General features: G+C 39.9%; 4 long non-coding RNA genes across 4 annotated transcripts; 1 reads left to right on the top strand and 3 right to left on the bottom strand.

Moving 5' to 3' along the window:
* Positions 1 to 21,670: 21,670 nt before the first annotated feature.
* Positions 21,671 to 22,491, bottom strand: LOC131994165 (uncharacterized). The gene is made up of 2 exons (XR_009396501.1): positions 22,054 to 22,491; positions 21,671 to 21,975 (listed from the first exon to the last, which is right to left on the bottom strand). It is a non-coding gene; the product is annotated as an uncharacterized LOC131994165 (long non-coding RNA).
* Positions 22,492 to 29,876: 7,385 nt separating this feature from the next.
* On the bottom strand, positions 29,877 to 49,111 carry LOC106094731 (uncharacterized). The gene is made up of 7 exons (XR_001222622.2): positions 48,662 to 49,111; positions 48,521 to 48,606; positions 48,196 to 48,460; positions 47,927 to 48,108; positions 47,288 to 47,508; positions 30,260 to 30,323; positions 29,877 to 30,181 (listed from the first exon to the last, which is right to left on the bottom strand). It is a non-coding gene; the product is annotated as an uncharacterized LOC106094731 (long non-coding RNA).
* Positions 49,112 to 64,719: 15,608 nt separating this feature from the next.
* LOC131994118 (uncharacterized) lies at positions 64,720 to 71,624 on the bottom strand. Its single transcript, XR_009396463.1, has 4 exons — positions 71,079 to 71,624; positions 67,540 to 68,152; positions 65,089 to 65,185; positions 64,720 to 65,017 (listed from the first exon to the last, which is right to left on the bottom strand). It is a non-coding gene; the product is annotated as an uncharacterized LOC131994118 (long non-coding RNA).
* LOC131994119 (uncharacterized) lies at positions 67,912 to 68,399 on the top strand. The gene is made up of 2 exons (XR_009396464.1): positions 67,912 to 68,026; positions 68,089 to 68,399. It is a non-coding gene; the product is annotated as an uncharacterized LOC131994119 (long non-coding RNA).
* Positions 71,625 to 72,089: the final 465 nt, after the last annotated feature.

Genomic DNA, 72,089 nt, shown 5'->3' with positions numbered 1-72,089 from the left:
GATATCATGTTCGCAGTCCACAACCTAATACTTTGAATTTAACCCCATATTGTCATAATTGGTGCATACAGCCGTTCAGTTGGGGGCGCCTCTCTCCATCTGCCACTTGAGCACAAAGCACGCACTCCACTTAAAAATATTTATCACTTAATCCGCCATTGTTTTAATGGGCAGGTAAAGCACCACCTAGATTCTTGGACACAAAGTTTAATGTCATATTCGTAATCTGCTACCAAATGCCTTTAATTTGAGGCTCATCTAGCTAGGATCGAATTATATTCCTATTTGAGGATGGGGCGATTACTTGGACCATCATATTCGTAGTCTAGTCCCGAATACCTCTAATTTGAGTCCCATATTGATATTTACATCCAATATGATTGTTTGGGGTTGGACGACCCCTCGCATACTTCATCACAATTTTTAATATCATATTCTACTCCCTAATACCTTTCATTTGTACCCATATCGTCCCTATCGGTCCTCTTTTGATTTTAGGTGGGGTTTTTGGGGTAACGGGGGAGGATCCGCCCCTTCCAATATCAACAAACTAAAAAGCCTTTTCCTCCTTCCTGACCATTTTCGTAATCTACTCCCAAATACTTCGAGTTCCATATTGTCATTATCGTCCAATAAACTTATTTTAAGGGGTTTTGTGGTCGGGGCGGCCCCCAAGTTACTTGGATCCAATTTTTAATATGAATTCGTAGTCTACTCTTGAATACCTTTCATTTGAATCCCATATTGTCCCGATCGGTTCATATCAATAAATTATATAGCCTATTGCTCCTTCCGGGCCACTCCCCACAATTTGTGAAATTTGAACGAAATGGGTTCAGCCGTTTTTGAGTCTATACGGAACAAACAAATTTACAAACCCGCAAACAAACAAACATATATACAAACAAATAAACAAACACAAATTCATTTATATATATATATATAGATAGATAGATAGCTGCCACATGAACCCATAAAAGCCCCATTTGTTACCCGAGTTCGCTGAAACTTGAAGCATTGTCCGAACTGAACATAGTCCAGATCGAATCAAGTTTGGATGTAGCTACCAAATAGACCGATCTACCGATTTAGGGTCTTAAGCCCATAAAAAGCCATATTTTCGTATTTTGCTGAAATTAAGAGCAGTGAGTTGGACTCCAAATCCAAATCGGACCATATTTTGATATTAATTTGGAAATTTGATATAAATTTGGAGTTACACTTTGCCATCTGATATCCGAACCGCGTATGGTCCAAATCAGATTATATTTGGATATAGCTGCCATATGGACCGATCTGCAGATCTGGTATTTTAAGCCATAAAATCCTCATTCATAACCTGATTTCCGTGAAGTTTTAAACTATGATTTATATAATATTTTCGCTACCTGAACCGAATATTATCCCAGTCGGCCCATACATGGACATTAATATGAATATGGTAGGTTTATAATAAAATATGATAATAAATATAACCGTGGTGGTTGGTATCCAAAGTTCGGCACGGCCGAAATCAATGCGTTTTTACTTGATTTTTTAAAATTTGTTTAGGAATTGCTTCCGGTATATGCTTCAGAAGTAATGTCGAGTGATCTGTTTATATGGATAAACGATTTCAGACCATACTTGGCATGGATGTTGGAGGTTATAGGAGTAATTATTATGAAAAATGTCTGTCAAATCAAATAATAATTGCGCCCTCTGGACGCTTAGGAAGCAAAATCAGGAGGTCGATTTATATGGGAGTTGGAGGTCGTAAGAGAAATTTTGCACCCAAATCGGATAAGAATTGCGCCCTCGAGGGGCTCAAGAAGTACAATCGGGAGACCGGTCTATATGGGGGCTATAAACGGTTATGGGTCGATTGGGACCATGCTGTACATAAATGTTGGAGGTCATAAAAGAAACGGGTTTGCAAAATCTCGGCTTAGAATTGCGCCCCTTAGAGGCTCAAGAAATCAATTCAGGAGATCCGTTTATATGGGGGGTTTATAAGGATATAGCCCGATATAGACGACGATCAAGAATACATATAATCGGAGTTGAATATTGCTTGATGTTTTCAACATAATATGTTTAATGTAATGTGGATTTAATTTAAACGATGTGTTAAAGAAGAGCATTTAAAAATAAATAATTAACTTATAAGTAAAGGAGCGGGAGCGGAGCGAAGCGAAAAAAATTGCGGGAGCGGAGTGGAACGGAATAATGTTTGCCGGAGCGGCAAAAAAGATACCCGCCCCTGATGCCTGCTGAAAACCAATGTTTTCGTGTTTACTTTTTTGAAACACTACACAAATAACAATTTTATTCAAATTTTACCGTAAGTTATGAAAAAATGCACTTGCTGAATGAAATCAGCAAGTTTATTTGCTTTAAAATCTATTATCTAAAAAAAGGAATAGAAGAAAAATGTCGCGAAAAGGGAATATAGTACAAGCCTTTACAGAATTGTAGTACTGGACTTAAAAGGACTGCTTGTATCGGAATTGCAATTATCATTACGGTATAAATGAGTGTCCGTTTGTCCCGTTGAGGTCATCTAGTCCCCCATGGTATTGAGTGTTCGACTTAGATCTTCCTACTCCGATATCATGTATCACCTTCCATTTACTCTTAGAGCTTAATGCGTTATTAAAACTAAATGAATAATATTTTTTAATTTATTTTAATATTTTCTTTTAGCACCATTAATGAAACTACCAATTTTCCTCCAGGCGTCAGATCTGAATACTTGAAATGCTTCCATTTACTATAAGCCCCCGTCCGCGATAGGTGTTTTGATTCTTGAATTGTTCCAAGACTTTGTGTTGGCCGAGGCCTTCTTAATCCTTACTTGAACTATTGCATTATAAAGACGTAAAATGTTGTCCGGCATGAAAGCCGGACAACATTTACAGTGTTAAAATCTCATTCCAGTTCACTTTGCAGACCATATCAACTAAATGTTCAAACTGCAAATTACTGTAGTCCTCTTCCTCTCGTAAAGCAAAATAGTAGGCAAGATAAATAAGATCATGTTTAGAGAAGCATGGAGCAGAAGTCTGATCATACAATACTATTTTCAAAGAATTACTGACAAAGTACATATTTATTATATTTATAAGGATATAGCCCGATATAAAATGTGTAAGGCTAATATTAGAGGTGTTTACTTACCCTTTAAGACTATCCCTATTATCGTTTAATTTTCCATAAGCCAAATTGGTAAATAAAATAACCAAATCATTGATGGCGAAAAGGCCAAATGTCAACATAGAACAGGAACAGGAGAAGGAAGATGTCTTCTAGTTCCTACCGTTGACAGCACAGCAACAGTAAAGCGGTAGATCTCCTCCTTTGTGACCATCGGTCATTCGTTGCCGATCCTGAAGTCTTCGGGCCCCATCCCGAAGTCTTAGCACACACGTTGCTAGAAGCATATCCACAGACTCCAGTTTCTCTGGAATCTGTTAGGTAGTTCCTAGTCACGCAAGCTCGAATGCTCTACTATTCCCTAGGATATCTCTGTGGTCCGGCACTCAGAACAGTAGAATTTTGAACTGTTCTGTTATCTCGTTGAGAGATCTGCGATAGTCAATGGCGGTTTTTTGAATTCAGATAAATGTTCCCCAGAGATTTAATGACTGTCTGAGAAGATAGAATTGAATAGAACATCCTAATTTAAACTAGTATAGTCATAAAAGGTAAAGTAAAATATTATTAGTACAGTATTTTTAACGAAGTTTTTTCCACATATTTCATAAGTAATACCTATTCTGTTTTGAGGATCGATTGTGTTATCCCGTTTGATACAAAACATCTGGCGAGAACATCAGAAAAAATTTCATCAGTGGTTATCCCCTCCTAATGCTAGTGACATTTGCGAAGGGCTTTCTCCTCCGAGAGGTGTCGCACTGCTGCCGTTCGGACTCGGCTAAAAATCGGAGGCTCCTTATCATTAAGCTGAAAACTTAAATCGGTGGACTAAAAGCATAACAATATAAGTGCCTTTATCTGAATTCCATATGATCTTTATTGGACCACGAATTCGCTTGCAGCGTTTAATGCCATTAATCGGACATATTCTCCTGATATATCAGCATCGTGCTATTGTCTCAAATACCATTTATTTAAACCCCATTTTGCCATTGGATTAAGTAAAGTTTATAGGATGAGGCGTCCCCAAACACTTGGCCCCAAAATTGGTTTTCAAATTAGTTTTCTAATCTCAAATACTTTTTATTTGAGACACATATTGGCATGGTCGGCAAGTGCCCCAAATATATGGTCCCACATTCGGATATTCGTATTCTACTCCCAAATACCTTTATTTGAGCCCCATATTTCCATTGTCGGCAAACATGACCGGTTTGGTGGTGTTTTGGGGGATGGGGCGGCCACTCATTGACTTGGCCCATATTGCAGTGGTGTTATGGGGGCGGGGTGGCCCCATAGACACTTTCCCGATATCAAATTCGTGCTATACTTCCAAAGACCTTTCATTTGAGCCCCATATTGCTATGGTCGTAAATTTGTCCTCTTTGGGGGATGTTTTAGGGGAGGGACGGCCCCCCAAATACTTGGTCCCACATTTGGATATCAAAATCGTGTTCTACACTCAAAAAGCTTTTATTTAATCCCCGTATTATCATGGTCAGTAAATAAGTCCTGTTTGGGGGGTGTTTTGGGGAAAGCGTGGGCCCCCGAAACTTAGTCCCACATTTGGATTTCAAATTCGTATTGTTCTCGTAAATGTCTTTCATTTGAGTCCCATCTTGCACAAATGCTGGTATCGGGTCTTACGCACGGAATAAGACGGGATTTGGTGATATTCATACGTTTGGTTACTAAAAAATACGAAATTGTGTGTTTTTTACCAGCACGGACGGATAGGTCTATAATCATGATTTTGAGCTCAAAAATTAAAGAGCATCTCGAAAAAATAAGATTTGGTGGCAAATATTTTCCAAAATAGTACCGGAAGTGGGAGAAGTAGTACGTTTTTTGCTGCAATTTGCACTGTTTGTAAATTGAGCTAGAGCTCTGAATTTTTGGAACTTGGGTACACCATGGCAAACTTAATTGGATGAATAGAAGACTTTTTGGAAATTTCTACATTTAGGTACTTAAAAAAGTGGCAAAAATGTACGAAATGGGTGAACTTTGTACAGGGCGGATGGATAAAGCTAGAATTTAGAAATTTGTCTTAAAAGAATCTGCCAATGGAAAAATTGCAAAAATGGTACTGGTAGGGAGATAACATACGTTAATTACAGCAATTGGTACCATTTGTTGCGTTCTTTACACAGCTACATGTGAGGTCTGAACTTTGGCATGTAGGTACAACTAGAAAATATATGATAATAAATAAATAATCTATTCACAATTCGAACATTTTGGTACCATTTGGTACTTTCTTTACACATGGAGCTAGAGGTCTGAAATTTGGCATGTCGGTACAACTAGGAAATATATGATGGGTGACTTCATGATCTATTTACAATTCGAACATTTTGGTACCAAAATTGGTACCGTTTGGTATTTTCTGTACAGATGGAGCTACAGATCTGAAATTTTTGGGTACAACTAGGAAAAATATGATGTGACAAAATGATCTATTTAAAATTCGAATATTTTGGTACCAAAATTGGTGCCATTTAGTACTTTCTTTATAGATGTAGCTACAGGTCTGAAATTTGGCATGTAGATACAACGAGGAAAAATATGAAGGGTGAATAAATGATCTATTTAAAATTCGTACATTGTTGTAGCAGAAAGTTTAAAATAATGCACAATAGCTCATCTCTGCCTACAGCGACCTATTGTATAATTATGCAATTTGACAAATATTTTCGCAGTCTTGACCAAAATACAACATGTGAATGAAAATGTTGTGTTGCAATTTGTACCTTGAAAGTATATATTGGGCGAATGGAAGATATTTTTTAGTCCTGCATTTAGTTACTCAAACGCACAAAATGCTACATTCTTTAAGGAGTAAGATAAAGCTTTCAAAATTGTGATACATCTTTGGGTGCCGGGCCATAGCGGAGTAAGTTGGAATGAATAATCAGACGATTTGGCAGTGAAGGCCAGTGGACTGCCCTCAATAAACTTGGTTAACCCGAAGCCTTTCGGAGCGACGCAGTCCGAGTAAAGATCGCTGGCTACGAATGCACATGTAATACTGTGGAATAGCAAAACGTACGAATAGATCATTTTGTCACCCATCACGATCCGCATCGTTTGGGTGCCGGGCCATAGCGGAGTAAGGGGGAATGAATAATCAGACGATTTGGCAGTGAAGGCCAGAGGACTGACCTCAATAAACTTGGTTAACCCGAAGCCTTTCGGAGCGACGCAGTCCGAGTAAAGATCGTTGGCTACAAATGCAAATGTAATACTGTGGAATAGCCAAACGGTCGGTAGGAAGACGAAAATCCTATGGGGAGATCCTATGAGGCTATTGCTGAAAGCAAGCAACCAGGAGGTCAGTATAGCTTTCGGTATCATAGCAGGACACATAGGACTACGAGCTCACTTATGCAAAATCGGTACGGCAAGTGATAGCATGTGTAGGGCATGTGGGAAAATGATGAGACGTTGAAGCATTTCCTATTTCATTGCCCGGCTTGTGCTGCTAACAGACACCGGCACTTGGGTGAGGACAGAATACCAGACATAAACCAATTAATGAGCATGGTATGGAAAACAATTAGGGATTTTGTAAGTAGCACGGAATTCCTGACTTCTGTTTTGAGGTTTCTTTTTAGTATTTAGAACGCACAACAAGTCAATAACTGGCTTAGGCGTACGTCCATAGTGGCATGGGGCGGATGAATATCTGCATCCTCTTTTCAACTTAACCTAGTAACCCATCCTATTTTTCCTAGTTGTACCTACATGCCAAATTTCAGACCTGTAGTATATGTATAAAGAAAGTACCAAATGGTAGCAATTTTGGTACCAACATGTTCAAATTTTAAGACCTCTACCTCAATCTGTATCAAATTTTTCGAGTTGTGAATAGACCATTTATTCACCCATCATATATTTCCTAGTTGTACCTACATGCTAAATTTTAGACCTCTAACTCCATCTGTAAAAAAAAGTACCGAATGGTACCAATTACGGTACTAAACGTACGTTTTCTCCCATTACCAGTACTATTTATCCATTGCTTTTTTTCATCCTCATAATTTTATAGCAGAGGTCTTTTAAAACAAATTTCTAAATTCATAAATTGTGGTACTTTTTTTAGTACCTAAATATAACAATTTACAAAAACCCTTCAAATCATCCACTTAAGTTTGCCATGGTATACATAAGTTTCAAAATTCAGAGCTCTATCTCAATTTGCAAAAGAAATTACCAAATAGTACCCATTGCAGTGTTTGTGATCGTTTTATTTTGTGTAAAGTTATCGATGTTTTTTTATTGTTCATCCCCTAGGGCTGCAGTTGAATGGGTTGGAACCCTGAGCTAGTTGGCACCCCACCGAAGCGAAGATTAGGCGACTCGTAACAGGTACATCTCAATAGTTTTATGTTTATGGAAACTTAATTTTGGTACAAACGTATTTTTTTTAACCATTATGTTCGACAAAATCTTTTCATTGCCCCGCATAGACTGGGCTCCAGATTTGAAATCTTCAATCTTATAGGCGTATTTAATGTTCGATATCGCTAAATTTTGGGAAAAATCGCTTTAATATACTTATCCCAGTCCATATTTTGATATAGCTACCACACAGATCGATCTCTACATTAATGTGAACATATCGAATATAGTCCATATCGGTCCAATTTTAGATGTAGGGCCCATACTAACGTACTCCCAATTTTCAGTATGTTTTGCTCTGAAACCCACATTTTGGTTCCAATTTGTCTAAAATTTTGCAACCGACTAGGCTTGGCGAAAGTATAGGTGTTTTTTTTTCATGTTTGATGGTGACGACAACAGCAAAATTAGGAAATTTCAATATTTTTGAAAAATGGTCGTTGATAATGCCGTATACATAAAATCGGAACGAAAAAGAGTTATTTTTGTGTTTCTTTCTGACTTTCATAGAAGTGAAAAGGAAATAAAATTTCGTTACTCATATGTGTATGAAATGCTATATTCAACTAGGGTTTTAACATTCAGAAAAATACTAGTTGAAAGTCGCCTAGGATACTCGTATATAGACCATTTCAAGCTTTAATAAAAAACAAACAAGAAGGGGAAAAAATAGCACTATTGGCTTTAAGATAACGGGGTGGTTTGATACTAAAATACGCTAGTTTAGTATTTAAAACTTTTCTTAATTACTCCCCCTTATGAAAATACGAAGAAAATGATAATATCTTAATGGCAAAGTTTACATAAACTTGTAGGATATAAAAATGTCTTATTTTGAAAATTTTACAAATTTTTGATAAAAAATCGAAACGTCTTATATTTGTAAAAAAAGTCTTAAAGTCGACTTTTACCATAAAAGTCGAATAGTCGACTTTTCGTCCCAACTTGGGAACCCTATCACATACATGAACAACACAAATATGTTCGAGAAAGGATTGATCCATACTCCAGTATGGTGGATATTTGATGATAAATGGTGGTTGTTTGGTTTGTTGGAATGAGTGTGTCCATACATGTATATACCCATGAATTTTTTTATGAGCAATAAATCGCATAAAAACTGCTTAAGAACTGAACACATGCAAGTGTTATGCTTAGTTTGTTTTGCCAGCCCGGCCTCTCGCTGAGACTCTCCGCTCGATGCCGCTGATTGCATGACATACTTACTAGGTAGTGTACCGTAAACAGCTGAGTAAAATTTTTTCTCGCGAAGTGCACATCTGTCAAAGAGTTCTGGTTGTGTGTGTGTATTATAGTTAAGAACCATACACACAAACAACGAAAAATGGCACGAACTAGTAACATACACAAAATCAGAGTTGCACTAATCACTGATTTTGGCAGATTGTACACTCAATATTATGTTGTTGGGCAACTGCCACTACCAGCAAATAAATATTTATGACGACTGCCGTTGCAGCTACTCCGTATGAAGCATTCCACCATCCGCAACCTGTGGATGCGCCCGGTAGCTTGCAGCTAAGCTTCTCGTGACAGCAATGAACACGACACAGATCGGACATCAATAGAGATGGGCGATGGGCAAATACCCAAAAGGTATTTACCCGGAAAATTGGGTAAATATCCAGGTATTTATAATTTTGCAGATATCTTGGGTATAAATACATTTTTGATAATTTTGTATTCTTTGTATATAAAGCTGATCTTCTGATCCCATAAAATCGGGTTTTAGTTATATATATAGCTGCTATATAGACCGATCTCCAGACTTAAAGTCTTGAGATAATAAATTGGTCATTTTCATCCGATTTCGATGAAATTTGGCACAGTGAGTTCTGGTAGACCCCTACCCATTTCTGTGAATTGTGGTTCAAATCGGACTATATTTGAATATAGCTGCCCTATGGACCGAACGCCTGATCTCCCGATATAGAGTATTGAGGCCATAAAAGATCCATTTATTTCCCGAGTTCCTTGGAATTTGGCACAGTGTGACCTGGCAGACCTCTACCCATTCCTGTCCACATCGGACCATTTTTGGATATAGCTACCATATAGACCGATCTCCCGATATAGTGTAGTGAGCCAAAAAAAGAAGAATTTTTCAACTTATTTCGATGAAAAATGGCACATCGAGTTTTGTTACCCCTCTAAACACTTTTGTTGAATATCGTTCAGATCGGACAATAGATGCCATATAGACCGATCGCCCGATATAGAGAATTGCGCCCAAAAAAGGAACATTGTTCATTCGATTTTAATGCAATTTGAAACATTGCGTTTTGATAGACCTCTACAACATCGTCCAGATCGGACGATATTTGGAAATAGCTGACATATAGACCTATCCCCCGATATAGAGTATTGAGCTCATAAAAGGAGCATTTTTCATCCGATAAATTGCAATAATTCGAATGAAAAATTCCCCTTTAATGGGCTTAATACTCTATATCGGGAGATCGGTCTATATGGCAGCTATATTCAAATATGGTCCGATCTGGGCGATGTCCGGCACAAAGGTCTAGAGGTCTAACAAAGCGCACTGTTTCAAATTTCATCAAAATCGGATGAAAAATGCTCCTTTTATGGGCGCAATACTCTATATCGGGACATCGGTCTAAATAGCAGCTGTATCCAAAATGGTCCGATCTGGACGATGTTCAACAAAAGGGTTTTGAGGGGTACCAAAACTCGCTGCGCCATATTTCATCGAAACAGGATGAAAAATACTTCTTTTATTGGCTCATTACACTATATCGGGAGATCGGTCTATATGGCACCTATATCCAAATATGGCCCGATCTGGACAACATATGACAGGAATGGGTAGATGTCTACCACAACACACTGTGCCAAATTCTAAGGAACTCGGGAAATAAATGGATATTTTATGGCCTCAATATAGGGAGATCAGGCGGTCGGTCTGTAGGGCAGCTATATCCAAATATAGTCCGATTTGAACCACAATTCACAGTATTAGGTAGGGGTCTACCAGAACTCACTGTGGCAAATTTCATCGAAATCGGATGAAAATGACCAATTTACTGTCTCAAGACTTTAAGTCTGGAGATCGGTCTATATAGCAGCTATATATAACTAATATTCGATTTTAAGAGATCAATATATCAGGGGCCGAATTACGGCATACGTGATCAGATGCGCTTTCGTATCAAATGAAATTTCACTTTGAATTAAATGGATGTAATGCTACTTGTATACACATTTTTATGTCAACGTTTTTATAAATAATGATCGATTTAAACAATCGCGTTCCTAAATTTCAAAAATTCCCGTTCAATAAAGAGATGCATAATTCACAATAGAGAGATTTCGAAAAATTTTACAGGTTCACGTATGCGGTAATTCGGCCCCAGGTTTATATATACGAAATCATCAGAAAATTTTCGCAAACTATTTTTATACCTAAAACCATGTTTCCACTAAAGCCCCAACCCACTTTATTTGAGACAATCTCCAAAACCCGTTTTCATAACGATTAATGCGGTTTTTATAGCTCAATAGTGACGTTTTTGGCAGCGTTTTTATTGTGATTAGCAATTTTATTGTTTTCATCATATACATTGCGTTCAACAATTAAGTTTGTGAAACGCTTTTATTAAATTACTACTAAATTTTATAATTTCAATAAGAAATTGTCAGATGTTAAGAAAATGTGCTGCCCAAAAAATCCCAATAATAACCGGTATTCAATGCAAACGTAGTGTTGCATTTGAATTTAAAAGGAGATTTGCTGCAAATCTCCTCAAATAAGTAGATTTGCTCACATTGAATATGTATGGGAAACCTCGTTGCAAAACACGAAATTTCCGAAATCTCGTCGCAAATCTAGATTTGCTCCAGGTTTAAGATATCTGCAAAATAATAAATACCCAAAAAGGTACTTATTGGGTATTTACCAAGACATAATTACCAGGTAGTGTACCGTAAACAGTAGAGTACAATTTTTTCTCGCGAAGTGCAGTATCTGTCAACGAGTTTTGGTTGTGTGTGTGTATTATAGTTAAGAACCATAACACACAAACAACGAAAATGGCGCGAACTAGTAACATACACAAAATCAGAGTTGCACTAATCACTGATTTTAACAGATAGTGCACACAATATTTTGTTGTTGGGCAACTGTCACTACCTATAAATGAATTTATCTTGGTATTTACCCAATAAATACCCAAGCGTTGGGTATTTACCTGGTAGAAACATATCTCTAGACATCAATGTTCCAGTCTGTGTGGTGCTCACAGCTATCCCGTGCCTTTCACTTTGTAGAATGGAGAACCTGGAACCTGAAATTTGGAATGGAAAATTTTATTACACCTACATATGTACGGCCACATCGAATATGGTGGAAATTGCTTCAAATTTACATGGGTATAGTTCACATTAGGTGAGGTTAGGTTGAAAAGAGGGTGCAGATATTAATCCGCCCCATGCCACTATGGACTTACACCTGAGCCAGTAATCGCCTTATTGTGGGCTCTAAAAACTATAAAGTAACCTCTGAAAAGAAAATTTTAAGGTAGGAATTCTGTGCTACTTACAAAATGCCTTATTTGTTTTCAATGCCACTCCCCTAAGTTGGCTCATGTCTGATATTGTATCTCCACCTAAGTACCGGTATCTGTTGGACGCGAAAGCCGGGGAATGACCAAGGAAATGCTCCAACGTCTCATCATCTTCCCAGCATGCCCTACAAATTCTACCACAAATTCTACCGCACCGATTTAACATAAGTGAGCTCTTGGTCCTATGTGTCCCGTTATGATACCAATAGCTATACTGACCTCCATCTTGCTTCCTTTCAGTAATAGCCTCGTCTTCTCACGGTCTGGATCCCCCCATAGGATTTTCGCCGTCCCACCGACCGTTTCGTTGGTCCACAATGTTGCATGCGCATTCGTCGCTCTCTCCCTTAACTCGGACTGCGTCGACCCGAAAGACTTCGGGTTAACCAACTTTATTGACGGCAGTCCTCTGGCCTTCACCGCCAAATCGTCTGCCCTTTCATTTCCCCTTACTCCGTTATGGCCCGGCACCCAAACGATGCGGATTTTGCCATCCTCAGAGAAGGCGTTAATCTCCTTCTTACACTGCAAGACTGTTCGTGACCCTGTCGTCCTGGTTGTTATTGCCTTTATTGCAATTTTCCTGTCGGTTAAGTTGTTCACACTCGACGTCCCCGCGTTAGCACCACACCACTTCGCGCATTCCGTGATCGCCCAGATCTCTGTCTGCAGGACCGTATTATGGCAGTCTAAAATAGATGTCAGTCCCTGGGTTTTCAATGTAAACCCCCAGGCCCACTCTGTCCTCTAGCTTTGATCCATCCGTGTAACATGATCTTCTAGATGGCAACACTAGGGTTCCGTCAATCCAAGACTGTGCCGATGGCAGCAGTGCGTCGCACTCAACTTCAAGGTTCATCGCAGGTATCCGATCGGAAACCTCTCCCCTTCTTCCTTCCAGGTTTCCTATCGTTGACTCGATTATACCGCGATGGTATGAGCTGCTCCCATCCTCAATCCATTCCCCCATCGCCTTCTCTCATAGCCGTAGTGGCTGCCTCACACTTAATCTGTATGTCAATGGGTCGGATATCTATTGGATTGCCTAAAAAGTGTGCGGTCTAGCGATGTCCTGGTGGAATATGACACCTTTACGATTCACCAATTCTGGTCGCTTCTCCTTGATGGCTGTATTAAATTTGTCCAATTGTTGACAGTAAACATCCGAATTAATCGTTTGGTTCCTTGGAAGCAGCTCAAAATATACCACACCCTTTTAATCCCCCAAACAGACAGCATAACCTTCTTTTGATGGATATCAGCCTTTGAAGTGGTTTGAGCTGGTTCACCATGCTTGGACCATGATCGTTTTCGACTAACGTTGCTGTAAACAATCCATTTTACATCTCCAGTTATGATTCGTTTTAAAAACGGATCGAATTCATTGCGTTTAAGGTGCATATCACAAGCGTTGATTCGGTTTGTTAAATGAATATCTTTCAATACATGTGGTACCCATATTAAAATTGACGCCAAACAAACAAATGTAAACAAAATTTTTTCTAAAGCAAGCTAAAAGTAACAGCTGATAACTGACAGAAGAAAGAATGCAATTACAGAGTCACAAGCCGTTGAAAAAATTTGTCAACGCCGACTTTATTACTACTATATTACCGACAATTGCTTTTTGGGCAACCCAATAGAATAGTTTCCAAAGCCCTAGTGGGCGTGGTCCTTATCGCTCCGCCTATACCATGACAACATGTTCTCTGAACCTGTTGTATGGTCCTTATGTTGCACTTTTTCTCCATAGCAGTTAACCAAACTACTGAGGCGTAAATAAGTATTGGTCTAATCACGCTCCTGTAGAGCCAATGGACTATCCTGGGATTCAGGCTCCATTTCAAGCCTACGGCCCGTCTATATAGTGTCCAACATCTGTGAGCCTTCTCAGTACGCTCCTGAATGTGACACTTCCAGTTCAGTTTCCTGTCCATGATCACACCTAAGTATTTGACCTTGTCAGATATCGAAATCGTCTTATTGAGGAAACGTTGTGCGTTAAATTCGCCCACGTTTGTCTTCCTCGTTAACAGGCATATTTCAGTCTTCTCTGGGTTAACATTGAGACCTCTGGGTCTAGCCCAGTCATATGCCATATGCAAGACTCTTTCGGCCCTTCTGCATAGCTCGTTCGGATCCTTACCCCTTGGAAGTATTATAACATCGTCCGCGTAGCAGACGGGTTCAAATCCCACCTCAGTCAGCATCCGTAATAGGTCATTTATGGTGGTCACCCATAGGAGTGGCGATAAAATGCCCCCCTGTGCGACTTTCTCCCTTATATTTATGCCATGGGACACACAATTTATCCACCTGTTCCTTAGCATATGGTTTATTCAGTCTCTAAGGACCGGGTCCACCCGGTGCTGGTCTAAGGATTGAATCAGTGTGCCGCTCCGCTCATTGTTAAAAGCCCCCTCGATGTCAATGCACACCGCCAGTGTGTACGTTTCGGCATCGAACAATTCTTCTATTTTATGCACAACCTCGTGCAGGGCAGTCTCCACCGACCTTTCCTTGATATAGGCATGCTGTTTGTATTTGAGCAGTTCGCTGGATGTCATACTTTTTATCATGGTGTCCACAATACGTTCCATGGTTTTGAGTAGAAGAGACGTAAGCCTTATGGGTCTGTAGGTCTTTGGTGTCGCATAACTTGCCTTGTCGGGCTTAGGTATAAACACCACCCTTGCCTCCTGCCAGCCTTTCGGAGTATATGAAAATCCTAGGCACGCTGTGAAAATGTTGGCCAGACGAAGCGCAAGAGGGTCTGCCTCTTTCTATAGTAACGCCGGACATTTTCCATCAGGTACGGGTGACTTAAATGGTTTGAAGCTCCTCAAGGATTCCTTCACCATAAATTCCGTTATTATAAACCTTCGATCAACGTCATTATTCCAAGATTCCGGTGTCTCCATGAGTCCCGACGTATCCTGTGGAAAATGGGTTTTCATCAAAAGCCTCAGATTGGTCATGGGTTTTTGAGAGAAACCTTTTTTATCTTGGCGGCGTTATTAACGCTATCGACCTGTTCGGAGAAAAGCTTCCAGGAGGCATTTTTTGCCGCTCTGGTAATTTTATTGTATTGCTTGAGCCGTGTTTGATACACATCCCAATAAACTTCGGCTGTTTTACGACATACTCTGTTAAAAAGTCTGCGGACCTCTTTCCTAATATTGCGAATCTCCTCGGTCATCCAGGGTTTTTCTTGGGCTGATTTCCTTTCCCGAAGAGGACAACTATCTTCGAAGGATCCCACCAGTGCAATCGTAATCCTGTTGACATTCTCGTCAATCTCTTCTATGCTTGGACAATCTAAATTTTCTTGGCCAAGTCTTCTTCTGAGTTGCCTTTCGAATTTTGTCCAGTTGGTTTTCAACTTATTCGGATTCGGCGCTAGCCGTGCTATTCTAAACCTACTGTAGCGATGGTCAGAGAAAGAGTGTTCCATGGAGACCCTCCAATGCTGAACCTCATCGATTACATTTTCCGAACATATCGTCACATCTAATACCTCCTCCCTAATCCTATTAACAAAGGTAGCGGTGTTACCAATATTAAGTGTTATTAGGTCGTTAGTATTCAAGAACTCTGCCAGGGCTTGGCCCCACTTATTAGTGTTGGTGCTACCCCACGAAATGTGGTGAGAGTTCGCATCGCACCCCATTAGTACCTCGTTTCCTGTTTGTTTTGCTTTCCTCACCAGCCGTTGCAGCTCCGACGTGGGTGGTGGTGTCGGAGAGTTGAAAGGCAGCTAAAGTGATGCCAGGTATGCTCCACCGTCTCCCTACCACACCACTGTTGCATCCGACGTTGACAACTCTGGGGAAAATATATAATTCAAATTTCTATGACAAATAACGCATATCCTCGGGCGAGTACAAGTGATAGCATAGAATAAATGGTAGTTGATATGGTTTAGTCCAGAGACTTTGTTCCGGGTCGTCCATGGCTCCTAAATTTAGGCAATATGAATCTTGCCCTTGCTGATTTTCTCCATCAGAGCGTGTGTAGCAGTCTCGCTCCGGTGAAGTTTTATCTGGATTACCTCAATCATTGGTCCTCCAGTAAATGGGCATCTTGGGAGTAGGTGAAGATCTCATCGTCTACTCCGTGTTCTTTAGACTGCATTGACTTTTCTGTCACTGCACTGCCTGATGTCATCCTTTTAGATTTATTGCCTAGTCTAGTCTTCCGACTTTTATAAAGTCGGTAATGGTTCCATCGTCGGGTCCCTGTTCGTTAAGCTTTATTGGGTTTCCATTCCCTGGTGTTTCAATACTAGGATCTTTGCCTATCTTAGCCTTCCAAATCTTAAGTAAATCGGCTTCTTGGGAGTAGGTGATGGTACCATCATCCGATCCATGTTCGTTGGGTTGCATTGAGTCTCCTGTAGCTGCGCTGCCTAATGTTTCAATATTAGGATCTTTACCTATCCCAGTATTCCGAATCTTTAAGTCGGTGATGGGTCCGTCATCGGGTTCTTGTTTGTTAGACTGTGTTGGGTCTCTCGCCACTGCACTGCCTGATATTTTAGTATTAAGATCATTGCTTCTCCTAGTCTTTCCAATATTGAGAGATGTCGTGATTGTCTCGTTGTCGGCCCCCTGTTTGTTGGGCAATGTTGTGTCACCTGCCACTTCGCGGCCTGGTGTCGCAGAATGAAAATTTCTGACTATCCTAGTCTTTCCAGTCTTGAAAAAGACAGCTTTGCTCCCGTAGTGCGCCATGCCTTTAGTCGTAGCCAAACTTGTCACGGAGACTTGATCAATGCCAACCACAAAGAGAGTTCCTTCCTCCTTCTCCGCCCTGTGGAAGACCTCCCACTACTCTGCGACCAAACCTTGGTTCTGCTTGCCCAAGAATCCCAACATGCGTTCCGTCGCAAATTTACTGTCCCATCCCTTGAGGAAGACCATAGCCTTTGTGAGCTGGGGGATATGCACCTTTCTCACAAGGTCGAGCTTTGCGGGCTACCAGGGAGGCTAAATACCTCTGACGAGCTGTTTGACGGTATCAATACATTCCACCGACGCAAAACGCAGCGTAAAGATGTCCCCTCTAAACTCGCAGCTCATCATTTGTATGGGTGGACTCTCTACAGAGTTCCACATATGTTCAAAAATCCGATCGTTAACCAGATCCTCCACTTGGGACCGATGATCTGGGGGAATCCTACCCGATGCACAGCCGATATTCATGGCTGCATAAGTCATCTCATCTCGGTTGTGCTTCCTTGCCACTCTGGCGTAAGAGGGCGGCTCCTTACCATTCTCTGCGACCATCTTCCCCTTCCGCGATTACTGTGGCCTTTTGGAAGTCACAGTCACCCATGAAGACTCAGGGGCCTCGCACGCTTCCTTCGTTCCTGTTCCAACTTTGTCCACTTTCGCAGGACACAGTCTGTAGTCTCCATTGCGGGATGGCTGGCTTGGTTTTCCCAGAGTACTTGAAAACGGGGAGCTCTTTTTCTTCTTCAGTATTTTAGCAGTGTTCTTCGGGAGATCTTATTCTCTTTCCAGCTTCCGTAGAAGTGCTTGGAATGTCAGTTCGATCCCTTCCAGCATCCTGCACTTTTGTCCGATTACGTTGCCGGTACATACTCCTCTGTCTCCTTCGTCTTGCACCGGATCGCTTTCTCGGTCTGCTTGTGAGCTTAGCAAAGCCATCGCTCACTTCTGCTGTCATCCCGATGCCCTCATCTCTCGATTCGGCTGCGATGACTGTTTCATTGACACAGTCGCTGTCTGAATCCGAGTCAGAAACTCCACCTTTACTTAAAGGCTGGGGACACTCTCTCTTGTTTATCCGTCTCTTCCTCATTTATTAGTCTGACGACTAGTTGTGCGCTTGAAGCCTTACTCTCGACTACACGTGCCAAGGCACCCACACCTATAGGAGCGGAGGATGACATGCTGCGGTCTGACGCCACCACCGCAGATGTTGAGTCTTTGGAGTCCATTTCTAGCCTACTCCAAAAGGCTTTAAATTTTTTTTTTCGTAATAGGTAGTACCTATTCCGAGATACGAATATATATTTATTTTTATTTCTTTGAGGAGCGAAATAAAAACACGTCCGCTTCACTCAACGGCTACAAATACATTAACTTCTAACCTTTATCCTTTAAAAACAAATTTCAAAAATTGTCGTTTCATTTCCTAAGCTACTATATTTTTACAATAAAAAAATAATGTTCTTAATATTTTATGACCATTTAGCAAAGAAGAGTGGATTGTAATGACTTTTACATAAAATCGCATCCACTGTCAAAAATACACAGAGAGAATTTTCCTTCATAAATAAAATGATCGGGTTTCATAACCGTTCGTTCATAAATATCATGAAAAGTTTTATTACATTAATGAAAAAATCATAAATGTTATGAAAATTCTTAATGAATTAAAATGTATGAATATGATCGTTCAAGAAAAAAAGTTCTTATATTTATGAAACTTTGTTTATCGTTTATCATAAATATAAAAATTTGTGTAATTGAAATATCTCCACGTAGGTATACAATGAAAATTGTCTCATTTATAAAAATGTTATGGGGGAATTATTAAAGTCAAGTCCAAGTAAACAACTTAATGTATACTTGGAAGAAGTTCAGCATTTTGTGATTATTTTCCGTTTGTTTATTTGTTTTCCATTTCATGCTCACATGCTCTCTTGGGTGCAAAAAAAGAAAAAAAAACACACACACGCATACCTACATGCATGTTTTACATTACAACAATGCACAACATTCAAAGTTAAATCTCTGCGTCATTCATTCCACGTAAAATCTTCAAGCTATTGAGTGTTTTTAACTTTGCAGTGAAGTGAAAAGGGTAAAAAGTAACTGCTGCGGTTAATATAGTGTTTCTTGTGCCAAAAAAAGTTTACCAACTTGAAAAAATTAATTCTTAAGAATTTGATAATCTAAAAACATATCATTACATTTTTAGGAGCATCCTGAACTGACTATCGCCTGTACGTGAGGCCATTGATAGATCACCAAAATTTACACAAAAAATCTAACCGTTAAACAATATTTTTTTCAACTGTTGAACACTTGTGTTCTTGAACAGCGTCAGTTTTACGTATCGAAGCGATTCGGCCATCACAGAGGCTGATCAAGGATCCCTTTCCACATGCAAGCGTGACTACAGCAACAACAACAAAGTACCTATTGTAGATTTATGTACAAATTTCATCTCAATAAATTTAACGAAATATCCAAGCTTTGATTTAATTTTTCTTTTTTATAAATGTTCTGAAATATGAAAAATTATGAAAGTTTTTCATAAATGTGTGACGACCAGGTATTTTTTTATTTTTTATTCGTCTTCTTCGTAAAGTATATGGACCAGTTTGCGTTAATGGAGAATATAGGCGACGTATGAACCACGAGCTGTATAATGACGATAGCATAGTAACACGCATCAAAATACAACGGCTGCGTTGCCAAGGTCATGTTGTCAGAATGGATGAAGAAGCTCCAGCAAAGAAGTCTTTTGAAGGCAAACACGGTGGTAAAAGCAAACCGGGAAGACCAAAAGCCCGATGGAAAGATCAAGTTGTGGGAGACACCTCGAAACTTGGTGTCACAGATTTTAGAATGAACGCAGAAGATAGAGGCGCTTGGAACGCTATTCTACGTTCGGCTAGTGGAACAAATATTCTGTCATAGCCAATTGAAGTAAAAGTAAAGTATTCGTTGCTCTTAGTTTCGTCTTACGATGTGTTTTGATGTGTGGCGGCTTCTTGCCATAACGTTGCAGTATGACATTTATCTGAGAAAAAAGAAGACGATTCACAGCTGTCAAAATCAGTGATTAGTGCAACTCTGATATTAAGTATGTTACTAGTTCGCGCCATTTTTCGTTGTTTGTGTGTGTATGGTTCATAGCTATAATACACACATACTACACACTTCGCGAGAGAATTTTACTCAGATGTTTACGGTACATTAGTACTGAACGTAGGCGGCATGATCATGCGGTTGGAACGTCATTGTGTTTTTTTCTATTCTGGTGGACGACTCAAGAAGGGAAGGCTCTATCTAAGATGTTATTGTGTGTAATTGGATACTTTGCTAACAAATAATTTTTTTTTTTGAGAAAGATTGAAATTATTTAAAATTCGAATCAGAAGATAATAAGGGGTAAGAATTATTAACATGCTATTTTTTGGAACGGAGCGAATTTTGTTATTTAGTTTCTATAAAATAAAAACTTCGTTTGATTTTTATACCCTCCACCATAGGATGGGGGTATACTAATTTTGTCATTCTGTTTGTAACACATCGAGATATGCGTCTAAGACCCCATAAAGTATATATATTCTTGATCGGCATGGCATTTTATGTCGATCTAGCCATGTCCGCCCGTCTATCTGTCGAAAGCACGCTAACTTTCGTAGGGGTAATGCTAAACGCTTGAAATTTTGCACAAATACTTTTTATTAGTGTAAGTCGGTTGGGATTGTAAATGGGACAAATCGGTCCATGTTTCAATATAGCTGCCATATAAACCGATCTTGGGTTTTGACTTCTTGAGCCTCTAGAAGGCCCAGTTCTTGTCCGATTTTACCTAAATTTTGCACGTGGTGTTTTAGTATCACTTCCAACAAGTGTGTTTGGTATGGTTTAAATCGGTTCATAACCTGATATAGCTGCCATATAAACCGATCTTGGGTCTGACTTCTTCAGCTTTTAGAGGGCGGAATTCTTGCTCGATTTGGCTGTGATTTTCCACGTTGTATAGCTGCCATATAAACCGATCTTGTATCTCGACTTCTTAAGCCGCTAGAGGGCGCAAGTGTCATTCGATTTGGCTGACATTTTGCATGGGGTGTTGTGCTATGACTTCTAACAACTGTGCTAAGTAAGGCGCAAATCAATACATAACCTGATATAGCTGCCATATAAACCCATCTGGGATCTTGATTTCTTGAGCCTCTAGAGGGCGCAGTTATTATCCAATTTAGCTGAAATTTTGAACATCGGCTTCTCCCATGACCTTCAACATGCGTGTTCAATATGCTCTGAATCAATCTATAGCTTAATACATATAAACAGACCTTCCGATTTTCCTTCGCGAATGGACTGAATTATTACATAATGACTTCTATAATGTTTAGCATTCAATTATGATATAGCTCCAATAGCATAACAGGTCTGATTCATTATTAATAATCATAAATATCATGAAAATTTGTCTTTCTGTGTAGTAGACTTATGCCTTAAATTTATCTTATGTATATAGAAACCACCAAGTGCAACAAGATTTTAACACGATTTCCAGAAATTTAATTTCTACAAACTCTCTGGTTCCCTGTAGGGAATACAACACCAGGGAGTTCTGCAAGTGAGAGCCAGAATGAAAACAAATAAATGTCGGAAAATGCGCGAAAATGAGAAAAATGCACACTGGTAGCGGCTCTATAAAAGGCATAACGGCGACAATTAGCTCTTTTTATAACCTCCGAGATTTCGTCAAGAAACCATTTTTTATCCGGCAGACAAAGAAGTGCAAAGTTTAAAATTTATATCAGTCCTAAACAAAACGTTTATTTTGTTGATTGCGTTTGATTGTGTGTTACATATACATATATTTTGGTGCGTGCAAAACAATATATCTCCAAATTGAAAACTAACCGCAACCAAAACGAAGAAAATACTGACGCCTCAAAGTATTGGCCTGGGGGAAGTCAGCCAAAATTTGTTTAATGCCAAAAAGTTTATGCCAAAATACCGTCCAAATTGCTGGGAGAACCCGATTGAGCCGTAGTGCCCAGAGAGCCATCTGATACGTGGTGATGTAGAGGCAGTTTTTCTAAAACCTGAAGTTAGACAAAATCAAATAACCTATTAGTTTATGGACACAAGGTAAAATAAATATTCAGCAAATACGTACTTACCATAAATTGTCCATCGACTGACAAATCGTTATATAAATGCGCGAGAGCCGTTGGTCAAATCAAACTGAAAGGAAAATAAAAATGTTATAAGAGTTTTTGTTTTTTATCCAAAGACAATAAATATCGAAATAATAGTGTTGTTGTTGTTGTTGTTGTAGCAGTTTATTGTGTACTATCTTTCGTCTGATTGATTCTGTTGAGTGTCAAGACCCAGGAACTCCGCGACTAAGATGGGGTGCGTCCACAGGGATCTGGGTCTGAGTCGAGTGGGTCTGGCCGGGCAGTTAAACAGGTGACGTGTATCGAGCGGTCCCTGGTTACAATCGGGACATACATCTTGCACGTCGGCATCAATCCTAGCTCTGTGGGAATTGAGGCGGCTGCATCTGCCGGAACGTAATTGAGCCAGAACCACTCTGGTTTGCCGGGGGAGGTCGATTTCTTCGGGTGCAATGGGTGGCGGTCGTTCTCCAAGGACTACATTCACCCGGTAGCCAATTAACGCGTCTGCTACCGTGTCTGCATGAATGTTGTTCAGACCCGCTTGATATGCCGCTTGATCTAGAGGTTCTCTCTTGTAGCGCTGGACCTCACGCTCTAGATCGTGTAGATCAACCTTAAGGCTTCTGGGCGGTGGGTATCTATCCACAAGATGATGATTTGGATGATTTCTGCGATAACAGCCCAGAAGGTATTGCTTAGACAGCATGTAGTTATGTCTTCGCACTGGTAGGATCTTTGTCTCCTGATGGAGGTGGTCCACATGAGAACTAAGGAGACAGCCCGTCGCAGTTCGGAGGGCGGCATTCTGACAGATCTGAATATTATTCCATTGCGTGTCACAAAGTTGACGTGACCACACTGGCGCTGCATAACTTACCACAGACCGGCCAATTGCTTTGTACGTGGTCAACAAGGTTTCTTTGTCTGCACCCCAAGTGCTGCCAGCGAGTGACTTGAGGACCTTGTTTCTACTTTTGACTTTATTGCAGATTGCTGTGGCATGTGGGGAGAAAGTGTAGGAGCTGTCAAATGTGCGCAAGAGGGTCTGCCTCTTTCTATAGTAACGCCGGACATTTTCCATCAGGTACGGGTGACTTAAATGGTCTGAAGCTCCTCAAGGATTCCTTCACCATAAATTCCGTTATTATAAACCTTCGATCAACGTCATTATTCCAAGATTCCGGTGTCTCCATGAGTCCCGACGTATCCTGTGGAAAATGGGTTTTCATCAAAAGCCTCAGATTGGTCATGGGGTTTTGAGAGAAACCTTTTTTATCTTGGCGGCGTTATTAACGCTATCGACCTGTTCGGAGAAAAGCTTCCAGGAGGCATTTTTTGCCGCTCTGGTAATTTTATTGTATTGCTTGAGCCGTGTTTGATACACATCCCAATAAACTTCGGCTGTTTTACGACATACTCTGTTAAAAAGTCTGCGGACCTCTTTCCTAATATTGCGAATCTCCTCGGTCATCCAGGGTTTTTCTTGGGCTGATTTCCTTTCCCGAAGAGGACAACTATCTTCGAAGGATCCCACCAGTGCAATCGTAATCCTGTTGACATTCTCGTCAATCTCTTCTATGCTTGGACAATCTAAATTTTCTTGGCCAAGTCTTCTTCTGAGTTGCCTTTCGAATTTTGTCCAGTTGGTTTTCAACTTATTCGGATTCGGCGCTAGCCGTGCTATTCTAAACCTACTGTAGCGATGGTCAGAGAAAGAGTGTTCCATGGAGACCCTCCAATGCTGAACCTCATCGATTACATTTTCCGAACATATCGTCACATCTAATACCTCCTCCCTAATCCTATTAACAAAGGTAGCGGTGTTACCAATATTAAGTGTTATTAGGTCGTTAGTATTCAAGAACTCTGCCAGGGCTTGGCCCCACTTATTAGTGTTGGTGCTACCCCACGAAATGTGGTGAGAGTTCGCATCGCACCCCATTAGTACCTCGTTTCCTGTTTGTTTTGCTTTCCTCACCAGCCGTTGCAGCTCCGACGTGGGTGGTGGTGTCGGAGAGTTGAAAGGCAGCTAAAGTGATGCCAGGTATGCTCCACCGTCTCCCTACCACACCACTGTTGCATCCGACGTTGACAACTCTGGGGAAAATATATAATTCAAATTTCTATGACAAATAACGCATATCCTCGGGCGAGTACAAGTGATAGCATAGAATAATTGGTAGTTGATATGGTTTAGTCCAGAGACTTTGTTCCGGGTCGTCCATGGCTCCTAAATTTAGGCAATATGAATCTTGCCCTTGCTGATTTTCTCCATCAGAGCGTGTGTAGCAGTCTCGCTCCGGTGAAGTTTTATCTGGATTACCTCAATCATTGGTCCTCCAGTAAATGGGCATCTTGGGAGTAGGTGAAGATCTCATCGTCTACTCCGTGTTCTTTAGACTGCATTGACTTTTCTGTCACTGCACTGCCTGATGTCATCCTTTTAGATTTATTGCCTAGTCTAGTCTTCCGACTTTTATAAAGTCGGTAATGGTTCCATCGTCGGGTCCCTGTTCGTTAAGCTTTATTGGGTTTCCATTCCCTGGTGTTTCAATACTAGGATCTTTGCCTATCTTAGCCTTCCAAATCTTAAGTAAATCGGCTTCTTGGGAGTAGGTGATGGTACCATCATCCGATCCATGTTCGTTGGGTTGCATTGAGTCTCCTGTAGCTGCGCTGCCTAATGTTTCAATATTAGGATCTTTACCTATCCCAGTATTCCGAATCTTTAAGTCGGTGATGGGTCCGTCATCGGGTTCTTGTTTGTTAGACTGTGTTGGGTCTCTCGCCACTGCACTGCCTGATATTTTAGTATTAAGATCATTGCTTCTCCTAGTCTTTCCAATATTGAGAGATGTCGTGATTGTCTCGTTGTCGGCCCCCTGTTTGTTGGGCAATGTTGTGTCACCTGCCACTTCGCGGCCTGGTGTCGCAGAATGAAAATTTCTGACTATCCTAGTCTTTCCAGTCTTGAAAAAGACAGCTTTGCTCCCGTAGTGCGCCATGCCTTTAGTCGTAGCCAAACTTGTCACGGAGACTTGATCAATGCCAACCACAAAGAGAGTTCCTTCCTCCTTCTCCGCCCTGTGGAAGACCTCCCACTTCTCTGCGACCAAACCTTGGTTCTGCTTGCCCAAGAATCCCAACATGCGTTCCGTCGCAAATTTACTGTCCCATCCCTTGAGGAAGACCATAGCCTTTGTGAGCTGGGGGATATGCACCTTTCTCACAAGGTCGAGCTTTGCGGGCTACCAGGGAGCGTAAATACCTCTGACGAGCTGTTTGACGGTATCAATACATTCCACCGACGCAAAACGCAGCGTAAAGATGTCCCCTCTAAACTCGCAGCTCATCATTTGTATGGGTGGACTCTCTACAGAGTTCCACACATGTTCAAAAATCCGATCGTTAACCAGATCCTCCACTTGGGACCGATGATCTGGGGGAATCCTACCCGATGCACAGCCGATATTCATGGCTGCATAAGTCATCTCATCTCGGTTGTGCTTCCTTGCCACTCTGGCGTAAGAGGGCGGCTCCTTACCATTCTCTGCGACCATCTTCCCCTTCCGCGATTACTGTGGCCTTTTGGAAGTCACAGTCACCCATGAAGACTCAGGGGCCTCGCACGCTTCCTTCGTTCCTGTTCCAACTTTGTCCACTTTCGCAGGACACAGTCTGTAGTCTCCATTGCGGGATGGCTGGCTTGGTTTTCCCAGAGTACTTGAAAACGGGGAGCTCTTTTTCTTCTTCAGTATTTTAGCAGTGTTCTTCGGGAGATCTTATTCTCTTTCCAGCTTCCGTAGAAGTGCTTGGAATGTCAGTTCGATCCCTTCCAGCATCCTGCACTTTTGTCCGATTACGTTGCCGGTACATACTCCTCTGTCTCCTTCGTCTTGCACCGGATCGCTTTCTCGGTCTGCTTGTGAGCTTAGCAAAGCCATCGCTCACTTCTGCTGTCATCCCGATGCCCTCATCTCTCGATTCGGCTGCGATGACTGTTTCATTGACACAGTCGCTGTCTGAATCCGAGTCAGAAACTCCACCTTTACTTAAAGGCTGGGGACACTCTCTCTTGTTTATCCGTCTCTTCCTCATTTATTAGTCTGACGACTAGTTGTGCGCTTGAAGCCTTACTCTCGACTACACGTGCCAAGGCACCCACACCTATAGGAGCGGAGGATGACATGCTGCGGTCTGACGCCACCACCGCAGATGTTGAGTCTTTGGAGTCCATTTCTAGCCTACTCCAAAAGGCTTTAAATTTTTTTTTTCGTAATAGGTAGTACCTATTCCGAGATACGAATATATATTTATTTTTATTTCTTTGAGGAGCGAAATAAAAACACGTCCGCTTCACTCAACGGCTACAAATACATTAACTTCTAACCTTTATCCTTTAAAAACAAATTTCAAAAATTGTCGTTTCATTTCCTAAGCTACTATATTTTTACAATAAAAAAATAATGTTCTTAATATTTTATGACCATTTAGCAAAGAAGAGTGGATTGTAATGACTTTTACATAAAATCGCATCCACTGTCAAAAATACACAGAGAGAATTTTCCTTCATAAATAAAATGATCGGGTTTCATAACCGTTCGTTCATAAATATCATGAAAAGTTTTATTACATTAATGAAAAAATCATAAATGTTATGAAAATTCTTAATGAATTAAAATGTATGAATATGATCGTTCAAGAAAAAAAGTTCTTATATTTATGAAACTTTGTTTATCGTTTATCATAAATATAAAAATTTGTGTAATTGAAATATCTCCACGTAGGTATACAATGAAAATTGTCTCATTTATAAAAATGTTATGGGGGAATTATTAAAGTCAAGTCCAAGTAAACAACTTAATGTATACTTGGAAGAAGTTCAGCATTTTGTGATTATTTTCCGTTTGTTTATTTGTTTTCCATTTCATGCTCACATGCTCTCTTGGGTGCAAAAAAAGAAAAAAAAACACACACACGCATACCTACATGCATGTTTTACATTACAACAATGCACAACATTCAAAGTTAAATCTCTGCGTCATTCATTCCACGTAAAATCTTCAAGCTATTGAGTGTTTTTAACTTTGCAGTGAAGTGAAAAGGGTAAAAAGTAACTGCTGCGGTTAATATAGTGTTTCTTGTGCCAAAAAAAGTTTACCAACTTGAAAAAATTAATTCTTAAGAATTTGATAATCTAAAAACATATCATTACATTTTTAGGAGCATCCTGAACTGACTATCGCCTGTACGTGAGGCCATTGATAGATCACCAAAATTTACACAAAAAATCTAACCGTTAAACAATATTTTTTTCAACTGTTGAACACTTGTGTTCTTGAACAGCGTCAGTTTTACGTATCGAAGCGATTCGGCCATCACAGAGGCTGATCAAGGATCCCTTTCCACATGCAAGCGTGACTACAGCAACAACAACAAAGTACCTATTGTAGATTTATGTACAAATTTCATCTCAATAAATTTAACGAAATATCCAAGCTTTGATTTAATTTTTCTTTTTTATAAATGTTCTGAAATATGAAAAATTATGAAAGTTTTTCATAAATGTGTGACGACCAGGTATTTTTTTATTTTTTATTCGTCTTCTTCGTAAAGTATATGGACCAGTTTGCGTTAATGGAGAATATAGGCGACGTATGAACCACGAGCTGTATAATGACGATAGCATAGTAACACGCATCAAAATACAACGGCTGCGTTGCCAAGGTCATGTTGTCAGAATGGATGAAGAAGCTCCAGCAAAGAAGTCTTTTGAAGGCAAACACGGTGGTAAAAGCAAACCGGGAAGACCAAAAGCCCGATGGAAAGATCAAGTTGTGGGAGACACCTAGAAACTTGGTGTCACAGATTTTAGAATGAACGCAGAAGATAGAGGCGCTTGGAACGCTATTCTACGTTCGGCTAGTGGAACAAATATTCTGTCATAGCCAATTGAAGTAAAAGTAAAGTATTCGTTGCTCTTAGTTTCGTCTTACGATGTGTTTTGATGTGTGGCGGCTTCTTGCCATAACGTTGCAGTATGACATTTATCTGAGAAAAAAGAAGACGATTCACAGCTGTCAAAATCAGTGATTAGTGCAACTCTGATATTAAGTATGTTACTAGTTCGCGCCATTTTTCGTTGTTTGTGTGTGTATGGTTCATAGCTATAATACACACATACACAACGATAACTCGTTGACAGATCGTGCACTTCGCGAGAGAATTTTACTCAGATGTTTACGGTACATTAGTACTGAACGTAGGCGGCATGATCATGCGGTTGGAACGTCATTGTGTTTTTTTCTATTCTGGTGGACGACTCAAGAAGGGAAGGCTCTATCTAAGATGTTATTGTGTGTAATTGGATACTTTGCTAACAAATAATTTTTTTTTTTTGAGAAAGATTGAAATTATTTAAAATTCGAATCAGAAGATAATAAGGGGTAAGAATTATTAACATGCTATTTTTTGGAACGGAGCGAATTTTGTTATTTAGTTTCTATAAAATAAAAACTTCGTTTGATTTTTATACCCTCCACCATAGGATGGGGGTATACTAATTTTGTCATTCTGTTTGTAACACATCGAGATATGCGTCTAAGACCCCATAAAGTATATATATTCTTGATCGGCATGGCATTTTATGTCGATCTAGCCATGTCCGCCCGTCTATCTGTCGAAAGCACGCTAACTTTCGTAGGGGTAATGCTAAACGCTTGAAATTTTGCACAAATACTTTTTATTAGTGTAAGTCGGTTGGGATTGTAAATGGGACAAATCGGTCCATGTTTCAATATAGCTGCCATATAAACCGATCTTGGGTTTTGACTTCTTGAGCCTCTAGAAGGCCCAGTTCTTGTCCGATTTTACCTAAATTTTGCACGTGGTGTTTTAGTATCACTTCCAACAAGTGTGTTTGGTATGGTTTAAATCGGTTCATAACCTGATATAGCTGCCATATAAACCGATCTTGGGTCTGACTTCTTCAGCTTTTAGAGGGCGGAATTCTTGCTCGATTTGGCTGTGATTTTCCACGTTGTATAGCTGCCATATAAACCGATCTTGTATCTCGACTTCTTAAGCCGCTAGAGGGCGCAAGTGTCATTCGATTTGGCTGACATTTTGCATGGGGTGTTGTGCTATGACTTCTAACAACTGTGCTAAGTAAGGCGCAAATCAATACATAACCTGATATAGCTGCCATATAAACCCATCTGGGATCTTGATTTCTTGAGCCTCTAGAGGGCGCAGTTATTATCCAATTTAGCTGAAATTTTGAACATCGGCTTCTCCCATGACCTTCAACATGCGTGTTCAATATGCTCTGAATCAATCTATAGCTTAATACATATAAACAGACCTTCCGATTTTCCTTCGCGAATGGACTGAATTATTACATAATGACTTCTATAATGTTTAGCATTCAATTATGATATAGCTCCAATAGCATAACAGGTCTGATTCATTATTAATAATCATAAATATCATGAAAATTTGTCTTTCTGTGTAGTAGACTTATGCCTTAAATTTATCTTATGTATATAGAAACCACCAAGTGCAACAAGATTTTAACACGATTTCCAGAAATTTAATTTCTACAAACTCTCTGGTTCCCTGTAGGGAATACAACACCAGGGAGTTCTGCAAGTGAGAGCCAGAATGAAAACAAATAAATGTCGGAAAATGCGCGAAAATGAGAAAAATGCACACTGGTAGCGGCTCTATAAAAGGCATAACGGCGACAATTAGCTCTTTTTATAACCTCCGAGATTTCGTCAAGAAACCATTTTTTATCCGGCAGACAAAGAAGTGCAAAGTTTAAAATTTATATCAGTCCTAAACAAAACGTTTATTTTGTTGATTGCGTTTGATTGTGTGTTACATATACATATATTTTGGTGCGTGCAAAACAATATATCTCCAAATTGAAAACTAACCGCAACCAAAACGAAGAAAATACTGACGCCTCAAAGTATTGGCCTGGGGGAAGTCAGCCAAAATTTGTTTAATGCCAAAAAGTTTATGCCAAAATACCGTCCAAATTGCTGGGAGAACCCGATTGAGCCGTAGTGCCCAGAGAGCCATCTGATACGTGGTGATGTAGAGGCAGTTTTTCTAAAACCTGAAGTTAGACAAAATCAAATAACCTATTAGTTTATGGACACAAGGTAAAATAAATATTCAGCAAATACGTACTTACCATAAATTGTCCATCGACTGACAAATCGTTATATAAATGCGCGAGAGCCGTTGGTCAAATCAAACTGAAAGGAAAATAAAAATGTTATAAGAGTTTTTGTTTTTTATCCAAAGACAATAAATATCGAAATAATAGTGTTGTTGTTGTTGTTGTTGTAGCAGTTTATTGTGTACTATCTTTCGTCTGATTGATTCTGTTGAGTGTCAAGACCCAGGAACTCCGCGACTAAGATGGGGTGCGTCCACAGGGATCTGGGTCTGAGTCGAGTGGGTCTGGCCGGGCAGTTAAACAGGTGACGTGTATCGAGCGGTCCCTGGTTACAATCGGGACATACATCTTGCACGTCGGCATCAATCCTAGCTCTGTGGGAATTGAGGCGGCTGCATCTGCCGGAACGTAATTGAGCCAGAACCACTCTGGTTTGCCGGGGGAGGTCGATTTCTTCGGGTGCAATGGGTGGCGGTCGTTCTCCAAGGACTACATTCACCCGGTAGCCAATTAACGCGTCTGCTACCGTGTCTGCATGAATGTTGTTCAGACCCGCTTGATATGCCGCTTGATCTAGAGGTTCTCTCTTGTAGCGCTGGACCTCACGCTCTAGATCGTGTAGATCAACCTTAAGGCTTCTGGGCGGTGGGTATCTATCCACAAGATGATGATTTGGATGATTTCTGCGATAACAGCCCAGAAGGTATTGCTTAGACAGCATCTAGTTATGTCTTCGCACTGGTAGGATCTTTGTCTCCTGATGGAGGTGGTCCACATGAGAACTAAGGAGACAGCCCGTCGCAGTTCGGAGGGCGGCATTCTGACAGATCTGAATATTATTCCATTGCGTGTCACAAAGTTGACGTGACCACACTGGCGCTGCATAACTTACCACAGACCGGCCAATTGCTTTGTACGTGGTCAACAAGGTTTCTTTTTCTGCACCCCAAGTGCTGCCAGCGAGTGACTTGAGGACCTTGTTTCTACTTTTGACTTTATTGCAGATTGCTGTGGCATGTGGGGAGAAAGTGTAGGAGCTGTCAAATGTGACGCCAAGTATTTTGGGACACTTGATGGTCGGAATCATTTCTCCATCGACCATCACAGTCAGCTCAGAATTCACCTCACGCGTATTTGTAGTGAACAATGTGGCTGAAGATTTGGTGACGGATATCTTCAGATTTCTTGCAGCGAAATATGAGGCAAGCTCGTTGAGGTAGACGTTCAACCTATCGCAGATGTCATCAATGGGTGGGGGGCCTGATGCCATGATCGTACAGTCATCCGCATATGATACGATCTCTATGCCGTCTGGAGGAGGTGGGATGGAGGATAGGTAGAGGTTAAACAGAGCCGGAGATATCACCTCACCTTGGGGAACTCCCTGTTTCACTCTACGGTGTTTTGACTTCTTATCCCTAAATTCCACAAATGACTGGCGGCCACACAGATAATTCGCGGCCTGGCTGGAGGGACGTGTTGGCGATGTCCTCTAATAATTTGGCATGGCTGACCGTGTCGAATGCCTCGAAAGGTCCAGTGCCACGAGGACCGTCCTATCACATGGCCTGGGTTGATTGAAGCCACGGCAAATGTGTGTGGTGATGGCATGCAAAGCTGTTGTTGTGCTGTGCAGTCTCCGAAATCCGTGTTGATGCTCGGCGAATGGAAATTCTCCTACGAGGCTCGGGAGGGGTAATGCCTCAAGCGCCTTAGCCACTGGTGAGAGAAGGGAGATCGGTCTGTACGACTCCCCCAAACTCGGGTCCTTACCAGGCTTTAGTAGCGGGATCACTCTGCCCATTTTCCAGACATCGGGAACTATAAGAGTGTTCAATGACACGTTAAGGACTGTGGTAAGGTACTCAACTCCAGGTAAATCCAGATTCTTCAGCATCAATGTAGAGATTCCGTCGGGGCCCAACGCCTTGGAAGGTTTGGCGCCACGGATGACATTCGTAACTTCGCCCACGGTAAATTGTGATGGCTGTTCATCGGCTCGGAGACCACAAATACGGCGAATGGCTCTCCTCCTTGCCCTGTCGCTCTCGGGATGCACAATAAATTGACGGTTGAACAACCTGGCGCATCTCTTCGGATCAGTCACGGTTGACTCGCCAAAAGTGACTGAGGTCCTGTCGTCCGTCTACCGGGGTTCGAGAGAGATTTAACAGTGGCCCACAATTTGCCTGCACCGGTGCCTAAGTTACATTGCTGCAAGTGTTCCAGCCACAAATACCGCTTATGTTCGTTGACTACCCTGTTTATTTCCAGATTCAGCTCGCTGATTCTGGGGTTAGCGGGGTCCATAGCACGAATCCCATTACGCTCGTCTGCGAGTACCACTGCTTGCGCCGGGAAATTGGGTCGCACTTGCGGTATTCGACCGGCTGGTATAAAGCGAGCGGCTGCTGCGTTGATGATGTCTCGGAATTTCCTCTCGGCCACAAGCACATCAGAGGGGGGTGGCAGTTAATTGAAGCGGCGATTGGTATACTCTCTGAAGCCAGTCCAATTGGCCTTCTTGTAATTGATGAACGTCCGGCGCTCAGAGGTTATGAAGTCGGGTGGTCGGTCGATGGTGAGGATTATGGGGAGGTGGTCTGACCCCAAAGAGATGACGGCTTGCCAGGATACGTCACTCAGGAGATCAGGGGATGCGATTGAGATGTCTGCCGAGCTGCTGCACCTCCTCGTAATCCTAGTGGGGGCATCCTCATTCACCGTGCAAAACGTGGAGCTATCTATCTGCTCTGCCAAAGCTATGCCACGCTGGTCGTTACCTAGGGGAGAATGCCATGACGAGTGATGTGCATTAAAATCCCCCAGAACCAGACGACTATGGCCAGATAGCAACCCACTTATGTCGGGGCTGTAGGCCTGGCCATTAATCGGGACACAGCTACCAACCGGCGGTATATACACGTTGTATATCTCTATCTCGGCAGTACCAGACCTGACTGCTACCCCCATACATTCCATGTATGGGTCACTAGCGTCAAGCGCTGGCGAGATAGGTCTATACTGCACGGAATGGTGTATAACGAAGGCCAATCCCCCACCTCCATTCCTTGAGCGATCCTTACGTAGCACATTGTAGCCGTGACAACTGTGCAAGCTGCAGGTGTTAGTCAGCTTTGTCTCCTGGATCGCTGCGACCGATATGCTCTTCCGACTCATAAAATCTACAATCTCATCAATCTTGCCTCGCAGTCCATTGCAGTTTAACTGCAAGAACGATACATTTCCCGACACTGGCCTGGCAATAGTAGGGCTAGGGTGCTGTCGTTGCATAAATTGCCGTACGGGAGAGGTCGGGGGGGTCACATAGTCCGACGACGAGGACGCCGAAGGCGACGACGGCGACGCTTGTGACCCACTGCTGGCTATGTTCGCACAGCACCTAGCGACATAGCCAGTATGACTATACTCCCGTAGCGAGGTTAGGCCAGAGCAAGAACGGAAATGTACCCACTCCAAGCACCGGTTACACCTCACCGACACTGACCGATGATGAAGGCGGTTCTGGCAAACGGAACAGAACCAGGGTCCGGGGTTCTTTTCAATCCCGGCACGGACCAGAAGCATGCGGAGAAGGCACTCCGGGATGTGCCTCTTCCATGACGAAAAAAGACGAACACGTACACTGGGGCGGCAGCCCTTGCCGATGAAGATTCCATCGGGTCAATCCGGTGCGTACAACCGGCTGCCATGGGATTGCAGCCGGTTGTACGGTGTGGTTATTTGTAGCTAGTGTGTTAGTTTATAAGTTCTTTATTATTTTCGTTTTAAATGTGAGGTGTTTTTAACGCCAGAAATTGAGTGAGGAAGTTATCTATGTATACGAAGGGAACAATGATAGTGCTTTAGATTTCATTTATGGACTACATGATAATGTCCACTAAAACCCACTAAACAAGCTCGTTTAGGCAGGAATAAATATCAGTGAAGTGGCATAAACAGTAGCCTTCCATTTCGTATGTGATTGATAGTCTAAAATAGTGTCTCACGTTAAAGTAACAGCAGGTGTTAAGTCAATGAACTATGAAAATAAATATTGTATGTTTGATTGTTTAGTATAATATGAATTGCTGAATGTTTTTCTTTGAGAGAGGAAGATCGGGATGTAGGTTGCGAATGAGGTGAGAGTTCGTGGATACAGCGCCCTTTAAATATGTTGTTTTTAGGACAAAAGGGTCTAGGCTTGGCGGGCAAAATGTAGGAACAAGAAACACCATGATCCCGAGTCATCATTTAATTTTGTTTTTGTGTATTCCTTCATTTCTATAAATTTATTGTTCGACCCCTAGGACTGATGGTGGCAGGGTTGGGAACCTCCCTGAATATATATGCTACGACTGAGCGAGTCGGAATGGCGCCCAAAGAAAATCAGTAATTGTCCAATAGTCTTTGCATTCTATGTGCAATAACACCTAAGCGCATGGCAATAGACCATAGGGTGAAATAGTTTTAAAAGCAATATCACATCTCTTAAAAGGCTAGCTGATATTGCATGCACTTTTTATACCCTCCACCACAAGATGGGGGTTTACTTCCTTCGTCATCCTGTTTGTAACTCCTCGAAATATTCATCTAAGACCCCATAAAGTATATATTTATCAAGAATGACTTCTTGTCATGACGATCAACGTCATGACATTTCAAGTCGAACTAGGCATGTCCGTCAGTCTGTCTGTCGAAAGCACACTTACTTTCGAAGGAGTAAAGCCGGCCGCTTGAAGTTTGGCACAAATACATCTTATTAGTGTAGGTCGGTTGGGATTGTAAATGGGCTATATGGGTCAATGTTTTGATATAGCTGCCATATAAACCGATCTTAAATCTTGATTTCTTGATCCACTAGAGGGCACAATCCTTATCCGATTTGGCTGAAATTTTGCATGAGGTGTTTTGTTATGACTTCCAACAACTGTGCTGAGTATTGTTGAAATCGGTCCATAACCTGATATAGATGCCATATAAACCGATCTTGGGTCTTGACTTCTTTAGCGTCTAGAGGGTCACTTCCTATCCGATTTAGCTAAAATTTTGCACGACGTGTTAGGTAATGACTTCGAAACACTGTGGTAGGTATGGCTTAAATCGGTTCATAACTCGATATACAATAGCTGCCATATAAACCGATCTTAAATCTAGACATCTTGAGCCACTAGAGGGCGCAAGTCTTATCCGATTTGGCTGAAATTTCGCATTTGTTTTTCTATGACTTCTAACAACTGTGCCGAACATGGTTTATATCGATCCATAACTTGATATAGCTGCCATTTAAACCGATCTGGAATCTTGACTTCTTGAGCCTCCAGAGGGCGTCATTATTATCCGATTTGGCTGAAATTTTGTACAACGACTTCTTCCATGACCTTCAACATACGTGTCAAATATGGTCCGAGTCGATCTATAGCCTGATACAGCTCCCATAAAAACGGATCTCTCTATCTCACTTCTTGAGCCCCTAAAGGGCGAAATTCTTACCCGAATTGGCTGAAGTTTCAGACAATGACTTCAACTATGTTCTTCAACATTCAATTCAATTTTGGTCCGAATCGGACCATATAAAGGGTGATTTTTTTGAGGTTAGGATTTTCATGCATTAGTATTTGACAGATCACGTGGGATTTCAGACATGGTGTCAAAGAGAAAGATGCTCAGTATGCTTTGACATTTCATCATGAATAGACTTACTAACGAGCAACGCTTGCAAATCATTGAATTTTATTACCAAAATCAGTGTTCGGTTCGAAATGTGTTCATTCACCGTAACGTTGCGTCCAACAGCATCTTTGAAAAAATACGGTCCAATGATTCCACCAGCGTACAAACCACACCAAACAGTGCATTTTTCGGGATGCATGGGCAGTTCTTGAACGGCTTCTGGTTGCTCTTCACTCCAAATGCGGCAATTTTGCTTATTTACGTAGCCATTCAACCAGAAATGAGCCTCATCGCTGAACAAAATTTGTCAAAATTTGAACACATTTCGAACCGAACACTGATTTTGGTAATAAAATTCAATGATTTGCAAGCGTTGCTCGTTAGTAAGTCTATTCATGGTGAAATGTCAAAGCATACTGAGCATCTTTCTCTTTGACACCATGTCTGAAATCCCACGTGATCTGTCAAATACTAATGCATGAAAATCCTAACCTCAAAAAAATCACCCTTTAGCAATTCCTTTGTTTGCCTAAAAAAGAGATATAGGAAAAAAACTCGACAAATGCATCTATGGTGGAGGGTATATAAGGTTCGGTCCGACCGAACTTAGTACGCTTTTACTTGTTTATTTTAAAACTGTGATAATTTGTGCAATATTTAGTTTAGACAATTAGAAGATTAGGACGTTTCGTTCCATTTTATTAGGGTCTATACAATAAGTGTAACAATGAATGTATTGTTTTAATGACCTGTCGTAAATATATTCCGCGTACCTTTTTTTTATTATTCATTTACTATTATTTAGCGTAGTTACAATAGACTAAGGTGCATGTGAGAAAAGTACAATATCTGATATGGCAATGCTGTACAATATTTCTCTTGACACAAGTTTTTTTTCATCAGAATTTTTTTAAACAAGTAAAAATGCGTTATATTCGGCCGGGCCGAATTTTGTATACCCACCACCTCAGATATATATGTAAACCACCTTTCGTCATAATCCGGTGAAAAATGCATAATTTATGCCAAATGCGGTGGTCTAATATATAAGTTGGAATTTTATGAAAAAAAAAGTCGGAAAAGTTGACATTCCTGCGCCAGGCATTTGAGCTAACTGAGAATGCTTTACGATATGAAACAACGCTGTCAGCTGATAATCCTTATATAATGGAAAATTTACACACATCTATGGGAAGAAGAGTACATAGAGAACCTGAAAGCCAAGCCATATAAGCCATTGCCATCAACAAGAGAGAAGGTGAACGAAAACCCACCAACTTTACAAATTCAGCAAAAGGAGTTAAACCCTCTTCAAGGGATAACTAGGAAAATAAAAGCTCAGATGACAGCCTCAAACCGATTCCTGCAGGGTTTGATATCCACGGAGGACAACGAACCAAGACAATGCTACTCTATCAAGATCGAGACAGTTGAAGCTCTGTGGCTTAAAATACAGAACTTTTATGACGAAGTTTGGCAGCACCTGGGGGGCCCATCGGAATCATGCCTTGACCAAGAGGAAAACAATGCGTTGGAAGTTTCAGTTCAACATCAAATTAAAAGGCTTTCTGTAATGGCGGACAAACATGAAGAACCAGCTACTTATAGAAAGTCACTGGCAATCAATTCAGTACCGCTAAATTCATTAACAATCCCGCAGTTCAACAGTTTCTCAGAGATTGTGGGTAGCCAACTGCTGTCCTACGTACGAAAAATGTGGTACCTGAAAACAAATATTTCTGGAGAAGCAAGCAACCTTATAAGCCACCTGACATTAACAGACGAAAATTACAAAACCGCTGGGATGCTCCTACAGAAGCGTTACAACAACAAAGAGTTTTAGTGTCTACATTAGTTGAAAAGATCTTAAATCAACCAACGGGGACATCCTCTGCAGCTACAATCAAAGGTTTGCATGACACTAATAGGGAATGTCTGTTGGCACTGAATAATCTGGGCATTGATACTTCCTCTTGAAATGCCATAGTGCTGCCATTAATGGTTAAAAAGATAGTTAGTAGTATGCAATCACTTGGTAAACCAAAGGAGGTACCAACAATTGATGAATTACTATCTTTCCTAGAATTCCTGTTTTATTCAATGGAATCTAATCGAATCAAGAATAACCGGCAGGACTATAAAACACAAGCCGGGTAGTCTCTTCTGTGGCAGCATCTGGAAACAAAATTTGCAAATTATGTAATAATGGACCCCATTAGCTTTATCACTGCAAACAATTTTTCAACATGGCAGAACCTGAAAGGCTCAAGTGGGTACAACAACACAAACTTTGCGTCAATTGCTTCAAGATTGAGCATTCAGCAAAGGCCTGCTCTGCAAGCAATTGTAGAAAAATGCAGCAACAAACACAATTCGTTGCAGCATCCGCAAAAAGGGAACCAAAATTCATTTAAAAATCAAAACTCAACATTCAAACACACAAAACAGCGCAGCCCAAACCAACGCAGTGACCGTCTCATCTGCATCCGCTTCATCTTTATTCGATAACAATAATTATGGAATATTTTCATCACATCTCCAAATGGTGCTTCATATGAATTCCGGGCACTACTGGACTCAGATTCTCAAGTGAATATTGTGACGGAAAGGCTCATTCGAAAGTTATCTCTCGCACCAGCGGAAGCATCCCTATGCATTGATGGGGTTGGAAAGGTCCAGAAAAGAGCAACTCATCGCATAAACGTTGAAATGACATCAAGAGATCATTGTGTCTCTGCAAACTTGGAAGCCTTCGTCTTACCAACTATAATTCAAGCACAACCAAACCAGAACGTTGACGCTTCCACATGGAACATTCCAAAGAACATTCATCTGGCAGACCCCAGTATCTGTAAACAAGAAACAAGTAAGAGCGTGCTAAGTTCGGCCGGGCCGAATACCCTCCACCATGGATAGCATTTGTCGAGTTCTTTGCGCGGTATCTCTTTTTAAGCAAACAAAGAATAATGAATCAGAACTGTTATGCTATTGGACCTATATCAAGTTGTAGTCCGATTCGGCCCATAAATGAATTGAATGCTAAACATTGTAGAAGTCATTGTGTAATAATTCAGTCAATTTCGATAAGAATTGCACCTTGTAGGGGCTCAAGAAGCAAAATCGGAAGATCGGTTTATATGGGAGCTATAGCTATAGATCGATTCAGACCATATTAAACATGTATTTTGAAGGTCATGGGAGAAGCCGATGTTCAAAATTTCAGCCAAATTGGATAATAACTGCGCCCTCTAGAGGCTCAAGAAATCAAGATCCTAGATGGGTTTATATGGTAGCTATATCAGGTCATGTATTGGTTTGCACAATACTTAGCACAGTTGTTGGAAGCCATAGCAAAACACCTCATGCAAAATTTCAGCCAAATCGGATAAGAATTGCGCCCTCTAAAAACTGAAGAAGTCAAGATCCAAGATCGGTTCATATGGCAGCTATACCAGGTTATTCTCCGATTTAAACCGTACTTAGCACATTGGTTGGATGTGACTAATAAAAAGTATTTGTGCGAAATTTCAAGCGTCTAGCTTTACTCCTTCGAAAGTTAGCGTGCTTTCGATAGACAGACGGACGGACATGTCTAGATCGACATAAAATGTCATGACGATCAAGAATATATAATTTAAGGGGCCTTAGACGCATATTTTGAGGTGTTACAAACAGAATGACGAAATTAGTATTAGGTGGAGGGTATAAAAATAGATATTCTACTTGGTGCTGAATTTTACTTTAGTCTCGCACAACCTGGAACTATAAGTCTTGCTGATGATCTTCCAACACTTCAAAATACATCACTTGGCTGGATCGTGGGTGGAGAAATCCGATAACACAGCGTTGCCAGTCTGTCAACGGCACCAACGTGTGCAATATTTGATGGTAAAACATAACTAGAAACTGCAATTGAACAACTTTGGAAAATGGCTGAGGTCGAATCAAACGAAAAGGTATTATCTCTAGCAGAAGATCAATGTGAATATCATTTCGTGCATAATGTGCAGACTAGCGTAGACAACCGATTAATCATCAGCCTTCCATTTCGCGAAAACCCTCAGGCACTGGGCCAGCCGCAAAATTTAACCTACAATCGATTCACCAGCCTTGAAAGGCGACTGCAAAAGAACCTGGAGATACGTACACAATACGTACGTTTTATGCGCGAATATGAAGAATTGGGCCACATGCGGAAAGTTAAACTAGACAACGTGATGAACCCGAAGTATTTCATTCCACATCATAGCGTGCTGAAACCCGACTCCACTACAACAAAACTTAGAGTGGTCTTCGACGCATCAGCAAAAACATCAACTGGATTATCCTTGAAGGACATCATGTACACTGGGCCAGTCGTGTAAAGCGATCTGTTCTCAATCTTACTCAGGTTCCGATTGCCGAAATTCGTCTTCACGACTGACATCGAAAAAATGTATAAGCAGATACTGCTAGATTCCACCAATCACCAATATCAGCTGATTACTTCGTGCTCAATACGGTGCCATATGGCACAAGGGCAGATCAATATATCGCTACCAAATGTTTGCAGAAAATTGCAGATGACAACATCATTAATTATCAGCTTGGTTTAACGATGCTAAAGGTGTTGATGATGGTCTCGGCGGATCAGACAACATGAACACCACAATTGAGACTTAGAAGCAGCTGGTGCAGATTTTGAAAAAACACGAGTTCAAGGTACCGCGACACATCTTTCAAGGTGATATCCCACTTATTTGCTGACCCATTTGAAAAGGCTTACGGTGCAGCTGCATATATTCATGCCGTTCTGAGGGATGGACGAGTCATTGTTCAATTGCTGTGTGCAAAATCAAAGGTGGCACTTTAAAGCAACAAACACTACCTCGACTTGAGCTATGTGCCCCTTTGAAGGCAGCTCAACTTGCAAACAAGATCAAGGGAGAGCTCAATATGCAGAATAATCCAATATACATTTGGACCGACTCCGAGATTGTCTTACACTGGATCAATGCACAGTCTAAGTCCTATAAGACATTCACGGCCAACAAAATGTCTACTATCAGATTTAGAACAGGACTTATACATAGGAGCTGATTTTTGGAAGCTTTTTGATATTGCGCCACGACTGGTCAACAGGGACTTTTGACGAAGACACCTGGTTCGAGTGTAAAGGACAAGCCCGAACCTATATTCTTCGCATGACTAGGCCATCTTCTTATTCTTCGCATGACTAAGCCATCGGCCTTCCCCGGCAAACCAACACGCTCTTTAAGAGGTTGGAATAATAGACGACGCATCGCTCTCAGGTTTATTGAGAGGCTTGGTGCGAATGATCCTAAGACTCTTACTAATAGGGAGACAGACTCCCTCAATGGGGCTCGGGAATGATGACAGTTGTCGACAAGGTAGAAGAACAGGGTTGCATACCTAGGAATAATTGGAGTGGGATAGTCAAAGGACTATCATCAGTATACTCCGATGTCCTTGCGGAATTTCCTGGGTCTCCTCCAGTTTGTGACGATGCAGGCTGGTATCGAGGCCGATACAGACAAATTGCCTTCGGGGATCAACGCTCAATTGAAATGTATCGTTATGCGCTAAAAAAGATTGGTGAGATCTGGACAGGTACTGCACTAGATTAAGTCAAGAAGGAAGATATTCCTTCTCGACCAATTGCGCATGCTTGGATACCAAGGATTCCCTCAGATCCTGAAGCGATACTTGGAAGACCAAGGGAATGTAATCCCAATCTTTCAACCACCGACTGGAAGATTGGTAGATTGGATGAGGCTGCAGCTACGCATTCCAGGGATACTGGAATCTGTGGGTATGCCTCTAGCGACATGTAAGCTAAGTGTTCAGGACCAGGCCCGAAGGACAACGAATGATAGATGGCCACAAAGAGGGGGATGTAAGCATTCCATAACTATGTGGCTTAATCTGGACTTGAAGAGGTCTACTGCTTTGCTTTCATTGGCTAGAACAGACGTCTCAGTCACAGCGGTAGGAACTGGAAGGCATCTTCCTTCTTCTGTTCCTATGGTATCACAATGGACGAAAACGTCTAGGTGAATCTGATGGCAAACTGCCACTTAAACCTAACCTAACCAATGAAAATCAAAATATGCACACCCTTACAGAGGTTCAACAAATCAAATTATACATAGTCATCAAAAGCTTCCCTACCTTCGAAGAGAAATGTCTTGGTTGTACCAAATTATAGAAGCATGCGATTAAATTGGTGGAAGGTGCTAACCCGGTGAAAGATAAACACTATCCCTTGTCACCAACATTGAGGGCGTACTTAGCGGAATAGACGAGACGCATTACATAAGTAGCGTCGACGACTTCTGGCAAATTGAATTAGAAAAAGAGGCAAAGCCATACACTTGCTTTTACAGTTCCAGGTCGACCACTTTACCAGTTCCGGGGTTTGCCTTTCGGCTTATGTAATGCGGCTCAGCGTCTCTGCAGATTGATGGATAAAGTGATACCGGGTAGGCTCAAATGAAACGTATTTATTTAACTGGACGACCTACGACGATAATAGCTAATGATTTCGAACACCATTTGAAGTTGCTTAAGGAAGTTACCGATTGTCTTCAGAAAGCCAATCTGACGATTGGATTAAAGAAGTCTCTGTTCTGCTCCAAAGAATTGCGATACTTCGTTTTTATAATCGGAATTGGTAGTCTGAAAACAGACCATGAAAAGGTTAACGCCATCCTAAAAATCCCTGTACCAAAATCTCCTAGAGAAGTTCGGAGTTTCCTCGGCAACGCTGGATGGTACAGGCGATTTATTAAAGATATTGCCACATTATCAGCTGCTCTGACCGACACTCTGAAGAAAGGCCGAAAGTTTGCAATATCTTCGAAAGCCAAGGAATCCTTTTAAACTCTCAAATATGCCGCGACCTCAGCACCCGTTCTCCGACACCCAGACTTTCGAAAAGAATTTTTTATCCAATGCGATGCATCGGATTATGGCGTCGGAGCCGTTCTATTTCAGAAAACGAGAATGGCGGAGAAGATCATATTGCTTTTTATTTGCAAAAGCTGGCTCTATGTCAAAGAAATTATTCTGTCACGAAGAAGAAATGTTTGGCAGCCGTGTTAGCAGTGAAAAAGTTTCGACCTTATGTAGAACTCAGAAGTTCACCATAATAACAGACCACGCAAGCCTAAAGTGGCTCATGTGGCTGAAGGATCTTAGTGGTCGACTCGCAAGACGGTTTTTGCAACTGCAAGCCTACGATTTTTCCATCGAACGCCGAAAAGGATCAGATAACGTGGTGGCGGATACTTTATCCCGCATGCCTATCGACTCTGGTATGACGAAAGAGGAATTTGACAGGGATAACAATTTATTGGATTTCGAGTGGACAGCTTTTGACAGTGAGGAGTATATGGAACTTCGGGAAACGATCCTCCAAAACAAAGAAGTGCTACCCGACTCAAAAGTGAGTGACAACAAAATCTACTTAAGAAAGAAAAATTTTGATTCGGATATAGAAGAATTTGAATAGAAATTGTGGATAACACTTGACATAACTTATGGTTTAATAGAGAAATCACATAACTATAACAACACAGTACACGTCTACGGAATTTTTATTACTGGCCCAAAATGGTATCACAAGTAAACCACTATGTCGAAAACTGTAACACATGTAAGAAGACAAAATCGGTGAAACAACATATGAACCCCACTATCGGCAGCAAAGTGGTGACGGAAAGGCCTTTTCAAAAACTGTATGTGGATTTCCTCGGGAAGTATCCTCGATCCAAAAAAGGAAATGCATAAATTTTCATTGCACTGAATCACTTTACAAAATTTACTTTTTTACACGCTATGAACGTAGTCAATTTCGCTTAGAGGATCAGATATTTCTCAACTTTGGCGTCCCAGAAATTATCAATAGTGATAGTGGCAAACAATTTACGACAAAAATATTCGAACAAATGGTCAAGAATTATAAAATTATCACTTGACAACAGCATATTATTCGTCACATTCAAATGCTTCCGAGATAGTTAATCAATCGGTACTGGCTGCTATAAGAACTTATGTAGAAAATGACCACCGCGACTGTGATTTGTACATGTGAGACATGGGGCAAGCCTTTCGTACATCTGTTTATACGTCCACAGGCGTCAACTCTTTCTTCGCCCTTTTTGGTATAATATGTTTGCAAGTGGTGCGGATTATAAGTTGGCCAAAATTGTCACTAACAGACCATCAAATACAGCAATTAAATAAAAACGATAAGATAGAACTGATGCGAGAGAAGACAATATGAACAAGGTATTTGAAAGTAGCGCCCAGCACTACTTTCAAATACCTGTGTGCCTACATGAGCAGAGTATATGCAAGAGGGAAGATGACAACAAAGAGAACGCAAACAAAATCTGACATCTTAATACCGTCAATCATGGCCGGCTTTTAACAGCTGTTCGCGTGAGTCCACCTTGTTAAATCCGCCTTGAATATAGGTTAAGAAAATGAATGTTTGTGAAGGTCCATTTTTATGCCCTTTTGCATTTATATTATAAGAAACAATTATTTATTTGGCTAAGAGATTTCTGTGATTAGCCGGTGGGTGAAACAAGATCAATGATTCCGTGATGTAAAAATGTGGGTGTAATGTAGGATGAGAAAAATTAATGTTTTGTGAACGTCCAGTTTTCTTTACCTTTTTGCATTTATTATTTTTATTATTATTAGGAATTATTGGCCGATTTTATATTACCTATACCCGATTAGACTACTTACCTATACCCGATTAGACCGTTGGACGCAAAGGCAGTGCAATGACAAAGGAAATGCTCCAACGTCTCATCATCTTCCCCGCATGCCCTACACATGCTATCACTTGCCGCACCGATTTTATATAAGTGAGCTCGTAGTCCTATGTGCCCCGTTATGATACTAATAGCTATACTGACCTCCATCTTGCTTCCTTTCAGTAATAGCCTCGTCTTCACATCGCTGGTCCACAATGTTGCATGCGCATTCGTCGCTCACTCCCTTAACTCGGACTGCGTCGACCCGAAAGACTTCGGGTTAACCAAGTTTATTGACGGCAGTCCTCTGGCCTTCACCGCCAAATCGTCTGCCCTTTCATTTCCCCTTACTCCGTTATGGCCCGGCACCCAAACGATGCGGATTTTGCCATCCTCAGAGAAGGCGTTCATCTCCTTCTTACACTGCAAGACTGTTCGTGACCTTATCGTCCTGGTTGTTATTGCCCTTATGGCAATTTTACTATCGGTAAAGATATTCACACTCGACGTCCTCACGATAGCACCACACCACTTCACACATTCCGTGATCGCCCGGATCTCCACCTGCAGGACCGTATTATGGTCAGGCAGTCTAAAACAGATCTCAGTCCCTGGGTTCTCAATGTAAACGCCCAGACCCACTCTGTCCTCTAGCTTTGATCCATCCGTGTAACATGATCTTCCAGAGGGCAATACTAGGGTTCCGTCAATCCAAGACTGTGCCGATGGCAGCAGTGCGTCGCACTCGACTTCAAGGTTCATCTCAGGTACCCGATCTGAAACCTCTTCCCTTCCTTCCAGGTTTCCTATCGTCGCCTCGATTATACCGCGATGGTATGAGCTGCTCCCATCCTCAATCCATTCTCCCATCGCCTCAAGTCTCATAGCCGTAGTGGCTGCCTCACACTTAATCTGTATGTCAATGGGTCGGATATCTAGAATAGTCTCCAGTGCCCTAGTGGGCGTGGTCCTCATCGCTCCGCCTATGCCAAGACAACATGTTCTCTGAACCTGTTGTATGGTCCTTATGTTGCACTTTTTCTCCATAGCAGTTAACCAAACTATTGAGGCGTAAGTAAGTATTGGTCTAATCACGCTCCTGTAGAGCCAGTGGACTAGTCTAGGATTCAGGCCCTATTTCGAGCCTACGTCCCGTCTACAATTGTGCCCAATATCTGTGAGCCTTCTCAGTACGCTCCTGAATGTGACACTTCCAATTCTGTTTCCTGTCCAAGATCACACCTAAGTATTTGACCTTGTCAGATATCGAAATCGTCTTATTGAGGAAACGTGGTGCGTTAATTTGGTCCACCTTCGTCTTCCTCGTGAACAGGCATATTTCAGTCTTCTCTGGGTTAACATTGAGACCTCTGAGGAAACGTGGTGCGTTAATTTGGCCCACCTTCGTCTTCCTCGTGAACAGGCATATTTCAGTCTTCTCTGGGTTAACATTGAGACCTCTGAGTCTAGCCCAGTCATATGCCATATGCAAGACCCTTTCGGCCCTTCTGCATAGCTCGTTCGGCGTAGCAGACGGGTTCAAATCCCTCCTCAGTCAGCATCCGTAATTGGTCATTTAAGGTGGTCACCCATAGGAGTGGCTATAAAATGCCCCCTGCGGCGTACCCTGTGCCACTTTCTCCCTTATATTTATGCCATTGGACACACTATTTATCCACCTGTTCCTTAGCATATGGTTTATCCAGTCTCTAAAGACCGGGTCCACCCTGTACTGGTCTAAGGATTGGATCAGTGTGTAGCTCCACACATTAGACTAAGGAATTTTCATGATTGCCCGGCTTATGAGACAACAGGGCTTGGGAGTTCCCCACGTTGGAACCCAAAGGGATGATAGACCGAAACCGATTATAGGGCGAAATGGAATGACTTCCAAAAAAATCTTATTATTTGTGTCTAATGCTAACTAACTACTCCTGATAACACTCTGAAGAAGTCCAGATAAGTGAGTATCACCTTTAATAGATATTTACCATATATTACGACAGCAGGTTTACATGGTCAGATCTTTGATAATTACAATCTAATATCAAAATCTCCCTTCTTACAACACCTTGTATCAAATAACACTTAATTGAGATCCCTACAAAAACATAGGTGCTTAAATCATATAAGAGCAATATTGTTTAAAAATTAGTATTATCACAACGGATATTGAATATAATTGAAAAGAACATTGAAATTTTACTTGAAAGCATGTGACGATTATGAAATTATTATGTCACTTAAAAGTGTGACAAAAAAAATGTTTTTTGAATTTTTCTTCACTCTCTCCCTCATAAAAATTGTGACGATTGTATCAGTAGATGTGGAACTAAAAAAAAAAAACAAAACAAACAAAACAATATTCCACAGTATCAAACGCGTTGTTTAAAATCCGATATGAAATCTATTCAAGAGTATCCACAAGGCTTTTTGCTTTATAGCCTATTTGCCAAACATATCATGCGTTGTTTTACTTATCAATCACTCTTGTTTCGAAACAAATTCCCATACACTACAATTCACCACAATTTGTTTTGTCGGGGTATACTCACTTTTCCACAAATTACAATGAAAACAAAAATGGTAAACTCACCCCTAGTACTGTTGTCTTTTTATGATGACACGAAACTTTCCAAGAACAAATAGTCTGCGTACATATCTCCAATTCACTACCAGGCCAGGTAAATGATGTAGGCATATTTTGACAACATGCCTTTCATCCAATAAAAGTATGTCCATATGTTGTGTGGCTGTGCAACAGCCTGGGAGGCCGTTTGTCTTTGTTCCAACCCTTTAAAAATTGTCACAAATCACCTGGAGAATGAAATAAAAATATATCAGTAATTTTAATATTTGTTAAATGCTAGTATATAAAACGATATCCAGACACCTTAGAAATGTGCAGTCAACTTATATTATATATGTAGCGAATGCAGACACAAGTATATAAATGCATCTTCATATATAAATACAGCTGATTTATGTATTATCCTTTTCATACGTCACGGAAGATATTTAAAGACGCATCACAATCATTTGGTCACTTTTTAATATGTTTGTCGCAGCCCATCCGAACCATCAAATATGGCATAGACAATCATTTACACTAGTGTTTCCAATTGGAATTTCTTTACCTCCCTTGAAAGCGCACAGGGAATACACAACACTCATGTTTGTTTTCATTTGTAAATGCACACACTTCAATATAATAGAAACACCCATGAATACTAACCATACTTTTTGGATAGGACATGGTGCTGCAATTATTGACTATCAGGTGATGAAAAGAGATTTTATTGCCCAGAATCCATCTTGAGATGACGATACATGTCAGACGAGTCTTTGACCGGAGGAATCCTCTAGTAATGCCACACCAATTGTTGTGGACACTTCAACAATACCAAAGCCATGTACCTGAAAGGGAAAATGAATACCAGGCATTAGGGAATACGGAATACATATGAGGCAATACGCTATACAAATTAGAATGAAATATCTTACCTGTTTTCTGAAAATGTTTTGCTGTCCAATTAATGACTAAATGTCACAGGTGGATTTTTTCTGCTTAGTAAGCCATGCCAACATTTGGAGTGCTAAAAAACGGTGAATATTCCAACAGATAATTGGTTCTACCATTACCTGCCCGAACAGCATTGCCTTACCATGCCAACAAATGCTCATTTGTCTAAGGCATCAATTTTAGGTTGTGTTGTTATAAAGTGAAAAACACTTAGTATAGTAATGATAATTCCACATATTTAGACTCCTAAGGAAAACGGTGTAAATATGAGAATTTTTATTATCATGGACGATTGGGAATACTCACAAGTTCGTTTTCTTTTCGATTGAACAACCTTGGTAGTATGTTAATTTTTTCAATGTTCCCTTCCGTGTGAATGGAGAACGAAACACCTAATACAAATGTACGTATATTTCTTTTAATCTTTTATATTTCACAGGAACTTACCATTATGCCGGATTCCAGTGTGTCTCCTTTCACTCCATGGTTTGACCAAATTTGATGGTCATTGAGGAAAGCCATTCACCCCTTTATTTCGTAGCTATCCTTGGTGGGAAGTTTTAATATACGATTTTTAAGTCCCACATATCGACATTTTCGTTTTGTTGCATGGGACTTATAATTTTTTTAATTTGACTGTTTTCCTGTGCACACCGGCAGCGTTTTCGATTAGGTGTTGTTCATAGCTGTCGTCAAATGAAAAGTGAGCAAACCGGATACATTTAGCGGCCGGATCACAAGCATGAAATAACTAACAGGTAGTGTACCGTAAACAGCTGAAGTGCACAATCTGTCAACGAGTTTTGTGTGTGTGTATTATAGTTAAGAACCACAGCACACAAAAACAACAAAATGTGGCGCGAACTAGTAACATACACAAAATCAGAGTTGCACTAATCATTGATTTTGACAGATAGTGCACTCAACGTTTTGTTGTTGGTCAATTGCCTCTACCTGTAAATGCATGTAGATATAGTTAGTGTTGCCAACTTGATCTCTATCAAGTAAGTACGGACACGTAACGTCCATTGAATGTCAAACCGTTATATTGCGACTGCCAAGAAATGCGCGTGAGCCCTTGGTGAAATCCAACAGAAAAGAAAATAATGCCAAAGATAAAAAATATCAAAATAATTGTTTCCCTTTGTTAAGTTGTGGTTGTTTGTAGCTAGTGTGTTAGTTTATAAGTTCATTTTTTTTTAATGTGAGGATTTTTTAACGCCAGAAATTGAGCAAGTGAGGAGTATATGAAGGGAAGAATGATAGTGCTTTAGATTTCATTTATGGACTTTATGATAATGTCCACTAAAACCCACTAACCGAGCTCGTTTAGGCAAGAGTAAATATCAGTGAAGTGGTCAGATTTGACATAAACAGTAACCTTTCATTTCGTATGTGATTGGTAGTATAAAATAGTGTCTCACGTTAAAGTAACAGCAGGTGTTAAGAATTCCAAATTTTTCATCTTTCAATATGTTAAACGCCTAGGGTTAAGTCAATGAACTATGAAAATAAATATTGTATGTTTGATTGTTTAGTATAATATGAATTGCTAAGTGTTTTTCTGTGAGAGGGGAAGGTCGGGATGTAGGTTGCAAATGAGGTGAGTGTTCGTGGATAAGGAGCCCTTTAAAATATGTTGTTTTTGTGTATTCCTTCATTTCTGCAAAATTAATTGTTTGACCCTTAGGGCTGATGGTGGCAGGGTTGGGAACCTCCCTGAATATATATGCTACGACTGAGCGAAGCGGAATCCCGCATTAGGCGGTTCCATAACAAGTAGTAGTAGTAGTATTTATTGAGTCTTTTCTTTTTCGATTACATTGGAATACTGGAATGTACTTATCGATAACAATATAATATACTAAGAACTATTGTTGTTTGGTTCTAATACACGATTATTTGTCTTATTTGCTACTTGCTTAACATGAAGTTGTGTATATGAATGAAAAATCATAACAAATGAATTTTGTAAATAGAAGACTTGCTCCCGGTCCTCACTGTCTCTAACAGAGCTTGATTGTCTGTTAAATAATAAATAATCTTAAAATTAAAAAACATCTAAAACGAAATAACAATAAGTCTGTTAATCACTATATCGAACAGATCGGAATGGTTTAACCAAATAATAAATGTAGTAAAGTATCACAGATCGTGTGTATGAACTATCGAACGTTCAAATACATATATAAGGCAAGATATATCACATTTTCGTTTTGCTATTAGAATATATTGCAGGGTGAGTAAAATTGTAATAATAATAAATTCCTATGATTTAATAAATTAATATGTACATATATATGTACATCCTCATCCTCTATGAGAGCCAGATGTTGTTTGGAAAAAAATTGGTGTGTTATTGCGGATTGATCCATTGTCGGTGGCTTCATTTATGATGGCAACAGGGGATAGATAAACAGAATCAGCCCAAGATGTATGTTCTTGCAATTCAAAAATTTCTTTAATCAATTCGTTATCATGAGTGGCTAACTTTTGCACAAATGTTTTCTGGAGCTTGAACGCGTAAGAACACAGGGGTTCAATTCCAGAATTGTCGTAGATGAAGTTATTAGAATATTTTTTTGTGCGATTTTGATAATTTTTGTTTATGCATCTGCGAAGAATTTTGCGCTCAAAAATGTCCAGTTCTTTGGCTACTGTCGGGGAGACAGTAAACCAGATGGGAAAGCCGTAGATAAGCACTGGTCTGATGGCCACCTTGTATAGCAACAACTTTGTGGATTGGGGTAAGTGTTTGTTGTTTAAAATTGTTGCGTGTGGGGTAACCTAGACGCTGGCGTTGATAGGCATAGGGATAATATTCGGCCGGTCTCTGGCCTGAAGCGAGTGTATTTTTGCAATCCATGGAAACTCCAGCCTTGGGCTTTTGCCCATATTCACGCTATGTGCCATGGAATGCGTTGCGGATACACCGCATTTAGGCCCAGAGGACACTTCCACAAATTTAGGATTTTTCTCAATTTAATTTTTTTTGCGTCTGAGATGTGTGCTTGATGGATGTTGGCGAAAAAAGAAACGTGTTTTTCAACATCTGATGGTATGGTATTGCCATCATATAACGTTGACAGATTGGCGGAGTTGCCACGAATGGGAATAGATTTGGCAGCGACCAAGTCTAAAAGCGTCTGCCTGGATGACATAATGAAAGCGGTTTTGTTGGTAGAGTCAAGGGAAAATGGGGAAGCATGAAATAGGCGGGAAAATTTGTGAAAAATGGGGGAAGTAGAAAAGCGTCATCCAAGAGGGGTTATAAAAGGGGCGAGAACGGGAAAGACGGGAGAGAAAGCGTTCATAATTCATTGGGGCGACAAGTGTTTATGTGCAGTGTTGTGGTCAGTGCTGGCGTCAGCAAATTGTACGGGAATAAAAAAAAAAAGGCAAACACTAACGCCGAACGTTAATTCAAGACCAGCTAAAACAAAAAAAAAAAAAGAAAGACTATCATTATAAACATTTCTTGTGTAAACAAAAACCCGAGTTGGTGTAGTGGTGTTTCTGTCGTGGCAAATTCTTTAATGTGAGTTTCAGTTTCCTTGCAGACAATTGTAATAATTTAATGTGTTGTAAATTAATTTGTTTCGTATGTTCGTGCTTATCTTCCTTTTGTTGACTATAGTGCCCCAACGAAACCGGTACATTGATATATTGGCCTCCACGATCCGTCGACGGGGGCCAGCGTTTGTTGTTCCAAGGCTTTGATTTTTGTTGGTGCCGAGCCTGAGGCGATTTTGCACACAGCCTTCCATGCTTGTGCTGGTGTTATTTGAAGCATCCCAGTGTGGCTGTAAGAAGGAGAAAAGGAAAACCAAGTTAAATTCCTATCAAGAGGTAACAAGTTTAAGAGTATTCTTACCAGGCAGTCTAGGAATCATCCGTCTACATCCACAGTTGCCAATAATATCATAGGCCACATATATAAATGTTCGCATCCCCAAGGCAGCATCTTAAAACTATAAAGGAATAAATAATAATAATATATATATATGTTAGAATATCGTCAAAAAGGAAGGAAAGATTAAAAAAAAAAAAAACATAAATTTGAAAAGAAAAGAAGATATAGGTTAAGATATGTGTTAGTGTCGTTTGTAGTGTTAATGTAAAGTTTTTTTTTTTTGTAAAGGTTATTAAAGCCAGTCGAGTAAAAATAATAGTGAGTGCAGGATTTGTATGTTTAAGACTTCCTAGACCGGAAATCGGATAAAATCTTAGTGATCTCATATATTGGAGATCATAACCTGATTAAGAGAGCTCTTTTAGTTAGATAGGTAGAAATTATTATGGGCGAGCCAAGAGGGGCTGAAACTACAGTCTAGGATATTTTTAGAAATTAGCAAATCTGAACCAATGATTCACAAGTAAAGTTAACCTGGTTTTAGTGACTTATGTGTGTTAATGTTTTTCTTTTGTTATGTTTTGTTTTTTTTTATACTAAATTGTCAATATTTTTAGCTTTAAAGTTTTACCTAATAATTCCTCTCATTTTTATATGTCAATAAATGTTATTTCTGTAACCTTTGTATAAAATCAATATGATGTGCTAATTTGTTTTAGATGAGGAGGCAAACTGAGGTTATAGGTTGATAAGGTGAGTGTGTGTGGAGTTCGGGGTTCTTAAGAAGATGTGGTGTGAAGGACAGTAAGAACCATGGAAGGGTGGGCAAGTGTAGGGGCATAAGACCAAGCTCCCTCGTTCAAAAATGGTGTGTTATGTGTGTATGATCGTTTTTTTTTTGTTAGTCATTTGTTTGTGTGCATTTTCTGACAAATTTTAGTGTTCGTCCCTCGGGCTAAGTATGGTGGGTTGGAACTGTCTGAGGTCTTGCCGCTAGCTGCCGGATACCAACTTAGCGCCGTTAAGGGGGTACGTAACAGTATGGCGCCCAAGCGAAAGAAAGATGGCCAGCCATAGGCTTCTAATAGAAGCATCAAGCCGCGAATTGTGCGCGCTAAGTGACGCGAGCCAACATAATGGCGGCGAGACAATGGCTTGGTCAAGTATATGAATTACAGTGCAATAACAGCGAAGCATAGTGCAATAGCCAATAGGAAAATAATAGCGTAAAGAATTTATCGCATTTTTAATACTTTTCTATATTGCTGCCACAATTATGAAAGTAATTGTGTATAAAGTGCAATATTAATTATAGATTATTAGAAATTAGGATATTTTCTTCCAGTACCTACGGGTCAGTGCAATAGCTTGTTTGTCTTTGTGTAACAAATGATTGTATTGTGAACGACGTTTGTATTTTGAATCCGTGAATGATAGAGTAACGTCCATAGTTTTTATGTCTAGGATATAGGGAAAGGCAGTGGCTAAATTTGTATCGATTAAAACTTCAAATGCTTTGCATTGCCAGGAATCATGATCACGAGATCTTTTATTTTAATTTCAATATTAAAAAAATGCCGTGAACCAGAATTCTATTCCCGTATATCTTTCCTTTTTGTAATAATTGTCCAGTCTATCGACACACCTTTTTGACAACCCTAATGGGACACTTAGAGAAATAAACATCCACACACTTGACTCCAATCAGCCTTGAAAATAAGACTTTCAGTGAGCCTCCTCGAAAATTTTATGTTTGTCAAGTTAATTAATTTGTTTGTGTATCTTAAACTAACCCATTTGTAGCGTAATATCTATCAAAACGTTGTATGTACTAATTTTTTTATGTTTATTTTTTTTAACTATATATGATAAGCCAATATTTAAACACAAAAAAAAAACAAATAAATATAAAAATAACTAAATAAATATATATTAATACATATACATTTATTAAAATAATAATTAAATAAAAATAATAAATAATCTATAAAGAAGAAGAACATAGTCTATAGGTATAAGAAGTTAGGCATAGCTTTGGCCAATGAGTTCTTCTACTGAGGGATTAAGGAGAAGCAAACGCGACAGACTCTCAGTCTTCGATTTAAGTAGGATATCGGTGCAAAAGCCGCCAAAATATAGCAAAGACACCAAAGGTGATAGAACCAAGAGCGTTGACAAGATGCAGGGAAACGGGCATATTAGAGACCCCGCGATTATTGATATGTCACATACAATAAATGCACCGCCACCATCCACTAGTGGGCAGGCGATCAACCAGGGGAATAGGACTGTCAATGGTTCGAATCCTGCGGGTTCAGGTGTTCCAATGGAGGAGGGTGATCCCGTCAATAGGGACATTGCAGACGAGCGCGGCGGTAACACGCAACAGATAGTGCGGGATTTGGTACAAGAAAGCGTGGGAAGGGAGATGCAAAAGATTTACGCCGCAATCGGCAAGTTAAGTGAGACAGTGACCTCTTTGGCCAACAATAGGACCCAGCCAGAGACAGCCGTGCCTATGACGAATACAGATCGCTCGGTGGCAAGCAGAGTACCTACGTCTCCTCCCACTTATAGAAGTGACGGTGGTTCAGACCATCCTCAGAATCATATGCCATTTAATAATGGGTCCCAGGGACACAATAGAGGTTTCAAGATAGAGCGTTTTGGTCTTAATTTTAACGGCAACCCAAATGGTTTGTCCGTGGACGACTTTGTCTATAGAGTTGAGTACTTCCAGAAGCACTACAGGTTGAGTTGGGAGGAAATAAAGGATGAGATCCACATTCTCTTGTCTGGCCCTGCATTAGAATGGTTTTGGTTGCAGCAACGAAACAAAACCGTTTCCGACTGGCCATCTTTGAAATATGCGATGTCAGAAAGATATCGGACCCGAAGATCCTGTTTTGAGGAAATGAGGGACATTTTGGAAAGGAAACAATTGCCAGGAGAAAGCATTGACGCGATTTTCCACGATCTGAATTTGATGCGGTCTAAGCTTGAAAGACCTGTTTCTGAGTACGAAATGATAGGATTGGCAAAAAGAAATCTACGGAAATCGTTATCAAGCATAGTTTATTCTATGAATGTCTCTTCGTTGGAGCAACTCAGGGTAGAAAGTCTCGAAATAGAGAAGACCTTCTTCAAGAAGGACTTTCAAGCAGTCCATCCCCCCATGAATAGGGCTATGTGAGTCAATGAGATCACTGACGAAAACGATGATTTTGAGCCCATTGCGCAACAAGAAATTTTGGAGGAAATTGAAGCCATAACAAACGTAATAGTTTGCTGGAATTGTCAGACTCCAGGACATATACAGCGGTCAAAAAAAGTATTCATCATTCAATTTTTTTTTTTAATAAGTCTACAAAAGACAATTGGAATAAAAACATATTAAACTAATGATGCAGTAGTGCTTGTGTGATATATATGTACACAATTTCATTGTTTTTAAAGAAAAAAATAGTATTTATTGGAACAAAAAGGGCCATTTTACAGCTGAACACAAAAAATTCAACAAAAAAAGTATTCATCATTGCAAAAAAACAAAAAAATAAATAACATAATTTAAAAAAATTAATACTTTGTTATTCGACCACCGCGTCTTATAACTTCTTTTAAACGGTTTGACATCGATTGGACTAATTTAGCGGTTATATTTTGGTCTATATTAGTCCATTCCTCCATTATCACCTGTTGCATTTGACTTTTGCTCGAAAAATTGCGCGTTCTCAATTTGCGTTCGAGATGTTCCCTAAGATGTTCAATTGGGTTCAAGTCGGGACTTTGAGGAGGAGTTTTAATGACTTTGGGGCAGTTATACAGCATCCACATCTTGGTATTTAAAGCAGAATGTTTGGGGTCATTATCTTGATAATATTGAAAGTTATTACCAAGCCCAAGTTTTACAGCACTATCTTTTAAATTCCTCTTTAAAATGTCAATGTAATACTTATGATCCATTACTCCATTAATAATTTCAAGATTTCCCGCTCCTGAAGCCGCCATACACCCCCAAACCATTAAACCACCTCCACCATGTTTTACAGTAGCAACTGTGTTTCGTTCTTCAAGCTCTGTATTTGGTTTTCTGTACACTATGACCTTTCCATCGCACCCAAAAAGATTAAACTTGCTCTCGTCTGCAAAAATGACTGTTTTCCAAAATGATTCGGGCTGTTTTACATACATTTTTGCGAAGTTTAGCCTTTTCACTCGGTTTATTTTATTTATAAAGGGCTTCTTACGTGCAGTTCTTCCTCTGTAACTATGCCTTTTGAGTGTATTTCGAATTGTTTGTGTAGTAACTTCCTTCCCTAAATATTCCATAGTGTTTTTACGAAGAATGGTCGCATTTGTCTTCGGAGTTTTCTGAACTTGCCGCACTAGCCAACGCACATCTCCAACTAAAAGTGCTTTTGGTCGACCAGATCTTGGTTTATTGTCAACAGTTTTCGTTTCTGTCCACTTTCTGATGATGGATTGTATAGTAGATCGTGGTCTATTTAATATTTCACTGATAGTTTTTTGAGTTAAACCATTCCTGTGGTGTTTTATTATCAAAACTTTTACCTCATCAGAAACCTCGTTTTGCTTACGACCCATTTTGACAAAAACTATATTTTCAATGAAATTAAATATTTGCTGTCAAGGGCAAAGCCTCCTTTACTAAATAAAACAGAAAAGGGGGATTCCCAAATAATATTTGAATTTGACTTTGATGATAGCACATCAATGATGAATACTTTTTTTGTTCTGTTTTTGGTGTTATTATATAAAATTGCATTTTTTGCGCTAATTAAATTTATTTTTTGAATTTATTTTAAAACATATTACGAAAAATAAACTATTGCATAAAACTGCATTATTTGTTTACTTTAAATTTTCTTCAATTACCCAAAATAAGTGAATTTATTATCAATTTTGCTAATGATGAATACTTTTTTTGACCGCTGTATTTAGGGATTGCCCCTCTACTCAACGAAATTTGTTCTGCTTTAAATGCGGGAAACCAAACACTACAAGCCCTAAATGCATCAACTGTAGAACGGGAAACGGTCGAAAGAACCTGGTTACAGCGGGAAACCAACGTTCCACAGAGAGGCCCGCAATGCCCACACAACAGAATTAGAGGAAAAGGAGTTGAACGAAGCTAACTACCAGGCCATTCGGCATTATTTACCCGTTGAAGTAAGAGAGAAACATTATGAACAAGTTAAAAAGAGAATTTTCGGAGACGAAGACAATAACGCGGTGATTACTACCGCAAAATCAGCAAAGAAAGACAATAAAGAGAAAAACAATAAAAGAATAATAAAAATGCGAGAAAGACATAAAAAGAACAAGACACTGATAAAGCTAATTTGCGAATCTCTGTCTAAGTTTCAATCCACACGAGACCCTAGACCCTACGCCGTTGTTGAGCTTGGAGGCCGGAATATAAAAGGTCTGCTAGACTCAGGAGCCTCAATTAGTTTATTGGGGAAAGGATGTAGAGAATTGGCAGAAGAAATCGGATTGGAAATAAACCAATACTTTGCAAATATAAGAACGGCCGCAGGCCAACCACACAGAATATTGGGTAAGGTTCACATCCCCATAAAATATAATAATAAAGTAGAAGAAATATGCTTGTATTTATGCCCAGACTTGGAGCAGGATCTATATATAGGGGCAGACTTTTGGAGGGCATTCAATCTAGCGCCCGAAATTTTTGCAATCGAAGAAATAAATCCTGAACTTCAGAAAAAAATTCATGGTGACTCAAGCCAAGAATCTGCCAATATGCACGAGTTATCAGCAGAACAGAGGTTGGAGCTAGAAGAAGTAGTAAAGAAATTTCCCTCTTTTGAGGAGAAAGGCCTGGGATGCACTACTCTCGAAAAGCATGATATAAAACTGATAGAAGGCGCAGTTCCCGTGAAGGATAAACATTATCCGCTATCACGAGCAGTTCAAGAAATTGTCTATCAGGAGATAGACAACATGTTGGCACTTAAAGTGATAGAGGAAAGCGATGGACCCTGGAGCAACAGGACAACTGTGGTACGAAAGCCAGGCAAAAATAGATTTTGCCTGGATGCTAGAAAATTGAACGCACTAACAATCAAAGATGCTTACCCGTTACAAAATATTGACGGCATTTTAAGTAGGATAGACCAAACATACTTCATCAGCATTGTCGACCTGAAATTTACTTTTTGGCAAATCGAATTAGAGGAAGAGGCAAGGCCATATACAGCCTTTACAGTTCCAGGTCGACCGCTGTATCAATTTCGCGTCATGGCCTTCAGGTTATGCAATGCGGCCCAACGCCTTTGCAGACTCATGGATAAGGTAATACCCGCACGCTTGAAGACGAATGTCTTTATCTATTTGGATGACTTACTTATTATTGCCGACGATTTTAAAACTCATATTAAGATACTTGGAGAAGTTGCCGATTGCTTACAGAGGGCCAATCTAACCATAGGTTTGAAGAAGTCCCTCTTTTGCTTCAAAGAATTAAAATACCTGGGCTTTATCATAGGTGGAGGTATGTTAAAAACAGATCCGGAAAAGGTAAAGGCGATATCTGAAATACGTCTACCGAAATCGCCGAGGGAAGTTCGCAGTTTTTTGGGAACAGCTGGCTGGTATAGAAGGTTCATCAAGGACTTTGCCTCTATATCAGCCTCGCTGACCGATACATTGAAAAAGGGGAAGACATTCACGATGACTCCAATGGCAGTCGAGTCTTTTCGAATATTAAAACAAGCCTTAACGTCAGCCCCGGTACTTAGACATCCGGATTTTTCAAGAGAATTCTACATACAATGTGATGCTTCGGATACTGGTATCGGAGCAGTACTATTTCAAAGAAACAATGAAGGAGAAGAAAACCCAATTGCCTTTTACTCCCAAAAATTGAATTCTTGCCAGAAAAACTATTCAGTAACAGAGAAAGAATGTTTGGCAGCAGTTCTGGCCATAAAACGCTTTCGACCTTATGTCGAAATGATGAAGTTTACCGTCATTACAGACCATGCTAGCCTGAAATGGCTTATGTCTCTAAAGGATCTAAGCGGACGGTTAGCTAGATGGTCCCTACAGCTACAGGCGTATGACTTCGCAATCGAGCACCGTAAAGGAACGGAAAATATCGTGGCTGACACGCTGTCAAGAATGCCGATAGAAGGGGTAATCGAAGTAGAAGAAATTGATAATGAAGAGTTATTGGATTTTGAAACCACCGCGTTTGAAAGCGAGGAGTATGTAGAAATACGAGAGACAATTTTAAGCCACAAGGAAAGACTTCCAGACCTTAGAGTAGATGGCGAGAAAATATACAAACGAATGAAAACGGATGAAGATCCTAATGTGGAGTTTGAGTAGAAGTTATGGATTCCGCAAGATATATCACATGTTTTGATCGAAAAAGCTCATGGTGATATGACGTCAGGCCATGGTGGAATTGCTAAAACCTTGGGCAGGTTACGAACTTTTTATTATTGGCCTAAGATGGCAAGCCAGGTACGTCAATATGTTCGTAACTGTGAAGTCTGCAAAGAGAAAAAACCCACTAATCAAATATTACGACCAAAGATCGGAAATGAAGTAATTACAGAGAGACCATTCCAAAAACTCTATATCGATTTCTTGGGGAAATATCCCAGGTCCAAAAAAAGAAATGCGTACATTTTTATTGTATTGGACCATTTTACAAAATTTACTTTTTTGCACGCTATGAGAGAGGCAACGACCCAAAATGTAGTGCAGTTCTTAGTCCACGAAATCTTTCATAAATTTGGAGTGCCAGAAACCATCCATAGCGATAATGGAAAGCAATTTATCGCTAAGGCATTTGAGGAAATGATTGAGGCCTACAAAATAAACCATATCAAGACCGCATTTTATTCTCCTCAATCAAACGCGGCGGAAAGGGTAAACCAGTCTGTACTGGCGGCAATTAGAACATACGTCGAGAAAGATCATTGGGATTGGGATGTATATCTCTCCGAAATAGAGTGTGCCCTACGCACAGCAGTGCATTCGGCCACAGGAGTAAACCCTTTCTTTGCCCTCTTCGGATTTAACATGTATACCAGTGGGACAGACTACAAGCTGGCCAGGAAATTAAGATCACTAACAGACCACGAAATCCTGCAGTTACAAAAGGGTGACAAACTAGCATTGATGAGGGAAAACATTGAGAGGAATATGCACAGTGCTTACGAAGCGAGTGCCAAACGGTATAATGAGAGAGCCCGTCGTGTGAAGTTTGTCCCCGGTCAGGAAGTGTTCCGTAGAAACCACCCATTATCGGATTTCAAAAACAATGTGAATGCCAAGTTTTGTAGAAAATTTCTGAAGTGTAGAGTGGTCAAACCCTTAGGAAATAATATGTACGAGTTGGAGACACTACAAGGCAGGCCTTTGGGATGCCACCATGCAAAGGATATTAAAGTATAAAATGAAGTGCAATATGACTGTGATGACTAATGAAACCAAGTGCAATATAGGTTAATGAATGTTGTGAATTGTCCTATATGTACGAGAGTGAGTGTCATCGAAAAGTCATAGACTTGTCTTTGGGGATACCCGCAATTATTCTGAAAGTAACCTATCCCGAGAAGATTCACTGAGTTCAGAGGCTAAAAGCTGTAAGGATGAACGTGACTGCACCTGGAGTCTAGAAACATTACCAGCATTTGTGGTGCAACCCGAGCCGTGAATGGTGCTTTGACCCACGGAGGCTACTTTCGGCCACAGGGTAATGAACATAGCTCAACCAGCCAGCGAAGCTATCTGAATATCAGTAAATGGTCTGATCAGGATTTGCCCGGCTTGTGGGATCTCAGGGCATGGGAGTTCCCCACGTTGACGAAAGAAAGCGCCTGACATAAGGTGCCATAAAAAAAAAGAGATCCCGTTCATGTCCCGAAATTTTAAGAGGATAATATATACTTATATGACCAGTATGAATGATGGGATATACGACATGTCAATCAAGAATATTGCATAGGTGGACACAACTTTGTAAGATAGAGCATTTTTATTAGTAAGAAGTCAATACCTACACGGTTTCCTTTATATTAATTGTGTTACCCCTGACTGAATTAGTAATATATCAATAGCGTTTAGTAAACAATTTTTGTAAGAAATTTTTCTCAGTGTCACTTGGAATAATCAATGGACACGGTAATAGACGTTAATTTTTTTTCAAGTTCATGCCAATTCTTATTTATAATTTGCCTATATTTCTGAAGGAACAATATTTTTTGCAGTGACAGGAAGTAGATGATTACGTGGTCTCGCATGAAAGGTATCGATGGAGTCATGTCGGCTCGTCTAGGCTGGCTTCATGAAGCTTTACACGAATATTTTGAAATTGATGTGAGCCATTTACTATTGTACATGGCCCAATCGGCCAAAGTATGCAGCTCCCTTTACAAAACGAATGGCGATCTGATCTATTGAATACCTAATTGACAAGACTTACACATTTTATAATAGGACCTATGGAATCATTCTGTGTTTTTTGGTTTGATCCCTTTTCAACGTCATGACCTCTACTGTGATCGAACAGGCACTGGGCTGCATCTGGAGATTTTAATTTGCTAGTAACAGCACGTTAACATGACATTTTTTTTTTTTAACATTGTTTTAAAAGTACGACAAAAATCAACGAGAGAATCTTAGTGAGCCTAGTCTAAATGAAGTTGTTAATTGTGTTGCACTTGTGAAATGGGGGTGTCCATTTCTGTATTGAAAAGCATTCGTTTTACATTTTTTGATTGATATGTGAACAAACCAAACACTGATATTGGAGGAGACTAACAAATGATTACTTCTTGGAAAATTAAGTTGTATTTTTGAAGAAGTGAGTTTTTTTTTGTGTGTTTATATCCGTTTTTTTTTGGACCTATTTCTCTCAGTGTATGCCCGGGTTTAGGGCAATTTTCATGTCCGTTTACATCAATAGGTAGTTTATTATGATGCTACTTAGCCATGGTGGGTGTTTTTACGGCAGTGTAATTATATGTGCTTGACCATCTGAGTACTTACTGATTATTTGTTTTTGTCGCCATCAAGACCGGACTCTGTGACGGATACCAATGACTTACTTTGGGGAGGACTTATCTAGTGAGTGCTCATACATGCGAGAGGCGGCCACTACGTGGCACCATATGTTTTGGTCATAGGCGTCTACCAGGGAGAATAATGGAATCACACTTACCTGTGGTTGTAGGTGAGTGGTCCGGCCTTCCTTTGTGTTGGTGTATTTCCACTTGGCAGACCCTAGAAATGAAGGCCAAATGATTTTTATTGGACATGGGTAGGGGCTTATGTATACCACATACTCACTCAGATTTCAGCACACGCACATCGTACTTTTTGGTAGAGTACATGAAAAGTCCGAAGTTTTGTTGCGTGTGGGGTAACCTAGACGCTGGCGTTGATAGGCATAGGGATAATATTCGGCCGGTCTCTGGCCTGAAGCGAGTGTATTTTTGCAATCCATGGGAACTCCAGCCTTGGGCTTTTGCCCATATTCACGCTATGTGCCATGGAATGCGTTGCGGATACACCGCATTTAGGCCCAGAGGACACTTCCACAAATTTAGGATTTTTCTCAATTTAATTTTTTTTGCGTCTGAGATGTGTGCTTGATGGATGTTGGCGAAAAAAGAAACGTGTTTTTCAACATCTGATGGTATGGTATTGCCATCATATAACGTTGACAGATTGGCGGAGTTGCCACTAATGGGAATAGATTTGGCAGCGACCAAGTCTAAAAGCGTCTGCCTGGAAGACATAATGAAAGCGGTTTTGTTGGTAGAGTCAAGGGAAAATGGGGAAGCATGAAATAGGCGGGAAAATTTGTGAAAAATGGGGGAAGTAGAAAAGCGTCATCCAAGAGGGGTTATAAAAGGGGCGAGAACGGGAAAGACGGGAGAGAAAGCGTTCATAATTCATTGGGGCGACAAGTGTTTATGTGCAGTGTTGTGGTCAGTGCTGGCGTCAGCAAATTGTACGGGAATAAAAAAAACAAGTAAAAGCGTGCTAAGTTCGGCCGGGCCGAATCTTATATACCCTCCACCATGGATCGCATTTGTCGAGTTCTCTTCCCGGCATCTCTTCTTAGGCAAAACAGGATATAAGAAAAGATTTGCCCTGCTATTAGAGCGACATCAAGATATGGTCCTGTTTGGACCACAATTAAATTATATGTTGGAGACCTGTGTAAAATTTCAGCCAATTCGAATAAGAATTGCGCTCTTTGTGAGCTCAAAAAGTAAAATAGAGAGATCGATTTATATGGGAGCTGTATCGGGCTATGGTCCGATTCAGATCATAATAAACACGTATGTTGATGGTCATGAGAGAATCCGTCGTACAAAATTTCAGGCAAATCGGATAATAATTGCGACCTCTAGAGGCTCAAGAAGTCAAGATCCTAGATCGGTTTATATGGCAGCTATATCAGGTTATGAACCGACTTGTACTTTATTTGCCATAGTTGTTGAAAGTAACAATAAAAAACGTCTTGCGAAATTTCAGCCAAATCGGATAGGAATTGCGCCCTCTAGAAGCTCAAGAAGTCAAGTCCCCAGATCTGTTTATATGACAGCTATATCAGGTTATGAACCGATTTGAACCATATTTGGCACAGTTGTTGGATATCATAACAAAATACAACGTGCCAAAATTCATTCAAATTGGATAAGAATTGCGCCCTCTAGAGGCTCAAGAAGTCAAGACCCAAGATCGGTTTATATGACAGCTATATAAGGTTATGGATCGATTTAAACCATACTTGGCACAGTTGTTGGATATCGTAACAAAACACGTCATGCTAAATTTCATTCCAATCGGATAAGAATTGCGCCTTCTAGAGGCTCAAGAAGTCAAGACCCAAGATCGGTTTATATGGCAGCTATATCAGGTTATGAACCGATTTCAACCATACTTAGCACAGTTGTTGGATATCATAACAAAACACGTCGTGCAAAATTCCATCCCAATCGGATAAGAATTGCGCACGCTAGAGGCTCAAGAAGTCAAGACCCAAGATCGGTTTATATGACAGCTATATCAGGTTATGGACCGATTTAAACTATACTCGGCACAGTTGTTGGATATCATAGCAAAACACGTCGTGCAAAATTTCATTCCAATCGGATAAGAATTGCGCACTCTAGAGGCTCAAGAAGTCAAGACCCAAGATCGGTTTATATGGCAGCTATATCAAAACATGGACCGATATGGCCCATTTACAATACCAACCGACCTACACTAATAAGAAGTATTTGTGCAAAATTTCAAGCGGCTAGCTTTACTCCTTCGGAAGTTAGCGTGCTTTCGACAGACAGACGGACGGACGGACGGACGGACGGACGGACGGACGGACAGACGGACGGACATGGCTAGATCGACATAAAATGTCGCGACGATCAAGAATATATATACTTTATGGGGTCTCAGACGAATATTTCGAGTAGTTACAAACAGAATGACGAAATAAGTATACCCCCCATCTTATGGTGGAGGGTATAAAAAAAAAGGCAAACACTAACGCCGAACGTTAATTCAAGACCAGCTAAAACAAAAAAAAAAGAAAGACTATCATTATAAACATTTCTTGTGTAAACAAAAACCCGAGTTGGTGTAGTGGTGTTTCTGTCGTGGCAAATTCTTTAATGTGAGTTTCAGTTTCCTTGCAGACAATTGTAATAATTTAATGTGTTGTAAATTAATTTGTTTCGTATGTTCGTGCTTATCTTCCTTTTGTTGACTATAGTGCCCCAACGGAACCGGTACATTGATATATTGGCCTCCACGATCCGTCGACGGGGGCCAGCGTTTGTTGTTCCAAGGCTTTGATTTTTGTTGGTGCCGAGCCTGAGGCGATTTTGCACACAGCCTTCCATGCTTGTGCTGGTGTTATTTGAAGCATCCCAGCGTGGCTGTAAGAAGGAGAAAAGGAAAACCAAGTTAAATTCCTATCAAGAGGTAACAAGTTTAAGAGTATTCTTACCAGGCAGTCTAGGAATCATCCGTCTACATCCACAGTTGCCAATAATATCATAGGCCACATATATAAATGTTCGCATCCCCAAGACAGCATCTTAAAACTATAAAGGAATAAATAATAATAATATATATATATGTTAGAATATCGTCAAAAAGGAAGGAAAGATTAAAAAAAAAAAAAACAAATTTGAAAAGAAAAGAAGATATAGGTTAAGATATGTGTTAGTGTCGTTTGTAGTGTTGATGTAACGTTTTTTTTTTGTAAAGGTTATTAAAGCCAGTCGAGTAAAAATAATAGTGAGTGCAGGATTTGTATGTTTAAGACTTCCTAGACCGGAAATCGGATAAAATCTTAGTGATCTCATATATTGGAGATCATAACCTGATTAAGAGAGCTCTTTTAGTTAGATAGGTAGAAATTATTATGGGCGAGCCAAGAGGGGCTGAAACTACAGTCTAGGATATTTTTAGAAATTAGCAAATCTGAACCAATGATTCACAAGTAAAGTTAACCTGGTTTTAGTGACTTATGTGTGTTAATGTTTTTCTTTTGTTATGTTTTGTTTTTTTATATACTAAATTATCAATATTTTTAGCTTTAAAGTTTTACCTAATAATTCCTCTCATTTTTATATGTCAATAAATGTTATTTCTGTAACCTTTGTATAAAATCAATATGATGTGCTAATTTGTTTTAGATGAGGAGGCAAACTGAGGTTATAGGTTGATAAGGTGAGTGTGTGTGGAGTTCGGGGTTCTTAAGAAGATGTGGTGTGAAGGACATTAAGAACCATGGAAGGGTGGGCAAGTGTAGGGGCATAAGACCAAGCTCCCTCGTTCAAAAATGGTGTGTTATGTGTGTATGATCGTTTTTTTTTTTGTTAGTCATTTTTTTGTGTGCATTTTCTGACAAATTTTAGTGTTCGTCCCTCGGCCTAAGTATGGTGGGTTGGAACCGTCTGAGGTCTTGCCGCTAGCTGCCGGATACCAACTTAGCGCCGTTAAGGGGGTACGTAACAAAATGTAAGAAAATGCTCCTAGAATTCTTTTAGACTTCTTCAGAGTTGTCCGTGCGTGTTGAATTTCATCAGCTTATCAAACGTGATGCCAAGATATTTGATGCTGGATTCAATTGGGATGTTAACGCCGTTGAGTATAAGTTCCAGAGATTTGCTTTGAGGAACCACGTATTTTGGGCATTTCCCAGATGCGTTTCTTATGCAGATTGCCTTTGATTTCCCTGCATTAGTTTGTATGCCCCAAGTGTTATAGTAATTATTTATGATATTAAGGTGCTGCGCTGCTTTCCTGAGAGCAATTTCTGGTGAGGTGTCATGTGCATATATTAAACAATCATCGGCATATAAAATTGCTTGGGAATTTTGTGCAACATGGGGAAAGTCATGCAGGAAGTAATTAAAAAGATGCGGTGCCAACACACTTCCTTGTGGCACCCCACTACAAACGGAACCAGAATCGGATAAGGTACCCTGAATGTCAACACAAAATTTCCGATCTGTTAAAAAGCTTTTTATAGTTTTTACAAGATAAGGATCCACCTCCAAATCAATCAACTTATATAATATTCCTTTATGGCAAACTGAATCAAATGCCTTTGCAATGTCAAGGGAAATCGCTACAGTACATACTTGATTCCGTAAATTAGTGGTAATGTCGTTATGGAATTTTAACAATGCATGCTGCATGGAGTGCGCTTTTCTGAATCCAAACTGGTAACTTGTTATTGGTTCAATAAGGAATCCATTTTCTATCTTCTGTTTCAGGACTTGCTCAAATATCTTCCCGATGTTAGACAATAAGGATATTGGACGAAAATCGGATGGGCTAATGGATTCGGTGTTTTTTTTTATTGGAAGTATTTTTGCTACCTTCCACTCAGCCGGAAAGTACCCATTATTTATGCAGTGATTAAATATGCAAGTAAGTAAATTCACGGTGGAATCAGGGAACTTTTTTACAACAAAGTTGGAGATTCCATCTAAGCCACTGGATTTTTTATTATTCATTAGCTTAATAATGGATTTAACTTTTGCAGGTTCGATGAAATGGAGGCTATCTGCATTCTGAAAGGCATTAAATTCAGCATCAAGTGTGAAAATAGTACGAGGGATGACATTTATGGTGTTTGATATTCTTGAGTGGAAATCTTCAATCGGACGTGGAGGCAAGCTTTCGCGGAAAGTATTTGAGTAAAACTCGTGGAACTGATGAGCTATATCAGAGCTATTGGTAATTATATCGTTATTTCGGACAATTTGCTGGCAAAATGGAGACTTAGTTTTCCCTGTGATTTGATAAATTTTTTTAAAAGCGGATGGACTAGGTTTAATGTCTTGCAGCCTTTTATTGAAGTAATCTGCTTGCTCAATGTTGATGCTTTCTTTTATAATTGTTTTAAGCAATTGTAACTGGTTAGATAAAAGCTTGTACTCACTAGATGTTCTATTGCCTTTCCGGTGGAATATCTTTTTAAGTTCCTTTTGCCAGAGGTGCTTGATTTTATATAGTTTTTTTGTTCTTTCTGAGAGAAGAAACTTATTGTCCTGGATTTGTATCCGTTTTGTGTGATTATCGTGAATAGTATTAAATGATGAGTTAAAATCCTTTATTAACGCGTCTATTTGTGTGTTTCCAGGTTCATAATAGACGAGGGCGTGATGCGGCAAGACGCTGAATCCATGTCTTGCTTAAAATTGCTCCAATTTGTATCCTTATATGATGTAAAGATGCGAGGGGTTCTCATAAGAACCTCTGTTTGATCCATACGCAGGGCCAATTTAATTAGAAAATGGTCTGAGAAGGATGACAAGGATGCAACTTCAAAATTTGGAAGAGTATCATTTAACAGGTGCGGACTGACGAGGAAATGGTCCAAGAATGAAGAACCGTTTGGAAATGATGGAGAAGAATCACAAATTCGGGTGACATCAAGCATGTTGTCTTCAAGCCATTTTCTCATTGTTTTACCATTCATATTTTCCAGTGTATCACCCCAGACAGGACTTTTTGAGTTTAGATCACCTCCAAGGATAAATCCATCAAAATTCCTACAAAGTTGAATGAGTTTTAATAAATCAGACTCAAACTTATGAGTCTGATAGTTACACTGGACGTAAATTGAACCAATTAGATATTTTCTGCGGACACTGTTGTCTAATAGCTCTATTTGAGCAAGGCAAGTATTTATTCCGACATCATTTAAAACAATTCGGTTGAATTGTATAGAATTTCTGACAACAATGCCAACCCCAATAGGCGAATTGTCATAAATAAAGTTGTATCCATTTAATTTAATTTTCCTGTTTCGTTTTAGATGACATTCTTGAATAAATCCTATATCTATTTTGTCACGATGCAAGGTGTCCTTTAGCTCTATTTGTCGACTGGCATCTACCAGTGACCTCACGTTGTATGTTAAAAATTTTATAATTCTATGGTCCATAATTACTTTTTACTTTATTAAGCAGGCGCAAAAATTCTATCTTGGCATCTGACTTTGTCATACTTGCATATTCAGAGAGAAATATGTTTATTTCTTGTTCCAGTGACAGTTCTTCTGGTTCCAGAAAAAGAGAAGCTAATTTAAGGAATTGGTCAATTATTGGGGATTTATGTTGCATTGTATTTTCTTGTACAGAAGAACGCGGATGAAAAAGATTAGAAAATGTCTGGCCAGCAGTTCTCATCGACGACCCCACAGCCTGGTTGACATTGGCCCTTACCATAGACCTCTCTTCGATGGCCTTTGAAATCCTTTGCTGTCGGGCGACAGCATACTTTTTGTATGTTGGGCACCCCCGCCAATTAGCTGGATGACCCACCTCATTGCAATTATTGCAAAACTGATCTGAGGAGTCTTCTCTTTTGCGCAGACATTCACCTGGACCATGATTCTGGTCACATTTATACGCGGAATTACAATTCCGAGATATGTGCCCCCAGCGTTGACACCTATGACATTGTATGTCGGATTCCTCCTTTTTCGGCTTCTCCCAAGAAACCACTTGATTCTGTATGCTCCTGATATCAGATATACAGCGGTCAAAAAAAGTATTCATCATTAGCAAAATTGATAATAAATTCACTTATTTTGGGTAATTGAAGAAAATTTAAGGTAAACAAATAATGCAGGTTTATGCAATAGTTTATTTTTCGTAATATGTTTTAAAATAAATTCAAAAAATAAATTTAATTAGCGCAAAAAATGCAATTTTATATAATAACACCAAAAACAGAACAAAAAAAGTATTCATCATTGATGTGCTATCATCAAAGTCAAATTCAAATATTATTTGGGAATCCCCCTTTTCTGTTTTATTTAGTAAAGGAGGCTTTGCCCTTGACAGCAATTATTTAATTTCATTGAAAATATAGTTTTTGTCAAAATGGGTCGTAAGCAAAACGAGGTTTCTGATGAGGTAAAAGTTTTGATAATAAAACACCACAGGAATGGTTTAACTCAAAAAACTATCAGTGAAATATTAAATAGACCACGATCTACTATACAATCCATCATCAGAAAGTGGACAGAAACGAAAACTGTTGACAATAAACCAAGAACTGGTCGACCTAAAGCACTTTCAGTTGGAGATGTGCGTTGGCTAGTGCGGCAAGTTCAGAAAACTCCGAAGACAAATGCGACCATTCTTCGTAAAAACACTATGGAATATTTAGGGAAGGAAGTTACTACACAAACAATTCGAAATACACTCAAAAGGCATAATTACAGAGGAAGAACTGCACGTAAGAAGCCCTTTATAAATAAAATAAACCGAGTGAAAAGGCTAAACTTCGCAAAAATGTATGTAAAACAGCCCGAATCATTTTGGAAAACAGTCATTTTTGCAGACGAGAGCAAGTTTAATCTTTTTGGGTGCGATGGAAAGGTCATAGTGTACAGAAAACCAAATACAGAGCTTGAAGAACGAAACACAGTTGCTACTGTAAAACATGGTGGAGGTGGTTTAATGGTTTGGGGGTGTATGGCGGCTTCAGGAGCGGGAAATCTTGAAATTATTAATGAAGTAATGGATCATAAGTATTACATTGACATTTTAAAGAGGAATTTAAAAGATAGTGCTGTAAAACTTGGGCTTGGTAATAACTTTCAATATTATCAAGATAATGACCCCAAACATTCTGCTTTAAATACCAAGATGTGGATGCTGTATAACTGCCCCAAAGTCATTAAAACTCCTCCTCAAAGTCCCGACTTGAACCCAATTGAACATCTTTGGGAACATCTCGAACGCAAATTGAGAACGCGCAATTTTTCGAGCAAGAGTCAAATGCAACAGGTGATAATGGAGGAATGGACTAATATAGACCAAAATATAACCGCTAAATTAGTCCAATCGATGTCAAACCGTTTAAAAGAAGTTATAAGACGCGGTGGTCGAATAACAAAGTATTAATTTTTTTAAATTATGTTATTTATTTTTTTGTTTTTTTGCAATGATGAATACTTTTTTTGTTTAATTTTTTGTATTCAGCTGTAAAATGGCCCTTTTTGTTCCAATAAATACTATTTTTTTTCTTTAAAAACAATGAAATTGTGTACATATATATCACACAAGCACTACTGCATCATTAGTTTAATATGTTTTTATTCCAATTGTCTTTTGTAGACTTATTAAAAAAAAACATTGAATGATGAATACTTTTTTTGACCGCTGTATCAGTAAGCTTCTTACCGGGTAATAGCGAAACTAAAAAAAGACCAGTGTCAGCATTCTTCTTTGTTTTGTATTTTGCTATATTTGCAACTGTGTTCGGTACTTTCTCCTCCAATTCAGCTTTTACATCGCTGATTTCGGTGCTTGAGGTAAGGCCTCGTAACACAAATGACGGTTGTTTCATCTCCTTTGGGGTAAATGAGTACGAATGTACACCTTTCTGACGTAAAATGGCCATCATTGATAAATGGACGGACGGGTCCATAAAGTAGATTTTATTTTTATTAATATTTTTTACCTTAAAAGCAGATGTCCCAATTGTATCTCTTAAGGAGTCAACTAGAGCTTTGACATTCACATTAAAAAGGAATATTGGTGGGCACCATTTTAATTTTGGTGCACTGTCATTGTTGCTATTGTTGTTGTTGCCTTTGGCAGCCTGTGTGGCTTGAGTTGATGGAGCAGATACGGAGGCAAAATCAACCTGGGTAAGAACCCCAAGTATACCAAATTGATTGTCGTCCATCTGCTTGTGTTTTTTTAGTCTTTCCCTTAATTCAGAGGACTCCAAATCTACGGTGGTTTCGAGCCGTTGTCTCATGGTGGCATTTATGCTTGTTGTCGCTGTTGCATTGTTGGTAAATATTGCAGTCGTTGCTTGCTGTGAAGTTGATGCCTCTTCCTCCACTGCATCAGAGTCCATCTCGTTGGGAGAAAAACCAGGCATCATATTTGCAAAACCTTGCAGGTGTGATGCCTGTTTTTTTTTTGATGATTCGGTAAATAATTTATGAATTCTTAATTTTTTGTTTATGTTAAAAAAATATACGTCTGTTTAGATTCAGTGTTGCCTACTTTTCGGTTCCATAACAATAGCTGACAAATAAAAACCATTTGATTTTTTCGATTATTGGCGTCTATCGATTACTGCTTACACAGAAATGTGTCATCATTCCTCGACAGATATTGAAAAATATTTTCTGTCCAAAATAAGGTTATAACAAAAGAAGAAAAGCATGGCAAATTAAACCCCGTTTACACTGCTCATTAAATCCGGATTTAAGGCTCTCGTCAGCTAATTTTATAAAGAAAAACAGATGATCGAGCCATTAAATCCTTATTTAAAGAGCAGTGTAAACATCGACGTACCGTTTTTGGCAAAAGCTGCAATCAACACGTACACACGATGAGTACGATCATGACGTGCAGTCTAAAAGGACCATAACTTGAGCTAGAATTTTTCTATGACAACTTTGTTTGGGTATTTTTCCACCCATTCGTCGTTAAAGGCCGGTACTATATTCAGTTT

Source organism: Stomoxys calcitrans, chromosome 1 (assembly GCF_963082655.1).
Source record: "Stomoxys calcitrans chromosome 1, idStoCalc2.1, whole genome shotgun sequence".
Lineage (NCBI taxonomy): Eukaryota > Metazoa > Arthropoda > Insecta > Diptera > Muscidae > Stomoxys > Stomoxys calcitrans.
The sequence above is the reverse complement of the archived record's forward strand: the minus strand, read 5'-3'. Positions and strand labels throughout refer to the sequence as shown.